General features: G+C 47.7%; 1 protein-coding gene and 1 non-coding gene across 2 annotated transcripts; one reads left to right on the top strand and one right to left on the bottom strand.

The window, feature by feature from the left end:
• The first annotated feature begins 47,215 nt into the window (after window positions 1-47,215).
• On the top strand, window positions 47,216-55,680 carry CXCL14 (C-X-C motif chemokine ligand 14). The gene is made up of 4 exons (XM_043912829.1): window positions 47,216-47,501; window positions 47,681-47,786; window positions 51,438-51,551; window positions 54,494-55,680. Exons 1-4 carry the CDS (start codon window positions 47,438-47,440, stop codon window positions 54,507-54,509), a joined length of 300 nt encoding a protein of 99 aa, XP_043768764.1. The 5' UTR covers window positions 47,216-47,437; the 3' UTR covers window positions 54,510-55,680.
• A 5,507-nt stretch (window positions 55,681-61,187) lies between these two features.
• Window positions 61,188-61,259, bottom strand: TRNAA-AGC. The gene has a single exon. It is a non-coding gene; the product is annotated as a tRNA-Ala (tRNA).
• Between the last annotated feature and the right edge of the window lie 10,830 nt (window positions 61,260-72,089).

Genomic DNA, 72,089 nt, shown 5'->3' with positions numbered 1-72,089 from the left:
ATTTTGGAGCCCAAAAAAATAAAGTCAGCCACTGTTTCCACTGCTTCGCCATCTATTTGCCACAAAGTGATGGGACCGGATGCCATGATCCTAGTTATCTGAACGTTGAGCTTTAAGCCAACTTTTTGACTCTCCTCTCTCACTTTCATCAAGAGGCTCTTTAGTTCTTCTTCACTTTCTGCCATAAGGGTGGTGTCATCTGCATATCCGAGGTTATTGACATTTCTCCCGGCAATCTTGATTCCAGCTTGTGCCTCCTCCAGTCCAGCGTTTCTCATGATGTACTCTGCATGAAAAGTTAAATAAGCAGGGTGACAATATACAGCCTTGACGTACTCCTTTCCCGATTTGGAACCAGTCTGTTGCTCCATGTCCAGTTCTAACTATTGCTTCCTGACCTGCATACAGGTTTCTCAAGAGGCAGGTCAGGTGGTCTGCTATTCCCATCTCTTGAAGAATTTTCCAGTTTATTGTGATCCACACAGTCAAAGGCTTTGGCATAGTCAATAAAGCAGAAATAGATGTCTTTCTGGAACTCTGTTGCTTTTTCAATGATTCAGTGAATGTTGGCAATTTGATCTCTGGTTCCTCTGCCTTTTCTAAAACCAGCTTGAACATCTGGAAGTTCACGATTCACATATTGCTGAAGCCTGGCTTGGAGAATTTTGAGTATTACTTTACTAGCGTGTGAGATGGGTGCAACTGTGCCGTAGTTTGAGCATTCTTTGGCATTGCCTTTCTTTGAGACTGGAATAAAAACTGACCTTTAGTAGTTTTTAATACATAATTAATAAGTGCTCAACACATATCTTATTCAGTTTATTCCCAGTATTTTATATATTTACACAATTAAAGTGAGCTTTTCGTATCAAGTACTTTTCCAACTGGCTAGTGTTAATACATAGGAAAGCTATAGCGTATAAAGTCTTTATGTAGCCTGGCCACCTTATTGAACACTCTTACTAAAGCTAATAATATTTCTATTCATGCTTTTAAGCTTTCTTGTAAGAGAATTATACAATCTAAAAGTAATAATAATTTTATTTTTATTTTTCAATAGCTGTACCTTTTGTTTTATGGTTTTATGCCTTGTTGCCTGGAATGGTACTAAATAGTAGAGGTGAGGAGGGAACATTCTTATCATATTGTCGATTTTAATGGGAATTTCTCTATTTTCTATGGTGTTGACTGTTGGTTTAGACAGATATTCTATATTATGCTGAAGAAACATTCTTGCACCACAGCACTTTAAAATTTTAACTATTTCTGATAAAAAAAAAACTTTCTAAAATTTATTGCTTCTGTCTTCTTTAAACAGAAGAATTAGAATATAACTCCCCTTGAGGATTCATAATTACTGACTCATATCTATTACTATAATATTTTAAGACACACGAAATTCTCTTGCCCCCATATTAATTATATCTACCAACACTATGTTTTTTGAAATCAGATAGCTGCTTTTTTATGTTTCTTTTCTGTGCTATTACTTTGTCACTTCTTGCTAGCATCAAAGTATCTGTCACTACTATTATGCTTTATCCTTCTAATTTGTCATAGACATAAAAATTAGAAAACTCTACTTTTTAAAGTTATGTATAAAGTGAAAATAAGCTGAGAAATCATTTCCTTTATGAGAAAGAGTGAAAGTGTTATTACTAAATCTTGAGTCATGTTAGCTGTTAATTGAATTTCTCTTGTATTCAGTGGCTGTCAGCTCTGCTCTGGAAAGAAGAGGGTTCCAGGTAGTTGAAGCATTATTATCTCATTGGCAAGAAAGTAAACATAAACATGCCTTAAGAATTTCAACAACAAAACAGGAGTAAAGCAGACAGTTATTAAAGACTTCATTCTACAATCATTCAATTCTGTTTCTATAAACTCATTGGAAGTTTTCATCCTAATTTATATGATAAAAGTTACTGTGATCAATGTGCTCACTACCTGGGCAACAGCATGGAAGGAGGATGACAACCTATTGGGGCAAGTGACTCATCTCTGTAATATATACTCCACACTTACTAACATATAGATGTGGCATGAGGCACTATGCTAGGAACTCTAGGGATATATGGTTCTGTAAGAGAACTGAACCTGCATAGAAACAACTATAATAAAAGTCAGCACATGAGGAAGGCTTGGGGCCATAATTTTCAGGCCCAAAGAAACATGATCAGTCATCTTAGGAAGGAATGTCAGAGAGGGAAGGGGCAACCCCATCACATGCAGTGAAAAGAAAGGCCATGAAAATATGTCTGGGCCTGTGTGACTGAATGCTTGGGGTCATCACACTCCCCTTTCCTGGGCTCTTGAGACTGGTGCTGGCCCCAGACCCATCCTCAGTTCCAAACCTGGCTTGTTTTCCTGGCACCTGAAAGATTCTACGTATTCCTCCTTATGCATCAGTCTTACTTTGGTTACCCAATGGCCTACAGACATTTACTTTAAATAACTACTCATATTTTTAAATAACTGAGCTTTTCATTGAAAAGTAATACATGCACATGGTAAAAAAAGAAAAAAAAATCGAACAATACAAATAGATATGTGGTTTAAAGTGAGTCTCTTGTTTACCCCAGTCCCCCAGCCTCACTTCTCAGGTACAACCACCAGCTTCTGGTATCTCCAGCTTCTGGTAGATGTCTGCACATATGTGGGCGTATGAATATATACACATCCCTTTATGCAGATAATGGTCAGTTAAACACCTTGCTCTATACCTTGCTGCTTCCACCTAAAAATCTCTCTTGAAGATAAGGTTAATCCTTGACCTGATGGGCCCAGACCACCTCCTGTAATCCTTGCAAACAGAAACAATATGTAAACCACATACCAGGTGTGGCAAGAGGACTCACTGTCTGTCCCTCTGCCTGGAACGTGACTCTGCAACTGGGCAACTGTCTCCTATGCGCACGTTTCAGTGAAAATGCCATCAAAAAGCTGAGTCTTCTCAGATTCCCTTATTTAAGAAATACCTGCTTCTCCTACCAAGGTGTATACTTCTCTCTCTCTAAAGCTGCACGTTTTCTTTACACTTTAGAGCACACCCTGCTACTTTATTTGTCTATTTATTGCTTCGCCATCAGCCTCGTTCTGTGAAACAGCAGCTTCGTGGAGGCCAAGGCTACCACTGTCTTGGTCACTGTTGTGTTCCTGTCATATGACAGGTGCTCAGTGCATACTCAGTAAGTAAATAATGTTATGACTTTTCAAAGCTCATTTACTTCCCATATGAGGTATAGGTGAGATGGTATGAGATCACTAGGCTAAGGATTAACACCAATTTACTGATGGAAAAACAGGTTTGGGAAAGAAGCACCACCTGTCCAAGACCTCATGGGGTCAGTGACAGAACCAGTACTACAACCCAGACACTGTGATGCAGGCCCCACTCACCACCAGGAAACACCAAGTTGTAGTGACTAAACCTAAGCTTTTAAAACACCAGGCCTTGTCTTCAAATAGGATCCCAACTCTACAAATATCCACAGATAAAGGGCCAAGACCAGCTCACACTCCTTCCTCTAGTTAGGATCTAAGGATGTGTCCCAGGGAGCAGCAAGTCCCTCAAGGGACATGAATTATTCTATGCACAGGTGATAGATATCAGGGGCCTTGACATCAGGGAGAATGCAGGAATTTCTGCTCATACCTGCTTGGCCAGCCTGGTGAGAAGAAGACACCTTCTATGTCTCACGAAGCCTGCCCATAGCCACCAATCAGTTTGTTGGCCACCATGGAGCAACCCCATCATGTTACTGCACTCTTGGCCCTTATGGACATGCTCCAATGCATGCCCTGCCCTCCAAGGCCAGGCTACACTGGGGAGAAGTGGGGTATGGCCCCAATGGAAATCTGCTTTTCCTCACAACTTTCTGGGAACCAGTTCATTAGCTAATACACTTGGAGATCTTTCATGGCAACTGCAGAGGCCTCCTTACAGTGAGAAAAGGTCACCATCCTTGATAGAGTTGCTCACCTCTGACTTGAACTATGCAGATGCAAGCATTGATCACGGCTGGTCCTGGGAAGACTCTGACCATCTCCATTAGATGAACCTAAGACATAATGGCAGAACTCACTGACACTTAGGCAGAGGTTAATGTTCCGTTTGGCTCACATCTTATACAGATAAGGGGGCTGTATGATCTACCTTCCAATACAAATAGTTTTGAGCATAAAATTGGACACTCTTAATGCTTATACCAGGATTTCAGGCATGAATCAGAACTGTCCCGGGCAAATCAGGAGCATGTCACCCTAACTAAGTCTGCTGGTCCTATGGCCCTGAAGACATCTCCAAGCTTGGACCATCTGCCAAATACTCACCCAACTTCATATCTTCCACTACCTTGCATTTGTAAAAAAGTTCCCAAGCATTTGCACATCCATACAATATTCTTGTGAACTATGAAAATAAGTATAATCTCCACTTCAAAAACAAAGGCAAGGAGGCAGAGTAAGGTAAGGAGATTGTCCATGGTCACACAGAGATGGGACTAGAACATGGTCTCCTGACCATGTACAGTGGATAAACCAATTCCACCTCCTTCGTGGACCAGTGCAAACTACCAAAGTAGAAGCAGATCCCTTTGGAAGTCACAAGATGAACTTCTACTAGGTACTAACCAATATTCAGTCAGAAATCCTGAGCTAAAGAATTGCTCACAGTGGGTAGAGCTATAGTTCATATAGAACAGGAAAACATACATATTTAGAGATGCATCCATACTACTCTTCCAAAGCTATCACCCACAGAATGTACACTCTACTCTTCTCTGATCATAGCATTTCTTTTTCTGTAGTGTGACTTTTGAGGGGTCTCTCCTCCTCGAGGTGAGAATCAGTGCTGTCTTCATCACAGTTATACTTCACCTCTTAACAGTGCCTAGCATCAGAAAAGTGCTCAAATCCCATGAAAGGGTAGATGATGGACAGAGGGGTGTGTGGCTGGTTGAATGCATTATTTGAAATGTACATACATGGATAGGAGCATGTATGAACACATGCAGGCATGCATGGAAATGAGTTAATCTCCTTTGACAGAGGATCAGCTATATTTACAAATCGAACATGATAAGCAGGTCATGATTAAGCTTTACCTTTGATATCTACTTTTTCCCCATTGATAATTCATGTGCTACAGTGCAAAAATAACAAATAAGAAAAAGAAAGGATCTGGAGAACATGCTAATCCAAGCCGAGGAACCTGGTGAATGCAAGAATCTGAGCTTTGGAGAAGCAGCCCCTCTGAAGGCAGCCAGGAGAAGGAGAAGGAGACAAGCCAACTTGGTAGACACATGGAAGTCCTGGGGTGCAGGTGAAGTCCAGGAATGGTCAAGTCAGGACACGTGATGCAGAGAGGGGGCCAAGGAACTCAGAGGGAACAGAAGAGAATTACAGGTTTCACCAGCAAGGAATTCTGTTCTCTTCTCTCACTAGCCATGGTGGTAATTTCATCCATTTTATTGTTCCTCTGAACTATAAAAGTATGCACAGTGCATGTTAAAAGCAGCTTCACCAGGCCTGGAAAACCTCTCCTTTATGGTTGGGGAGGTTTGTTCAGAGGCCACAAAAACAAAGGCACCAATTTCCAAGGAACTCCCTTGTTGACTTTTTGTTGAGCGCACACCCCCCAGCAAATTGCCCTTGCCCAGGGAGAGAACATGACCTCTGTACCATGGAAGGAGTGGAATTCAGGGTGATTGGGAGTCAAGAGAGCTGGGTTCTAGTTCAGGGCTTGCCACTCAAGGCTGGGGACCATCAGCCAAGCCACTGAACTTCTCTGAGCCTTGGATTCTTATCTCCTAAACAAATCTGACTATGCTGCTGGCTTACAAGTGGTGCTGAGGAGGAAAAGAGCCTGCATGGAGCCCAGGTGGCCACTGGGTGACCTTGAAGGGCTCGGCAGATGTACAGTCATGTCATGTGCTTATTACAAGATTAAAAATCAGATATGGTTTGTCTGCAGATAAATGTTTCCCAGATATTTTAAATGGAAAGTTGAAAACAAAGTCAGATACTACCAAATTATTACAATTTCTGGGAGCTCACATTAACTTTGAGCTTAGCCAAGATTAACATATTCCATTGCTTTGTCAAGTTTGTTGCTGTTGTTCAGTCACTAAGTTGTGTCCAACTCTTTATGACCCATGGACTGCAGCACACCAGGCTCCTCTGTCCTCCACTATCTCCCAGAGTTTGCTCAAATTCATATCCACTGAGTTGGCAATGCTATCTAACCATCTCTTCCTCTGCCACTCCCTTCTCCTTTTGCTTTCAATTTTTCCCAGCATCAAAGTCTTTTCCAATGAGCTAGTTCTTCACATCAGGTGGCCAAAGTATTGGAGCTTCAGGCTCAATCCTTCCAATCAATATTCAGGGTTGATTTCCTTTAGGATGGACTGGTTTTATCTCCTTGCAGTCAGTCCAAGGGACTCTCAAGAGTCTTCTCTAGCACCACAGTTCAAATCATCAGTTCTTCAGCGCTCAGCTTTCTTTATGGTCCAACTCACATCCATACATGACTACTAGAGAAACCATAGCTTTGACTATATGGACCTTTGTTGGCAAAGTGATGTCTCTGCTTTTTAATGTCTAGGTTTGTCATAGCTTTCCTTCTAAGGAGCAAACATCTTCTAATTCTGAGGCTGCAGTCACCATCTGCAGTGATTTGGGAGCCCAAGAAAAGAAAATCTGTCACGTTTCCAGTTTTTCCCCATCTCTTTGCCATGAAGTGATAGGACTGGATGCCACGATCTTTGTTGTTATTTAGTCACTCAGTCGTGTACAACTCTTTGCAACAGGAAGCTAGGCTTCCCTGTCCTTCACTATCTCCCAGAGTTTGCTCAAACTCATGTCCATTGAGTCAATGAAGCCATCCAACCATCTCATCCTCTGACACCCCTTTCTCCTCCTGCCCTCAATCTTTCTCAGTATCAGGGTCTTTTCCAGTGAGTCAGCTCTTCCCATCAGGTGGCCAAAGAATTGGAGCTTCAGCATCAGTCCTCCCAATGAATATTCAGGGTTGATTTCTTTTAGGATTGACAGGTTTGATCTCCTTCATGTCCAAGGGACACTCAAGAGTCTTCCCTAGAACCAGTTCGAAAGCATCAATTCTTCAGTGCTCAGCCTTCTTTATGGTCCAACTCTCCCATCCATACATGAACTGGAAAAACCATAGCTTTGGCTATATGGACCTTTGTCGCCAAAGTGATATCTTCACTTTTTAATATGCTCTCTAGGTTTGTCATAGTTTTCTTCCAAGGAGCAAGCGTCTTTTAATTTCATGGCTTCAGTCACCACCAGCAGTGATTTTGAGCCCAAAAAATAAAACATGTCACCGCTTCCACTTTTTCCCCTTCTATTTGCCATGAAGTGATGGGACTAGATGCCAAGATTTTACTTTGTTTTAACATTGAGTTTCAAGCCAGCTTTTTCACTCTCCTCTTTCACCCTCATCAAGAGACACTTTAGTTTCTCTTTGCTTTTTGCCATTAGAATGGTATCATCTGCATATCTGAGGTTGTTAATATTTCTCCCAGAAATCTTGATCCCAGCTTGTGATTTATCCAGCCCGGCATTTCCCATAATGTACTCTGCATATAAGTCAAACAAGCAGAGTGACAATATACAGCCTTGTCATACTGCTTTCCCAATTTTGAACCAGTCTCTTGTCCCATGTCTGGTTCTAACTGATACTTCTTGACCTGCATACAGGTTTCTCAGGAAGCAGGTAAAGTGATCTGGTACTGCCATCTCTTTAAGAATTTTCCACAATTTGTTGTAATGCACACAGTCAAAGGCTTTCATGTCAATGAAGCAGAAGTAGATTTCTTTCTGGAATTCCCTTGTTTTCTCCATGAGCCAATGAATGTTGGCAATTTGATCTCTGTTTCAATCTGATATCTGTTTGGCTTTGTCAAGACAGACCTACAAACCACAGCCCTTCAGTCCTGAAAATGTGGACATTTTCTGTGGAAGAAAAATGTAAGGCTGATAGAGTATGAATCACTGCAAACAAGCAAGTCTCTGCCCAGACACAGGCCCAGGCTTAACTAATTGCATGTCAATACAATTCCAGGGTAAAGATCTTTGAACTCAGTCCACCCTGGATAAGAAGTCTGACTTTTTTTTCTTTCCTCTGGCGCTGACAAAGAATGCTCAAACTACCGCACAGTTGCACTCATCACACACACTAGTAAAGTAATCCTCAAAATCCTTCAAGCCAGGCTTCAGAATGTGTGAACCATGAACTTCCAGATGCTCAAGCTGGTTTTAGAAAAGGAAAAGGAGCCAGAGAACAAATGGCCAATATCCGCTGGATCATCAAAAAGCAAGAGAGTTCCAGAAAAACATCTATCTCTGCTTTATTGACTATGCCAAAGCCTTTGACTAAGGATCACAATAAACTGTGGGAAATTCTTCAAGAGATGGGAATACCAGACCACCTGACCTGCCTCTTGAGAAACCTGTTGGCAGGTCAGGAAGCAACAGTTAGAACTGGATATGGAATAACAATTCAGTTCAGTTCAGTCGCTCAGTCATGTCCGACTCTTTGTGACCCCATGAACCACAGTACGCCAGGCCTCCCTGTCCATCACCAACTCGCAGAGTTCACCCAAACCCATGTCCATTGTGTCAGTGATGCCATCCAACCATCTCATTCTCTGTCGTCCCCTTCTCCTCCTGTCCTCAATCTTTCCCAGCATCAAGGTCTTTTCCAATGAGTCAGCTCTTCACACCAGGTGGCCAAAGTATTGGAGTTTCAGCTTCAGCATCAGTCCTTCCAATGAACACGCAGGACTGATCTCCTTTAGGATGGACTGGTTGGATCTCCTTACAGTCCAAGGGACTCTCAAGAGTCTTCTCCAACACCACAGTTCAAAAGCAAACCAGTCTGTTGTTCCATGTCCAGTTCTAACTGTTGCTTCCTGACCTGCATACAGGTTTCTCAAGAGGCAGGTCAGATGGTCTGGTATTCCCACCTCTTTCAGAATTTTCCAGTTTATTGTGATCCACACAGTCAAAGGCTTTGGCATAGTCAATAAAGCAGAAATAGATGTTTTTCTGGAGCTCTCTTGTTTTTTCGATGATCCAGCGGATTTTGGCAATTTGATCTCTGGTTTTTCTAAAACCAGCTTGAACATCTGGAAGTTCACAGTTCACATATTGCTGAAGCCTGGCTTGGCGAATTTTGAGCATTAATGGAACAGACTGGTTCCAAATAGGAAAAGGAGTACATCAAGGCTGTATATTGTCACCTTGCTTATTTAACTTACATGCAGAGTACATCATGAGAAATGCTGGGCTGGAAGAAGCACAAGCTGGAATCAAGACTGCCAGGAGAAATATCAATAACCTCAGATATGCAGATGACACCACCCTATGGCAGAAAGTGTAGAAGAACTAAAGAGCCTCTTGATGAAAGTGAGAGAGGAGAGTCAAAAAGTTGGCTTAAAGCTCAATATTCAGAAAACTAAGATCATGGCATCTGGTCCCATCACTTCATGGCAAATAGATGGGGAAACAGTGGAAACAGTGGCTGGCTTTATTTTTCTGGGCTCCAAAATCATTGCAGATGGTGACTGCAGCCATGAAATTAAAAGACGCTTGCTCCTTGGAAGGAAAGTTATGAGCAACCTAGACAGCATATTAAAAAGCACAGACATTACTTTGTCAACAGAGGTCCATCTAGTCAAGGCTATGGTTTTTCCAGTGGTCATGTACAGATGTGAGATTTGGACTGTGAAGAAAGCTGAGTGCCGAAGAATTGATGCTTTTGAACTGTGGTGTTGGAGAAGACTCTTGAGAGTCCCTTGGACTGTAAGGAGATCCAACCAGTCCATCCTAAAGGAGATCAGTCCTGGGTGTTCATTGGAAGGACTGATGCTGAAGCTGAAACTCCAATACTTTGGCCACCTGGTGTGAAGAGCTGACTCATTGGAAAAGACCCTGATGCTGGGAGGGATTGAGGGCAGGAGGAGAAGGGGCCGACAGAGGATGAGATGGTTGGATGGCATCACTGACACAATGAACATGGGTTTGGGTGGACTCTGGGAGTTGGTGATGGGCAGGGAGGCGTGGCATGCTGCGGTTCATGGGGTTGCAAAGAGTCAAACACAACTGAGCGACTGAACTGAACTGAACTGGGGCTGACATTGTTCTTACAGCCCTCTGCAGTGGATTCCTTAGGAGAAAGTCTGACCTCAGTCTTAAATCTGAAAATAATATGTATCTTATGAAACACTAGCTTCAACCAACAAACTTCTCTTTGACAAACACCCTCACAAGCCAGGTATGTATCTCCCCAAATTTGTATTTTCTCTGGCAACACAAATATCTCTCTGCTTATCTGGTGCTGGAGTAAAATCAGTATCCTTGCCAAGGAGTCATCAAGGGAATGTAGAAGAGTCTCACAAGACTTTCCATTGGCTTCAAACTCAGGACAGTTTCCAAGTTTAAGTTTCAAAGTTAAGTTTCACTACCAGTTTCAAAGATGTGTAATTCAGGATGATCAAACTGCAAGCAACAAAGTCAGGCAATGACAGTGAAGACATTAAATGCTCATGCTTCTGGAAATCAAGGACCAAGGTAAGCTCAACCAAGAGAATCCACTGTTACATGGACACCTGCAGCATTTCTTCAGGGGATAGGGGCCATCTAGGATGATGAGACCCTAGAAGAAATATGTGCTAGCCACAGACAAGGACATCAACCAGGCTGTTCCCAAACCTTCCCAGCCAGATCCTCACAGTCAGAAGAGAAAAAGTCTTTGGATGCTTCCAAACAAGAACTCCCAACCTTTCAGAGGTGCACACTACTCTTACCACTTAGAACTGATCTTATAATGCAAGTGCGGCTGGTGGGGGTAGGGGGAGGCGTAGAGCCTAGCATGGAGGAATAGCCTTTGTTTTGTAATTTTAATAGGATTTTTTGGTTTAATTTTGAAGTAATTGATGTTCATTGCACAAAATAGAGACGAGAGAATGCTAGTAAAAAAAAAAAGAAAAACCATCCTGATTTCCATGACAGAGATAATCATTATGAACATTTATATAAAAGCATAAATATATAAATAAAATTAGAAGCATAATATACATAATTTTGCATCCTGCAGTTCTCACCTAAAATTACTCAAAAGCCTTTTCCAATGGCATTGAATGTTTACAATTCATGAACACCCACATAGCACTTACTCTGTACCAGAAACTGTTCTAAGTGCTTCACAAGAATTAATTCATCACAGCAGGCTTTGAGGTGAAAATTATTATTATCTACATTTGCAGTTGGGGGCCCTGAGGGATCAGAGAGCAGGCAAGTGGCAAAGTTAGAGTTCACTCCAGCTCCAAAGGCCAAGCCCTCAACCATCATGCTGGGCTGCCTTTGCGGTCTCTGGAAACCTGAATTTTTGACTCCATAATATTCTGGTTTGGTCTCCCATGAGTGGGGCAGTGCCACCTCAAAGTCCCTTCCAGCCAAGTTTCCCAAAGCAGTCTAAGTTACTCTTCTACTGATTGCAGGAAAAGGCAAGGATCCTGAATATCAGGTGCCTCAACTGTTGACTTCCAGGTTGAGGGTGGGACCCACTGGGAAAGGCTATTTATAGCAAACAGGGGAAACAGTGCCAACAAAACACTCCTTGTAAGAACATTAGCTGTGACCCCTGGCCTCCCACACCTCAATGCCCCCAGGCGATCACTGTTCTCTACTGACTGGCTCAGGCAAGTCACCTGATTTGCTTGAGCCTCATTTTTCATTGCTAAAACAGGGGCACTTATACCTGCCTGACAAGGAAGTCTATGAGGCTTAAGGAGACAGATAAACCTAATGTACCTGGCCCTGGGCCAAATTCAAGGCTGTTTTGTTTTTGTTTTTAATTTACCTGTTGATTCTGGTCACTATTTACTCATGCCTTGTCCACTGGAATGGAAAGGACCCTATCGTCAGACAGGCTGGGATGGACTTCTGGCCCTGCTGCTTCTGATAGCCGTGGGACTTTGGTCAAGTTTCTTACCAACTTTGAACCTCTGCTTCCTCTTCTGTATGATGAGCATAATAATGGAACCCACCACAGAGGGTTACTATGAGAATTAAATGAGACAATGCACGTCAAAGAACTTAGCCTGTAGGAAGAACTCAATAAATCATGGCTATGTATCATTTCCCACTGTGTCTGCTTTCCTCCATACTCACTTCATTTGCCTCTCCACTGAAGTGCAACTGGGAAGGGGACAGAGGAATGGCCCACCAGGCCTCGGTCTATGACATAAGAACCCTCAAGGAACCAGAGTCCCGGGAGAGGTCAGGGACCTGGTCACCTTCCACTTCCTTCTCCCACTTCATGGCTCAGACAACCTGGCCACCATCACAGAGCACTGGTGGGGCTGCAGAAGCCTATTCCAGCACCCAGAGAACCGTTAGAATCTGATTTCCAAAGAAACCATCTTCTCCTTTCAGCAAACACTTATTCAGGTGCTCTGACCTGCCAGAGGCTGAAACATGTGTTTCTGAAGCCCCCTTCCTTGGGTCCTAAGTGAAGGATCCAGGAAACTGGCTATTACCACCCACCTACCAGTTCCAGGGGATAAGGCTCCCTGGGGCGATGAGCTGACCTGCCCCCTAAAGATACCGCACCAACAACTCCAACTCTAGGGAAGGGAAGTCTGCAGCAGTGTGCCAAGGTAGGGCTGGGCCTGCTGTGGGGTGAGACTGCCTCTTTTGTATTTCCACTCAGCCCTGAGGATGCAAAGGAGGAATGGGATACTCCTCAAAGCCAGCCTGGTAATTGCAGGAGGCATTAACCTTAATTAGGCTAATCATCTGCCTGAAGTCATTCACCTTCAACCTTCAAAAAGCATCTTTAGGGGGGAAAAAAAACACATAGCAGCTGTGGAGCTGGAGGGTGGGGTGGAAGGTTAGGGAGCTGGAGTCTGGAACTCTTCAGAGGAGTCTCAAAGTGCAGAGCTAACCAATGAAATCTATGCCCAATATAGACAAAAAGGGAGACTTCTCAGCTGTTAGTGCCCAGTCAGGATCCAGACCTGGACTACAGGGTTAGGGGCTTGTCTGGTCTCCTTCTGAGCCTATGTGACTTGGTCAGTAGAGATCTTGTGCCCCTGCTCTTTCCCACGGTTCCCACAGGTTGACTTCCGCCAGCTGTTTGGCCTCCATAGCAGTGGCCTCCTGTAAGCCAAGGCTGAATAGATAGACAGTGTTGTCTGATTTTATGTAACTGACCACCTGGCAATCAGAAAAACTTATCAGGCTGGGTGGAATAGATCTTTACCCAGAAAACTGCATGCAGGGGGTTGACGGCTACAAAGCTGAGCTGAGAACAAGCAAATCCTTTGCAACTGGAAAAACGAAAACACAAACAAAGCATCTCTTAGCAGCTAAATAGAATCCCCAACCCCATAGCTCAAAGCCTTTAGGGAATAGAGGTGCAAGAAGCCAAACCATTGTGTACACACCCTTTGCTGTGACTGGGATGTAAGGAATGAATCTGGAATCTGGCTTCACCCCCAGATCTTTGTAAGTCTACCCACCCTTGCTAAAAGTCTCACTGAATCAACTCTCATCCAGAATTCATGACAAATGGGATACTCAATGCCTGGATACTTCCTTTGAGATGGTTTCGGGAAGGCACACTGGTGAACACAATGGTGGGACAATGTTTAGCTTCAAGTCTTTCCAGGCCCCTCAGCAGCACACACTAGTATAGTATATGAGGAGCTAGACATCAACAATCCTCTTTTGTCCATCAGAGCTGACTCTAGCTGTTGGAGGTTCACGCTACTGGCCATGGGCCCTGGCTCTGGGTGCACTCTTTACAAAAGTCAGAGGCAGGAAGTTTATTGATCGACGCCAGCCAAGCGGTGGAAGCACTTAATCCTCTGTGCTTCTACTAAGTGGCAGACCCTGGGTTGGGTGACTGACACTGAAGTCACTCGTCACAATAAACCCATGGGGCAGATGTTGTTGACCCAGATTTATAAAAAGAAAAAAAGCAAGGCCCAGACACATGATGTAACCTCCCAGGGTCACTGAGCAAGCGAGCACATAGCTGGATTCAAACTCAAAGCCTGCACACATGATGTCTCTGGGACTTCAGTAGCACAGCTTCCTCTGGCCTGGCTGGGCCTTCTCTCTGGCAGCTGGGCGGGGGCTGACAGACTGGAGGTGCCCCTGATCAGTCCCCGTGATCCAGCAGGAAAGGGCAAGGGCCCAGTGGAGGTGAGAGCCTGCCAGTCAGAGTGACAAGGAAGCTGAAAGCTTGGGGAGGGAGGGCAGTCTCTTCAAAGACGTATAACCTATAGTCCCCGCCAAGAAGAGGAGAGCGAAGAACCACACTTTCTCCCAGGAGTTAGACAAGGTGAAGACAAAACCTTCCAGCATACACGGGCTGCGCATGGATAGAAGAACATTCCTCTGGAAGGTACCCAGGTCTGTCCAGGAAGGCAGAGAATCAGCAAAAGCCAGATCCCCCAGGCAGGGCAGCAGGAGGTGCCTCGGGAGACGGCAGCCCTGGGCGGTGACGACCTCTCCCGCATGCATGAAACACTGTGCATGGAGTTCCCACGTGGTCCCCAGCAGAGCCCTGCAAGGACAGTGGGCAGCCAGATTACCGATGAAGACCTTGTGCCCAAAGTTGTTAAATGACTCAGCGCCCCTATGGATGGGTGACCCCAGGCAGCAGTCAGCTCTTTGCTCTTAGTGCCTTCTTCTGCAATTGGTTTTCAACTTTCCATGTACGTGACCAGGGAAGGGATAATTTCTTCATTCATTCATTCAGTCAACAAACACTTGAGTGCCTCCTATGTACCAGACACTGCACTTGGTGCTGGGGTTACTACAGTGAAAAAATAGACAATCCCTGCAGGAGAAGGCACTCCAGGAAGGGTAACAGGAGTGCAGAAGTGGGGGCTACAAAGTGGTGGGAGCAAGTGGAAGGTCAGTGGGGGAGACGGCATGGAGGCAAGACTCTGTGCAGGCACCAGCCCATGAAAGGGTGTAGAGGAGGCTTTCCCCCTCAGCCCAGCCTCTCCTCGGGGAGTTCAGCTGGGTCCTGGGGCACCCCTCCCCAGGACACCCCAGCACCACTGTGCTTGAGCTAGGGAACCCTCAAATCAACAAACTGACATGCTCAGGGCTTGGGCACGGGGAGCAGAGAAGGCAAGGGTGGGGACCCTGCCCACATGGAGAAGGAGGACCACGGTACTCCTCTACTCCCCACATTGCTCCATGTGGAGTGTCCCAGCCATCACCACGTCAGCACCAGAGCGGAAAGGCCCTGGAAAGGCCTCTTCTACCTTATTACTTTAACCTACTTTCAATCAACCAAACACCACACCCAAAGACACAGTTCCCAGCATGAGATGCTGTAATGAGGCCAGCAGAAGTATCCTTGACAACTCCAGCACAGCACAAGTGCTGAGTGCTATATTGAGCCCCGAGGAGGTTGGCCAAGGGAGAAAGGAGAATGGAGAAATACAAATGGATTTTTTTTTCCTTAGATATGTTCTGGCAGAGACAGACAGGAATAGACTCCTCTTTCCAAGGTCATTGCCATGTACTGACTTCCCCAAAGTTTCTGAAGTTCCACAAGTTTCCCTGATAGGCAGCCCCATTCTGGACAAGCTTGTGAGTGCTAGAGGCCAGGACTGAGGCTGTGTCCTCTGACTCCCGGCACAAAGACAGGCCACTGGTGGTGCCAAGGAAGATTTGATGGATAAAATTAACAAAGGCATGGATGCTGGAAGGAAGGAGTGACAAGCAACATACGGGGCTGGTCTGAGGTCAGGAATTGGGGGAGACATGCAGTTAGAGATGTGAAAGCACCCTTAATACCAGCAGTGCTGGCTGTGTCCCTCCAGCCTCAGTTTCCCCAGCAGCCCATCCTGCCTCCAGCTACTGTGAACCCTGATGGGGGGCAAGGATAGCAGCAGAGCCCAGCCCAGAACCATAGCACCCTGCCTGTGCATGGTAAGGAAGAAGACAAAGGAGCAATAGGTGCTCTGAACACAGCAAACCCCAAAGGCTCCCCACCAGAACCTGGCCAGAAGGGCTCACCCCAGGAGCCATCAGGTCTAGGAATCCAATTCAGACAGCCTGGGAGGGATGTACACAGAGCCATACGATCAGACAGTGGTCCCCAAAGTGAGAGGCACACATGGCCGTCCAGGTGGGAGCCCTTCTGGCAGTCCCCACTCAAGAGGGACCCTTGCTGAGCACATGGTCCCTCTGGAACCATGGTTCTAGGGAAAAATCAACAAATGGTTATAGATGGCACTATGGATGTGAGAGTTGGACTGTGAAGAAAGCTGAGCACCGAAAAATTGATGCTTTTGAACTGTGGTGTTGGAGAAGACTCTTGAGAGTCCCTTGGACTGCAAGGAGATCCAACCAGTCCATCCTAAAGGAGATCAGTCCTGCGTGTTCATTGGAAGGACTGATGCTGAAGCTGAAACTCCAATACTTTGGCCACCTCATGCGAAGAGTTGACTCATTAAAAAAGACCCTGATGCTGGGAGGGATTGAGGGCAGGAGGAGAAGGGGACGACAGAGGATGAGATGGCTGGATGGCATCACTGACTCGATGGACATGAGTTTGAGTGAACTCCGGGAGTTGGTGATGGACAAGGGAGGCCTGGCGTGCTGCGATTCATGGGGTCGCAAAGGGTCGGACACAACTGAGCGACTGAACTGAACTGAACTGAACTGATAGATGGCACTGCAGATGGTGACTGCAGCCATGAAATTAAAAGACACTTGCTTCTTGGAAGAAAAGCTGTGAAAAACCTAGAGAGCATATTAAAAAGCAGAGACATTACTTTGCCAACAAAGGTCCATCTAGTCAAAGCTATGGTTTTTCCAGTAGCCATGCGTGGATGCGAGAGCTGGACCATAAAGAAAGCTGAGTGCCAAAGAACTGATTCTTTGAATCGTGGTGCTGAAGAAGACTCTTGAGAGTCCCTTGGACTACAAGGAGAGCAAACCAGTCAATCCTAAAGGAAATCAAACCTGAGTATTCATTGGAAGGACAGAAGCTAAAGACTCAATACTTTGGCCACCTGATGAGAAGAACTGACTCATTAGAAAAGACCCTGATGCTGGGAAAGATTGAAGGCAGGAGGAGAAGGGGACGACAGAGGGATGAGATGGTTGGATGGCATCACCGACTCAATAGACATGAATTTGAGCAAACTCTGGGAGCTGGTGATGGACAGGGAAGCCTGGTGTGCTGCAGTCCATGGGGTCACAAAGATCAGACATGACTGCATTACTGAACTGAACTGATAGTAACTCCAGGGCTTTCCAGGTGGTGCTAGTGGTAAAAAAAAAAACCGGCCTGCCAATGTAGGAGATATGAAAGATGAGGGCTTGATCCCTGGGTCAAAAAGATCCCCTGGAGGAGGGCAAGGCAATCCACTCCAGTAATCTCGCCTGGAGAATCCCATGGACAGAGGAGCCTGGTGGGCTACAGTCCATGAGGTTGCCAAGAGTCAGAGGTGACTGAAGCGACTCAGCACGCACGCACACACATAGTAACTCCACCACGTATTCTCCCTGCTCTGCCCCGGGCCTCACCTGGAGCCAGCTTTCCCCTCGGGCACCACTTCCGCATGGCCCTCTTGCATAGAGGCCACTCCTTTCTGCATTGGTAGGTGGCTCCCAGCTGTCTTCACCCCCAGGCCTGCTTCCAGATGAGACGTCTCTGTCAGTACCCAGCTCCCATCCATCTGAGGCTTCTGCAGTTTCATGCTCCTCTCCCAGCAGAGGTCATCTACCTACTTCCTTCACACCTCCTCTTTCACTGGAGACCTGGGTGGGGGCCATCCAGGGTGCCTCAGCCTCCATGGGTGCCATCAGCCCTTAAGCTCCTTGTTGCTGGTGGCCTTCACCCACACGCAGCCCCAGCCTCCCACATCCACAGCCACACCCTGTGCACTGTCAGACCCCAGACTCACTCTGTCTTCCAGGTCACCAACTCAGATACACCTCACCCTTTGCCCTGCAGCCTCAGTATCCTTCACCTATCTGGGGGAGCCCTGACTCTGGAACCATGCCTGACCCGAACCCTGACATAGAGCCCACTGGTAAACTCCAACAGTCTCCCAGTGAGCTGCCTGGGGTGCTCCTGTGGTCCCGTAGGTCAACACTCCCCCTCCTACCTGCTCTTCTCCCCCCTCTTCTCTCAAGCTTCCCCCATACCCTGCCCCCTTCCTGCCAGCTGCAGATCTACTCTGACCTCATAGAGAAAATATTCAATTTTTCATTCAACAATTATTGATTTAATATTCAGAACATGTGCAAGGCAATGTCCTCAGCACTGGGCAGTGAACACAACTGACAAAAACCCCTGTCCTGATGGAGCTCACAGCCAAGTGGGGGAAATCAAACAATAACAAGGTAAACAAATTAAGTCTTGGAAAGAACAGTATAGTACAAGGGCTAAGGGAAAGTACTAGGACTGAGGACAGAGACACAAAGACATACCTTCATCCCTGCCACCTGGGGAGACACCTGCACCGTGCCCATGGCCCCTTGCCCCTAAACTCTGCAGCTCTCCCTAGTCCGAGGCCAGTTCCACCCCTGGGCTCTGGGTCCCCACTCTCCCCACCTCTAGGGGGCTCCCTCCCATCAGCACTTCTGTCTTGCAACTCCTCCAACTCGCTATCCGTCCTCTGTCTCCTCTCCTTAAACATGCTCAGGCCCTGCTCACTCACTGAGAAACAAGAGGACACAGTTTTCCTCATAGCCCACTTCTCCACCCTCACCCAGCCTGGCACCCACTCTCCTCCCATCAAAACTAGGGGACTTCAAAGAGTTGCTTACATTCCCTCGTTGCCCTCCACCACTTTAACCACTACAAGCGGGCTCTGCCCCATCACTGACACTGACACTGACACTGACACTGCTCTTGCCAAGGTCGTGGACCGCTCCTTGTGGCCACTTCTGATCTCTCAGCAGCATTTGCCCAGGAACATCCAGCTCCGTAGCAGGAGCACTGTCATGAGAAAGGTGCACGTGGTGATACAGCCCACACTCTTGAGTCTGGCCATCCCAAGCTGGCGGTCCTGCCTCTGCCACTCACTAGCTGCTGCTGCTCTAACATCCTCCTGTGCACAATGGGGCTGGCACTTGTTCGGGCCTCACCAATAGGCTGAAAGTTTGTTTGAAGAACTCATTGCTTCCTGGTATATACTGATAAGGGCCATCACTATATACACAAGATCCCCAAATTCTGGGTCCCACCCCCCGGGGGCAAGCTGAGGCCTGCATGTCAAAGGAGCAACTCCTTTCATCAGTAACAGGGAAACTGGAACTTTGCTGACAAGACAGCCATTGCGAAACTGCCAAACTAGGAGGTAGGACCATTCTGGAGAAGGTGCAAAAGGAAGGGCTCAGAGTAGGCCACTGGCCAGAAGGAAAAGGACAGCGTGGGAGAGTCCCACACTGAGACAGACCAGCTCTGCAGAGACCCCCGGGTTACCTTCTCTGCATGCCTTCCTGCTTGCCCACCTACGAAGGGCCCCATGGCACTTTCCAGTCCTTGCTTGTAACACTGGATCTGCCCTCCTTTTCTCTCACTGTCACTTAGCCTTGCTTTCCTCTCTGGCTGTATATCCCCAGAGCACAGGCCTGGAGTTTACCTAAAGGTCCACCCTCTGCACCCCCGCCAGAGCCTGGTGCTCAGGGAGAGCAGGTGTACAAGGCCACTGCTGAACCAATAAGGGGAGAGTTGGAGAAGTCTAGATGGAGTAACAGTGAGGGAAGAGGTTTCTTAACCTCTGGCAGAGAGGTTGAGCTAGCAACAGACCAAGGGAGATGGGAATGGGGGGTGAAAATAAGAAAGTTCTGTTCTTACACTCAAGGAGCTGTCTTTCCTGGCGAGGTAGACATCATATATGATGTTAAGGGGGCAGAGGGCCCCCACAAAGGTGCAGGAGTAGGGAACATGCATAGGAGGTCATGGAGGACTGTAGCAGGAGGCAACCTCAAGGGAGTCCTGAGGGATGACCCAGAGATCCCAGGGGCAGAGGCAGGAAAGACATTCCAGGCAGGGGCAACGTGGTGAAGCCTGGGCATGTCAGAGTGCATGGCATGTTCAGGGAGCCACAGGGGCTGCAGGGCTGCGTGGAGTGTGGCAGGGCGGATGAGACCAGGAGACCGTGAGACCAGAGGGATCAGACAAAAGGGGCCCGGGGCCAGGCCCTGAACATGGTTCCACCTGGAGGCCAGGGAGCCACTCAGGAGCTCAAAGCAGAGGAATGAGGGACAAGATTTGTGTTTAAGAAAGTTGTTCAGGCTGTCAGGGGCACAAACAGCTTGGGGGCGGGGGGCAAGCTTGGAATCTGGGAGGCCTGGGAAAAGGCAGTCACACTCTCCAGCTCAGAGATTATGATGAAGACTTGACTAGGACTGTAGCAATAGGGTGAAGGGATGGGTAGGACATTCCAGGCACTGCACAGGGCTCCATGGTTGATGGAGTTAAGCATATTGGTAGTGAGGAAGAAGAGTAAGTCAGAAGGACCCAAGTTCCTGGCACAGGCAGCGTGGCAGGGTGAGACATGACAATGCCATTTCATGAGACTGTTCTTCAGTGAGAACCATTGGTAAGAGAGGTACTCAAAGAGAAAGGCAAACCTTAACCATGTCTCATAGAGGCTGATCAGTCTAGTGAGCCTTGAAGCCAAGCTGCCTGAGAGGGCCAGGATAATAATAATGTCAAATATTTTGAACAATCACAACAGTACCAATGAGTACTTTGTACTGGATTCTGTGGTCTGGTTCTGTCAACCTCTGTTCCACTCTCCTTCTAGCTGGGGAGGTCGGGAAGCTAAAATGCTTCCCTGATTCTTGCAACTAGGGTTGAGGATGTCAACTAGGCTCTGCCACCTGGATGCAATCACACCAGATTTGAGAAGCAGAAGGGAGGCATAGGCTAGCCTTCCATCACTTTGGGCTGTTTCTATCCTAGAAAACTGGGGTTTCTTGCAGCTGGTTCCAGCATTCATTTGGCAGCTTCCTGGTTGTCAAGAGGCTACTGTGGTGGCAGTGTGTGTGGGCATGCTAAATTGCTTCAGTCGTGTCCAACTCTTTGCAGCCCCCTGGAATGTAGCCTTCCAGGCTCCTCTGTCCATGGGATTCTCCAGGCAAGAATACTGGATTGGGTTGCCATGCCTTTTCCCAGGAGATCCTCTCGATCCAGGGATCGAACTCACATCCTTTACGTTCCCTGCGTTGGCTGGTGGGCTCTTTACCACTAGTGCCACCTGGGTGATGATGCAGCAACAGTAGTTTCCTGATTTCAGCTTCCTGGTACTTGGATCCCAGCGACGACAATGAATCCTGTGAATCCTGTGCTCTTAACCCCAGTGTCAGAATCGGGACAGAAGCAGGTGGCCCTACTCCAGAGCATCAGTTCTGAATTGTCCCAGGAATCCTCCCAGAGGCCCACGGGACCCGCTCCTCTGCCCTCTCTGACAATGTTGTAGGGCCTCCTTGCCTGTATTGAATCTACTGTTGCTCAAAGTCAGTAACTCGGTTTCCACTTCTAGTATTGAATGAAGACTGATATATATGTGCCTGACAGCCCTCTGTGGGTGTTAAACACATTAGCTCATTTAATCCTCAAAATAACCTTCCAAGGTTAAGCACAATCTTGAGCAAGTCACTTTATTCTCTGTGAACTTCAGTTTCCACCACTGCAAACTGGGGTTATAAACTGCCTTGCTCCGTTGTGATACAGCATCAGGCTTAGGGCTTTTATATGCATTGTGGGTGTGCTCAGTTGCTTAAGTCACATCTGACTGTTCGTGACCCTGTGGACTGTAGCCCACCAGGCTCCTCTGTCCATAGGATTTTCCTGGCAAGAATACTGGAGTGGAGTGTCGTGCCCTCCTCCAGGTGACCTTCCCAACCCAGGGATCAAACCTTCACCTCCTGCATCTCCTGCATTGCAGGTGGATTTTTTACCACTGAGCCACTGGGGAAGCCCTCCACATGCATTATCCCCTAACAACAGGTCAACCTTTTTGAAAAGAAAACTGAGCCATAGATATGCTAAATCTCACGGAACGTCACACAGCTGGTAAGTGGCAGAGCTGGATCTCAGTCCACTGCCAAGTACACCCCCAACCACCACACTACACAGCACTGATAGAAGTGCACCCCAACCACTACACTACACGGCACTGATGGAAGTACACCGCCAACCACCACACTACACGGCACTGAAGGAAGTACACCCCCAACCACTACACTACACCGCACTGAAGGAAGTACACCCCAACCACTACACTACACGGCACTGAAGGAAGTACACCCCAACCACCACACTACACCACACTGAAGGAAGTACACCCCAACCACCACACTACACCACACTGAAGGAAGTACACCCCAACCACCACACTACACGGCACTGAAGGAAGTACACCCCCAACCACCACACTACACGGCACTGAAGGAAGTACACCCCCAACCACTACACTACACCGCACTGAAGGAAGTACACCCCAACCACTACACTACACGGCACTGAAGGAAGTACACCCCCAACCACCACACTACACCACACTGAAGGAAGTACACCCCCAACCACCACACTACACGGCACTGAAGGAAGTACACCCCCAACCACCACACTACACGGCATTGAAGGAAGTACACCCCCAACCGCTACACTACACCGCACTGAAGGAAGTACACCCCAACCACTACACTACACGGCACTGAAGGAAGTACACCCCAACCACCACACTACACCACACTGAAGGAAGTACACCCCCAACCACCACACTACACCACACTGAAGGAAGTACACCCCAACCACCACACTACACGGCACTGAAGGAAGTACACCCCCAACCACCACACTACACGGCACTGAAGGAAGTACACCCCAACCACCACACTACACGGCACTGAAGGAAGCAGATTAACACTGTCTCCTGGAGACTCCCGTGTGGGCATGCCTTTTCAGAGCTTCCAGTGAACAACGGGAGAAGCCTGACAGGAAACAAGAGGAGACACTTGCTGGGATAGGCACTCTTTCAAACGGATGGTGCTGTAGATAACAGGGAGGATACTCAGGTAGGTCAGTCTATTTAAAAGTTAAAAATGTAGTCACCTTGCTTAGCGGATGATATAGATGAGAAAATTCCCCCTTTGTAAAGTAAAGTATGGGGAAGGTGGTACCTGGAGATTACAGGCAAAGGGGGTTGATGACCACTCACTCCTTGGCAAATCCATAGCTGAGCTTTTCAGGCCATTTCCTTCCCCACATCCATGAGCTCTGGCCTGGTGGATCAGGAAAAAGACACTTTGGATGATAAAGTGAGTGGAAGAGATTCAAGACGACTTTGAAGGCTACGGAGGTTAACCCCTTCGGCCAAACCTAAAGTGCCTCAAAGGCCCTGCCTCTGGTTGGGATGGGGGACACAGCTTTGCTGGAGAGCCCTTGCTAATCCTTTTCCTCCCCACAGAGATTTCTTCTTGGCTGCTTAGCCTATGAGTGAATTCATGTGTCTTATGCATAAGCTCAACAGCTGTAATTTGCAGGGAATTAATTACCTTCATACTTTGATCTGATAGTTTCATCTCTATGGTTACCAGCTGAATAGAAACAGTTATCACTAGTCTCTTACATAAAATATTCTTGGAAAGTACCCCTAGGCTCCAGTCATGGAAATCAAATATACGCAATACTCAGAGACTCTTATAAAATTTTTTACATGAAATGTCTTTCTACACGAAAAATCAATAAAATTGGAAAATCATTTGGCTATAAATAACAACGCACTGGTCATACCAAACACCCTCTTCCAACCACACAAGAGATGATTCTACACACAGACATCACCAGATGGTCAATACCAAAATCAGATCGATTATATTCTTTGAAGCCAAAGATGGATAAGCTCTAAACACTCAGCAAAAACAAGACCAGGAGCTGACTGCGGTTCAGATCATGAACTCCTTATTACGAAATTCAACTTAAATTGAAGAAAGTAGGGAAAATCACTAGACCATTCAGGTATGACCTAAATCAAATTCCTTATGATTGTACAGTGGAAGTGACAAAGAGCTTCAAGGAATTAGATACAATAAGAGTACCTGAAGAACTATGGACAGAGGTTTATAACGTTGTACAGGAGGCAGTGATAAAAATCATCCCCAAGAAAAAGAAATGCAAAAAAGCTAACTGATTGCTTGAGAAGGGCTTATAAATAACTGAGAAAAGAAGAGAAGCGAAAGGCAATGGTGAAAAGGAAAGAAATACCCTTCTAAATGCAGAGGTCCAAAAATAGCAAGGAGAGATAAGAAAGCCATCCATCCTAAGTGAACAATACAAAGAAACACAGGAAAACAATAAACTGGGCAAGACTAGAGATCTCTTCAAGAAAATTGGAGACACCAAGGGAACATTTCATGCAAAGATGGTCACAATAAAGAACAGAAATGATATGGACCTAACAGAAGCAGAAGATATTAAAAAGTGGCAAGAATACACAGAAGAACTATACAAAAAAGATCTTCAGTTCAGTCAGTCGCTCAGTCGTGTCTGACTCTTTGCGACCCCATGGACTGCAGCACACCAGGCTTCTCTGTCCATCACCAAGTCCTGGAGCTTGTTCATACTCACGTCCATCGAGTTGGTGATGCCATCCAACTCATCTCATCCTCTGTTGTCCCCTTCTCCTACTGCCCTCAATCTTTCCCAGAACAGGGTCTTTTCCAGTGAGGCAGTTCTTCACATCAGATGGCCAAAGTACTGGAGTTTCAGCTTCAGCATCACTCCTTCCAGTGAATATTCAGGGTTCATTTCTTTTAGGATCGACTGGTTTGACCTCCTTGCAGTCCAAGGGACTCTCAAGAGTCTTCTCCAGCACCACAGTTTGAAAACATCAGTTCTTTGGTGCTCAACCTTCTTCATGGTCCAACTCTCACATCCATACATGACTATTGGAAAAACCATAGCTTTGACTAGATGGACCTTTGTCGGTAGAGTAATGTCTCTGCTTTTTAATACACTGTCTAGGTTTGTCATAGCTTTTCTTCCAAGGAGCAAGGGTCTTTTAATATCATGGCTGCAGTCACTGTCCACAGTGATTTTGGAGCCCAAGAAAATAAAGCCTGTCACTGTTTCCATTGTTTCCCTGCCAATATGGCATGAAATGATGGGACTGGATGCCATGATTTTAGTTTTCTGAATGCTGAGTCTTGAGCCAACTTTTTCACTCCCCTTTTGAACTTTCATCAAGAGGCTCTTTAGTTCTTCGCTTTCTGCCATAAGGGTGGTGTCATCTGCATATCTGAGGTTATTGATATTTCTCCCGGCAATCTTGATTCCAGCTTGTGCTTCCTCCAGCCCAGTGTTTCTCATGATGTATTCTGCATATAAGTTAAATAAGTGGGGTGACAATATACAGCCTTGACACACTCCTTCCCTGATTTGGAACCAGTCTGTTGTTCCATGTCTGGTTCTAACTGTTGCTTCTTGACCTGCATACAGATTTCTCAGGAGATAGTTAAGGCAGTCCAGTATTCCCATCTCTTTAAGAATTTTCCAGTTTGTTGTGATCCACACAGTCAAAGGCTTTGACACAGTCAATAAAGCAGAAGTAGATGTTTTTCTGGAACTCTTTTGCTTTTTCAATGATCCAACAAATGTTGGCAATTTGCTCTCTGGTTCTTCTGCCTTTTCTAAATCCAGCTTGAACATCTGGAAGTTCACAGTTCACGTACTGTTGAAGCCTGGCTTGGAGAATTTTGAGCATTACTTTGCTAGCATGTGAGATAAGTACAACTGTACAATAGTTCAAACATTCTTTGGCATTACCTTTTTGGGGGATTGGAATGAAAACGGACCTTTTCCAGCCCTGTGGCCACTGCTGAGCTTTCCAAATTTGCTGGCATATTTGAGTGCAGCACTTTCATAGCATTATCTTTTAGAATTTGAAATAACTCAGCTGGAATTCCATCACCTCCACTAGCTTTATTCATAGTGATGCTTTCTAAGGCCCACTTGACTTCGCATTCCAGAATGTCTGGCTCTAGGTGAGTGATCACAACAACGTGATTATCTGGGTCGTGAAGATCTTTTTTGCTCAGTTCTTCTGTGTATTCTTGCCACCTTTTCTTAATATCTTCTGCTTCTGTTAGGTCCATACCATTTCTGTCCTTTATTGTGCCCATCTTTGCATGAAATGTTCCTTTGGTATATCTAATTTTCTTGAAGAGATCTCTAGTCTTTCCCATTCTATTGTTTTCCTCTATTTCTTCGCATTGATCACTGATGAAGGCTTTCTTATCTCTCCTTGCTTTTCTTTGGAACTCTGCATTCAAATGGGTATATCTTTCTTTTTCTCCTTTGCCTTTAGCTTCTCTTCTTTTCTCAGCTATTTGTAAGGTCTCCTCAGACAACCATTTTGCCTTTTTGCATTTCTTAATGACCCTGATAACCACAACCGTGTAATCATTCACATAGAGCCAGACATCCTGGAGTGTGAAGTCAAGTGGGCCTTAGGAAGTATCACTATGGACAAAGCTAGTGGAAGTGATGGTATTCCAGCTGAGCTATTTCAAATCCTAAAAGATGTTGCTGTTAAAATGTTGCACTCAATATGCCAACAAGTTTGGAAAACTCAACAGTGGTCACAGGACCAGAAAAGGTCCATTTTCATTTCAATCCCAAAGAAGGGCAATGCCAAAGAATGTTCAAACTATTGCACAATTACACTCATTTCACATGCTAGCAAGTTCATGCTCAAAATCCCTCAAGCTAGACTTCAACAGCTTGTGATCCAGGAACTTCCAGATGTACAAGCTAGATTTAGAAAAGGCAGAAGAACCAGAGATCAAATCATCAACATTTGTTGGATCATTGAAAAAGTTAAGAGAATTCCAGAAAAAAAAATCTACTTCTGCTTCATTGACTATACTAAGGCCTTTGACTGTGTGGATCACAACTAACTGTGGAAAACTCTTAAAGAGATGGGAATACCAGACCATCTTACCTGCCTCCTAAGAAATCTGTATGCAGGTCAAGAAGCAACAGTTAGAACCAGACATGGAACAACAGACTGGTTCCAAATCAGGGAAGGAGTGTGTCAAGGCTGTATATTGTCACCCCACTTATTTAACTTATATGCAGAATACATCATGAGAAACACTGGGCTGGAGGAAGCACAAGCTGGAATCAAGATTGCCGGGAGAAATATCAATAACCTCAGATATGCAGATGACACCACCCTTATGGCAGAAAGCGAAGAACTAAAGAGCCTCTTGATGAAAGTTCAAAAGGGGAGTGAAAAAGTTGGCTCAAGACTCAGCATTCAGAAAACTAAAATCATGGCATCCAGTCCCATCATTTCATGCCATATTGGCAGGGAAACAATGGAAACAGTGACAGGCTTTATTTTCTTGGGCTCCAAAATCACTGTGGACAGTGACTGCAGCCATGATATTAAAAGACCCTTGCTCCTTGGAAGAAAAGCTATGACAAACCTAGACAGTGTATTAAAAAGCAGAGACATTACTCTACCGACAAAGGTCCATCTAGTCAAAGCTATGGTTTTTCCAATAGTCATGTATGGATGTGAGAGTTGGACCATGAAGAAGGTTGAGCACCAAAGAACTGATGTTTTCAAACTGTGGTGCTGGAGAAGACTCTTGAGAGTCCCTTGGACTGCAAGGAGGTCAAACCAGTCGATCCTAAAAGAAATGAACCCTGAATATTCATTGGAAGGAGTGATGCTGAAGCTGAAACTCCAATACTTTGGCCATCTGATGTGAAGAACTGCCTCATTGGGAAAGACCCTGTGCTGGGAAAGATAGAAGGTGGAGGAAAAGGGGACAGCAGATGATGAGATGGTTGGATGGCATCACTGACTCAATGGACATGAGCTTGAGCAAGCTCTGGGAGATGGTGAAGTATAGGGAAGCCTGGTGTACTGCAGTGCATGGGGTCACAAAGAGTCAGACATGACTGAGTGACTGAACAACAACAACAACAAATAATGTAAGGATTGTTGAAGATTATTTTTTGAGCCCTAGCCTCCAATGAATGCATCAGATCTCCTTAAGCAAGGCAGGTGAGGATAAGGGCCTGGCTGAGACGGGTGGGGGGTGCCCAGAAAATGGTATCTAGCACATGATGATGTTCACTCTAGGGGTACCAGCGCAGGGAGACTGCTGTCCCCACAGACACACTGAGGGACCATTCAGGAAAGCCACCATTTAATCTTTGTGCTTACTGATGGCACCTGCTGATGCCTGTTAAGTAGATACAACCATGTTGAATGAATGAATGGATGATGATGAAAGTTCTTATGATATAGTGCCAATCACTATATCATGCACTTTACAAGTATTTCCTTATGTAGTCCTCGGAATATCATTATGTGGTAGACATAATTATTGTTACACCAAATTTCAGGATGAGGAAACAGAGGCACAGAGAGGTCACAAAGCTATTAATAAAAGAAGGACAGCCGGGATTTACACCCAAGCCTGTCTGAATCCAAAGCTCCTTCTCTCTCCACTCCCTCCTGTCCAGACCCTACACAACAGGCCCACAGTCATGTATGTCACGACCGCCCAGCAAAACTCTGAAGTTTCTCGCAGAAACCTTCCTGGATGGGTGACCCTGACGGGAAGATGGTCCTAACCACCAGAAACAGATTTCACCATTGGAATTTCTGGGCAGCAGTGTCTATCCACTGCATCTCTGTGTTTCTCTTGGGAGACTTTCCCTCCAGTGTGGGACCCTCAGCAGCTCCAATCACCAGGAGCCTATGAGGTTGGGCCTGGTCACCATGTGTTTTGCACATTTCCTTATCTATGAAATGAGTCTAATGATCACCAGGCCTCTTGTCTAACAGGGGAGCAAAGAGGCTCCTCTGAGATCACCACAAGAGGGATGTGGACATCTGCCAAGCAGTGGAGCCACTGAGAGACAAGCAGAGGTGCTGCCAGGTTTTGTATCCACTCGCTCACTTCCTCCAGCCACTCTGGTGGTAATGCCATCCTCACTGCCAGCTTGCTCAGCTTTTACCCTTCACCTCCAGGGCCAGCCTCTGAGCAGCTGGGCTTAACTTAACCACAACCTCCCTATCCACACAGTTCAGACCCCTCCTATGTGGACGGCACTGGGATAAGTGCTATCAACACTACCTCACACAGTCCTCCCAGCCATCCTAGGAGGGTTCTGAACACTCCCATTTCACAGATCAGGAAACTGAGACCAAAGGTGTTAAGTGACCTGGCCAAAGTCACACAGGTAGGCATTGAGAGAGCAGGATTCGAACCTGGTGCTGTCCAGTTCCAAAGCCCCAGACCTCCCCATTGCATCACGTGGCCTCTTGCTGCAGTCTATACTGCCACAGAGTTTGGGGGTTAGGGATGTGTCAGGTTTCACCAGGACTCTTGTTCTGGCCAAGTCTCCCCAGCTGAAGTCACTTTCTCCCGAGGGAAATTTAAATACATAGCAATTCTGCAACTAAACAGATATATATCCCAACAAAGACCAAAATGTAAAAAGAGCTGGCTTTTTAAAACTCAAGTCCTCAGAAACCAAACATGAAGTCATTGTGGCAATCCCTCTGACTCCTCGCCCGCTGAAGTCACAGTATTTGAGAGATTCTAGATGGAGCCCAGTCCTCACTAGGGCCATCCCACCAGGGCAGTGTGCATTCACTCAGTAATTATTCATGAAGCCCCTGCTGGGTATCAGACACCGTACCAGGGAAACCAGATGGATGCTGTCACTGCACTCACCAAGCTCACAGTCTGGGCCAGCACAAGCCTAGGGAGGGCTGGTACCCGAAGCTATAAAGCCGGGACTCTGGCATTTCTCCCGGGCCTCAATTCCAAAATGAACACCGGTTTCCACATTAACTATTCCTCACATTTTCAGAACATTTGTTCATCATTTAGCTTGTTAGTGATTATAACTGAAGCTATAATCAGACTTCAAAGATACATTGATCACATCTTCAAGATCCAAAATCAGGGAACAAGGTCTGACCTATGTTTAAAACAGAGATAGAATATTTGGAGGGAGGGCTACCCCTCAAAGCCCTGGATGTCAGGTTCCCACAGAAACAGGTCACTGCGATGGCTTTAGCTCATCACTCAGGCCCTCGAGATGCCGTCTCCATCTGCCTCTTGGGGGAAGCCCTTGGAACTCTGTCTGTGGTGCCGGAAATTGCAGATGCTGCTTAATCAACTGCAAATGCGGCTTAATCAAATGAAATTGCTTCCCCAGATCCATCAAAGCCCCCTTTTTCATTTTCCATTCTGGATGGGATCTGCCAGAGGTTGGAAATGATACACACTTGGTGAGTGCTGAACTGAGGTTAGGACACGTGGGCTGTGACTGAGGTTGACACAGGGTCAGAGCACAGCCAGCCATCTGACGGGAGCCTCTCCAGGAACAGGGCGGTCAGGCGCAAGGGTAGACCAGCATCTTGCTGGTGGCCTGCTGTGTGCTTTACCCTCTGGATGCAGAGACCAAGAAGCCCTGGCTTCTGGCCCAGGAACAGAGGATGCTGAGGACTGTATCAGCCACGACCAGGAAAGGAGGGAACTTGTGCATCAGAAAAGAAGAGGGAGAAGGGGCCAGCGGAGCTGGATGGAGTAGCTCTTCCTGCAGTTCAACCTTGAAGCCTAGCCAGAGCCCCGAGCCCTTGGACCTGAGCCCTGGGCACCTCACCAGGAGTTCTGCTGCGTTCTGGTGGGGAGTATCCCCCTGGGCTGTTGCTAGAGCTCTCAGACCTTCGGTGGTAGACCAGGGGATCATCAACATTCTTGAATAAAAGAATATCTACACCAGGCTTCTCACCCTCCCACTTCTGACCCCCACTGTTCTCTCTCTGACAGTTCTGCCTACAGCCACTGGTGCCTTCGGTATGTCAGAGTTTCCAAAAGCCCAAATGTCTTCTCCACCCTCCAGGATCTGCATGGGAACTAACGCCTCCCAGAGCTCCCAGTGCCCTCACCTACCTTCCCAGTTCCCAAGGTCCTGCTTCCCAGGGCCAGGTCTAGACTATTTCAGGCATGTGTGCATTCTCTCTCTCTCTATTATTTCCAGCTTGCCTTCCTCTTCCTCTTCCTGTCATACCCTGCAGCTTTTCTCTCCCTAAACACCTGCCCCTCCCCTGTCCAGGTCCCTATGGCACTGCCCACTAAGCCCTCCACACACCCTCTTCTAGGATGGCCCACATTCAGCAGTGGACTCCTGTGTCATACACATTCTGGACCTACAATGTCAGAACACTGATCTGATCATCACCTACTACAAACCACAGGTATAAACATCTAACCATGATAGATGTTAACAGATCTTTCCAGAATACAACAAAGTTGTTCAGGAGAGAAAGAGCAATCCTGGAGCTCTTTCCAGGATGAGCTGGACCAGAGACTGCATCTGTTTCTGGCAGCCTCGGCTTAGTGCTGAGACCACGGGGGTGAAGGGCTGGGCCTCAGTCTCCCTCTCTAACACAAGCAGGACTGGGTGGTTTTCAAGGCTCCTCATGCTGTCACTCTCAGACCCCAGGAGGTCTCCACTGGCTCTGAAGAGTTGAGGGTCGGGTCAGCCAAGAGGGTTTCTTAGCTTAGGTTCTGCCCTCACAGAGTCTGAGACCAGGACTTGAGTATGAGTGGTTCATCTAGAAGGAATCCCAGGAAGCAGGTATGAAGGAGCAGGGAGGGTGAGGCTAGAGGAGAAGAGGTCACCATGGGGTGTATTATCCAGGTCAAAGATAGAGTCAATGTGGACTGCATTTTGCTAGGGTCTCTGAAAACTTGGAGAACACCCCCAGAACCAGGCCCTTAAAAGGCAGAGCCAAGCATTTATCTACCGGCTCCCACTCTGCAATGACTGGGATTTGCTTCTAGAGGCATAAACTTCCAGGCTTCCAGGATGTACTGGTATAAGGCCAATGGTAGCTCCCATAGGCTTAGAGAAGGTTCTGGGGGAGAAATAAGCAGGACACAAGGAACACTTGAGGTCGAGTGAGGCAGGGTACGGCCCAGAGCACCTCAAACCAGAGCAGGGGGCCAGGGGAGGCAGCTATGACAGGCAAGTGTGGGCCTTGGTCACCCTCCATCCCACAGAAGGACCAGCCACGAGCATCTAATATACAGACCCTGTGCAAGCACCAGGCACAAGCCACAAGCTGCCCCACTCCTGTGCCCTGACTAAGCAAGCCCCTTCTCTGCCCTCCGTCTCCCAACGGGGGATGGGAATGCCTGTCCTGCAGGGTGCCGTCTGACTCGCTAATGCTCTGTACTGGCATCACCACCAGGGGAGGCCCTGCCTTCACCCAGAGCAGGGCAGTCTAATAGTGGAATCTCAGCCACCTTCCGGTAGGGGAGAGCTTTGGTGACAGGCAGCCTTGTCACCTGGACACCCCGGAAGCTCCTCCCGGAACACCGGATGGTACTGGGGTAGAAGCTGGGGACAGTATATGCTTGTGGCAGCACGTGGGCAGTCACGGAGATGTGAGTCACAGCCCAGTTCTACCCAGATGCTGAGTGGTTTTAGGAAGGTCATTGATTCTTTGCACCAGCAGGGAGCACACTGAACATGGAGCTGGGCTGAGAATTAGAAGACAGTGTGTGCGAGGCAGCACTACACAAGGCCTGGCACAGAGCAGGCCTACAGCAAACGCCCTCGCGGGCTGTCGAAGCTTAGAGCAATGGCGTATCTGAATCTGAGGCCTGACAAAGTCAGGCTGTTGTCTTTCTGACAGAGCCTCCCGCCCTCCTTCACAGGATGGAGAACAGTGCAGCCCCCAGCCCAGGTGCTGGGGTGGGGGTGGGGGTGGGCCAGCAGCAGACCTGGAAATGCTCAAGCTTTACAGTCCCCCAGCAGGGTCTGTGTTCTCCTCCACTAGCTTGGGCCCTCAGCTCTTTCAGAAGCCCTGAGCTTAAGGGAACCAGGTGCCTTCATTTAAAAAAAAAAAATCCACAAATAAAGGGCTCCTTTGCATTCTTGGGGGCCCCAAGCAGTTTTACAGCCCCAGACATGGAGCAAAGGCATTCAGAGACTAGGGAGCAGTTCCCAGGCCCCAGCAGGCTGGCCGGAGCCCAGGCCCAAGGACAGGGGTGAAGTAGAAAAGACCTCCCCTGCTCCTCATCCTCTCCACAGCAGAGCTCTGGCTGCCCACTGGTGGGTGTGGAGGAAGGAGGGGGAGAGGTCCCTCCTGATGAGAGTCAGGCTCATACAGCTCTTCTGAGTGAGAGGTCTCACATGCCCAGGACAACCTTTCCCCCACAGTGGTTTATCTTGCACCCAAAGTTGTGGGATGGGTATGTGTGAGCCCTGGGTGAGAACACCCCCAATTCCCACTGTCCAGATACTCCCTCTCTCTGCCTCTCACAAAGCAAATCAGTAGATTTACAATCAGGAGAACCAACCAGCTGGACTGAAAATTCATCTATAAAATGTTCCTTTTGGCAACACACAACACATCCCAAATTCAAACTACATAAAAATGTGTTCACCACCAAATACACTGAAAACGGGCAGCCTCAGGAAGACCCAAACACCCATAAGTGTCACTAGTAGTCACCTGAAACCTCACTTTTTAATATTTATTTACTTATTTGGCTCATTGGGTCTTAGTTGTGGCACACGGGATCTTCGTTGCGGTGCATAAACTCTCTGGTTGTGGTTCACAGGCTTAGGTGCTCCCAACATGTCGGATTGAACCCATGTCCCCCTGCATTGCAAGGTGAATTCTTAACCACTGGACCACCAGGGAAGTCCCCAGAAACCAAGCTCTGATAGACCAGTCTTTCAGTGCCTCAGCCCTTCAGCATCTTGGCTTTTGGAGAGCTGACCTGGGGCCCTGCAGGACTGTGCCCACTACCCGCTGTACGAAGGGGTCTTCCCAGAGCATCACCATCAGCCCTGGCCCTGCTCCAAGCATGTTTCAGCCCAACCTAGCCCCCTGCTCTGGACTTGGGCAAGTGTTGACACTAGGTCACTTTTCCTGGCACTGTGGGGTATGTGGTTGAGTGAAATGGGGAAGAAAGCCTCAAGGGCTCTCCAAACCACTGCAGATGAGAACTGGAGAAACGTTTTGAGAACTCCAGATTGAAACCACCAAGCTAGGAACTGTTCAGAGTTCAGAAAGTCTGTATTTTACTGCAGGGTCCTTTTAAGGCTCCCTGGGCCATTTAAAGTGGGGATTCAATAGGGCAGGAGTGGTTATGAGATAAGGTGTACCACAGAAAAACAAGCATACACAGATTGTACAGTATGATTACAATGATGTGGAAGTCTGCATGGGCTGAGACTGGACTAGCTCTTGGTAAAGTGGAAGGTTCCATTGTACCTTTTCTTCTCCTGTACTGATTTCAGAATAGCGCAGCTGCTTCACTTAGCGAGTTTTCTTCTTTTCAGAAATGGAAGTTGAAATGACCTCAAACAGATCGAGGCATCAAATTCAACTTTCCAATCAGCTTTAATTACAAGTTCCTGACACCAGCGTTCAAGGCTCTTCTCAACACCTCTACTGCCCATAATCTCACTTCTTATGCTGCATCATCTCATAGCCACTCCCTGACTCATCACACCTTTTCTGTCCTCCAAGCCTGTGCCACTGCTGTTCTGTCCCTGGGGCCCATCCTTCCCTCACTCCTTCTCTGCCCAAGTAAAACCTTCTGACCCTTCAAGGTCCATTTCAAGCCTATCTACTCTATGACAGCTCTCCTGCCCAAGTTCTGAATGAGATTGTTACACCACCCTGTCTGAACTCCCAGAACTCGTGTGAGGAGCCCTTTTCCAGAATTCCTCTGACTGCTGGCCTTTGGCCCCCTGCACTGCAGGCATCTTGGGAGGCCTTTGCAGCCCCGCTATAGTGCCTGGCACAGAGTGGGTGCCCAGTAAGTGTTTACCTTGATGCTTCCAAAGGACTTGACCCATAAGAATAAAATATACCCCCCCACCCCCATCTCAAGCCAAGGAAGACCGTTTGGGCACACGCCTTCTACCCCATCCAAAGGGATTTCCATGTATTAGTTACTCTTTCCCTCTACAGGATAAACAAAGTCTTTCTGTCTTATTTCAAATCCATTTTAAAGAACTGCTCCAAGCGCTGTGTCTTCAGCAGCACAGATTCAGGAAAAGCTTGTAAAATGCTTGTGTTGGTCCAGCTGAAGAAGCAGCAACAAGTCCTGTAACCTTCAGCCTCTGCCTTTTCCCTTGGACTCGGACCCCCTAGACACACAAGCCTGCCTGGCTCCCCCAGGCCTGCGCCCCTGCCAGCTCTGTGGGCGGCATCTCCCGGTGCACAAGGCCCTTTCCTCTGCATCTCCAGCCCCGAGAGCTCCCGCTGCTGCCTCCCTCCCTCCTGCCGCCTCTCTCCCCAGCATCCACATCTGGTTCCCCTTCAGCGCAAGTTTCACAACGGACAGATTTTGCACTTCGAGGATTTATGGTTCCTGCTGCCCCTCCTTGCTTTTGATATGATTCCATTATGTGCTTAAAATCTGGGCTGTGCTCTTGGCTCCGGGGAGCTGTTTATGACAATTCTTTTACAGCCTTAAATCGCTCACCGTTAAGAACCTGGATGTGTTCAGAAGCAATGGCCAGTTGCTAAGACAGAAAACTGCAACGTGTCTCAGATAATTGCTTGAAGAGCGTTCTTCATACAAGATGAATTAAGGCTAATGTTCACCTGGCAGGTACATCCTCTGAGCAGCGCCTTTGACCTTGTCCTCCTGCATCTGCCTGAGACGCTGATTTAGAAGCAAATTAGGAACCACCCCACCCTCACCCCAAACCCAGTCTCCTCCCTCCCTCTGCTGCGCTCCTTCCTCTGGGTGCTGGAGACCCACTGACAGAGGGTGGCTAGAAATGAAAAACACCAACATCAGAAACATCTCCCTCTGGATAACAAAGAGGACTGAAAACCATCTTTTATTTTCCCTCTCTGCACTACATTTTTTAGGGAAAAAGCAAAGAATTCCAGGGATAAGGATGCAAAGTGCTATCCCCTGTCCTTTGGGCAAGGACTTCCCTCGACCCAGGTTTCTCTTGCCTCCCACCTCGAGCTCTATCTCTCCTCCACCCGATAGATCTTCCTACGAGACAAAATCCAATCACACAGCCCTCCAGACTGACGTCCTCCAGTGGATCCTTATGACCTAGGTGATGAAGCCCAGACTCCTCCCGGCTCAAGGCCCTGCACAATTTGGCCGTGATCTACATATTCAGCCTCCCAACCCTCCCCTTCCCACCACAATGCCTGCTCTGAACTCGCAGTGCTCTGTTAATGTACTAGCATGCCTTTGGCCTTCCTCTTCCCAAGCAGTTGCTTAACCTGTTGCCTCCACCTGGAAAGTCCTCCTCTACGGTCTCCTTCCTGTAAAAAGTCTCCCTCCTTCTCCGCGAGAGCCTGAAGGCCCACTCTGCCCTCCAAGAGAGTTCACACGTGTGCCTTCCCTTCCTCTCCCCACCCCCACCACGGCAGACCCCAGGGCACTCCACATCTGTGTCTGCAACCGCCACTTGAAGGCGGGTGATCCCAAACCATGCTGCCACCCACTGTGCTGGATGTATGGTGGCCAGTTAAAATACAGGGATCTCAGTTAAATATTAATTTCAAAGAAACAATGAACACTTTTTTAGAATCAGTATGCTCCCAAATGGGGCTTCCCCAGTGGCTCAGTGGTAAAGAATCCATCTGCCAATGCAGGAGCCGCAGGAGATGTGGGGTTGATCCCTGGGACAGGAAGATCCCCTGGAGGAGCGCATGGCAATCCACTCCAGTATTCTTGCCTGGAGAATCCCATGGACAGAGGATCCTGGTGGTCTACAGTCCACAGGGTCACAAAGAGTCAGGCATGACTGAAGCGGCTGAGCACGCACACACACACACATGCTCCCAAATGTTGTCATGGACATCCTGTATTTTGTTTGTTAAACCTGGCAACCCCGGCGGGGTGGAAGCCTGGGACACCATCCAAGGAGGAGAGCTTGGTGCCAGATGCCAGCAGCACAGGAGAGGAAAGCAGCAGTAAGACCTGGGCAAAGGAAAAGGGAGTGTTTCTCATTCCCCCCTCCTAGTAGGCAGCATATAGCTGTTCTGAGCAGATCTCTAGAGCAAGACTATGTGAGGTCAAAGATCAGTTCTGCCACTTGCCAGTAATCTTAGGCAAGCTTCTTAAGCTCTCTGTGCTTTGGTTTTCCCACCTGTAAAGTGGGTATAACCTTTTATACACTTTATAACAGATGTGGTTGTTTTGAGGATTAAATAAATATTTGTATAACCTTTAGAATACTCCTTGACACAGAGTACATGCTATATAAGCATTTTATAAATATAAAGCAAAAGGAATTAGCCAATCAAACCCATAGACTGGGGTAGGGGTGAGTCTAGAAGATATTATACTAAAAATTATTTTAAAAACAGAACAGACAATTATGGAGCACTTTGTTGTCATTGTTCAGTCGCTCAGCCATATCTGACTCTTTGCAGCCCCAGGGACTGCAGCATGCCAGGCTTCCCTGTCCTTCACCATCTCCTGGAGCTTGCTCAAACTCATGTCCACTGAGTCGGTGGTGCCATTCAACCATCTCATCCTCAGTCATCCCCTTCTCCTCCTGTCTTCAATCTTTCCCAGCATCAGGTCTTTTCCAGTGAGTCAGCTCTTTGCATCAAAGTATCGGAGCTTCAGCTTCAGCATCAGTCCTTCCAATGAATACTCAGGATTGATTTCTTTTAGGACTGACTTGTTTGATCTCATTGCAGTCCAAGGGACTCTCAAGAGTCTTCTCTAGCAACACAGTTTGAAAACATCAATTCTTTGGCACTCAGCCTTCTTTATGGTCCAACTCTCACATCCCTACATGACTACTGGAAAAACCATAGCTTTGACAAGACAGACCTTTATCAGTCAAGTAATGTCTCTGCTCTTTAAAATGCTCTCTAGGTTTGTCACAGTTTTTTTTTTTCCTAAGGAGCAAGCATCTTTTATTTTCATGGCTACAGTTACCATCTGCAGTGATTTTGGAGCCCCAAGAAAATGAAGTCTGTCACTGTTTCCATTGTTCCCTCATCTATTTGCCATGAAGTGATGAGACCAGATACCATGATCTTAAGTTTTTTGAATGTTAAGTCTTAAGCCAGCTTCTTCACTCTCCTCTTTCACGAACTTCATCAAGAGGCTTTTTAGTTCCTCTTCACTTTCTGCCATAAGGGTGGTGTCATATGCATATCTGAGGTTATTGATATTTCTCCTGACAATCTTGATTCCACTTTCCATGCAACATAACACTATGCTCTGTGCTTGTCCTGTATTAGTTCATTTAATTCTCACCACAATCCCATTTGTAATATTATTATTACTATCCTCTTTACAGACAAGGAAGCAGAGGCACACAGAAACACTGGGTGGTAGTCTAGGATTCTAAACCAGAAAGTCTGACTCCAGAGCTCACTAGACTGCAGTAAACTGTGATACATATCAATTTATTCATCACTCATTCATTGAGAATCTGCTGAGTGCCAGGCCCTGAGCTTGTGCCAGGGCACTGGTATAAAAAGGAAAGAAACAGAACAACCACCCCACCCTTTGGAGCTCATGAACTAAAGAGGGAAAGACCTTGAAGAAGCCTTTGTAGGAGTGAGGAGTAGTACTACAGAGAAAATGGGGCTATGAACCATGCAGGGAGCCATGGGCTATCCCAGACTGAGACAGGGTAGGGGAGAGGAGGGGCAGAGGTGCCTAGTCAGGGAAGGTGTCCCTGTGAAAAGACTTCTTTGCAGATCCATTAGGTAAAACAGCAACCAGCCTGACCCAGGGGCAAAGGACCTTCAGGAAGAATAAGCAGCCAGCACAGGCCTGGAGCTAGGAAGCAGCTTAATGTTTTCCAGAAATTGAAGACTAGAGGGTGAGATATGGCTGGAGACTGGTAGAGAGTCAGGTGCAGTGGAGGCTTGGGAGCAGTCCCCAGGGCCGTGTCAGGAGACAAGGCTTGGCAGGACTCTTACAGAGGCCTGGAGAAGAAGCTAGGACCCAGGCTGCCAACACGAAGCAGTGGTAAGGCAAGGCAGGACAAGGCAAGGTGATGCTGCTGGGATAGGTGAGTGAGCTATGCCAAGAAAAGTAGGGACAGCACCAAAAATGGGGCCTGGTCCTCAGTGCAGGATTTACCTGCACCACCGAGGACTCTATGTGCCTCTTCTGCAGGGCCAGCCACTGGACAGCCATGCCCAACCCCTATCATGGAGGTTTGCCCCAAGCCTCACTCTTTCATTGAATGTTCCTGAGTCCCTTTTATACTAAGAACATTCGAATAAGTTGGAAAGTAAGGAGAGAAGCTTTAAAAGACGCCCGAAGTCCCACCACTCAAAAAGAATGATGTTTGTATCTCTGTCTTTGCCATGTTTTATACAGTGGTTGCTGCTTTACACACTTGCAGTCACAGTGTTTACATGACCTTATGTGGTCTCTACATACTACATAAGCATTTACTCCATGGAATTCCTCAGATTCTGTAATCATGAGTTCACACCCATATAATATTTCATTTAGAACTCTCATTGTTTAGGTAACAATTCCCTTGCGTTGGGCTTTCAGGTTAACTGTTTTTAACAAAGAATATCTTTGCATGTGGCATTTCTCCTTTATCAACTTTTAAAACAGATTTTCTGAAGTGGATTAGCAGGATGAAATAGTTATACGTGAAACACTCTGGATATATTCAATAAACATGATTTCCCCAAATCTCACCCTGCCAGTAATGGTTATGTGGCCTTTCCTCAGTTTGCAGCTTTGGACGTTACTATTTAAAATAAATATTTAACTATCGTATGCCACAATACTGAAGCATTGATGTGCTTTACCTCGATTGTTAATGAGGATGAACATTCTTTCATGGGTTGGTTAATCACTGCTTTTCTTCCTTTTTCCCAATTGTCCTTTGATGGCCTTTGCTCATTTGTACCTTAGGGCCTTCTTTGAAAATGCATTTGCCTTCCTTCTTAACATAGTAAAGATGCCTGTCTGCAATGAGGTAGTGTTGAATGAATAAAGGCTAACTGTCAGTCTGTCATATTTGCTGCCAGCATTTTCTCGCATGTTGGGAGAATCCACAGCACCCTCAGTCAACCCTCAGCTGCCATGGGGCTGACTGGAGCCTAATTCAACACTGCCTGGCTACATCCTGCACCACTTCCTCTGGACTTATGATGCTTAGGCTCCCTAAGCATGCCAAATGTAAAGAACTTGGGGTACCTCAGTCCTACACCCCCTCCACCTCAGAGCAAGGCCCTGGGAAGGAGGTCAGTACACAAGACTGCTAAAGAAGAACCAGCAAAGATGAGGCAGCTGGCTGCCCTGGGTTCCATGGGTTGGACACTCAGAGAAAGGCATGCAGACCTCAGAAGAGGGAGGGGCTCAGGAGAGGACGGGGCACCCACCAGGCTCACACACGAGTAGCAGCTACACCACCCAATGAAAGTAGGTATCTTGGGGTGCTTCCCATTGTAATGAGTGGTTGTCAGGGCCAGACAGGTCTTTGGAGCCCAGGATTTCACTGTGGTCTAAGCAGCTAGGGGCAGGACCAGGCTGCCGTTCATGCTCTGGAGTGCTTGTGTGATGCCCACCCCATTTCTGGGTCTCAACATCCTCATCTGCAGAATGAGGGCTAGGTGGGGCATCAGCCCCTTCCAGTTCTGGAATCTAGGATGGCTCTGTATCATCAGGGAAGTACAAAGTCACTCTCCCTCTGAGCAGGTCAGTGCTGGGAAGGCCCAGGGGCGGAGGTAGAGAGGAATCCATATGTCTCCCAGCTCCCAGGGTGGGAAACCAGCTTTGACCAGTCAAGGTGCACCTTCTCAGCAGACCTAGGAGTGACAGATGAAAGCTTACACTTTGTCTTGGGATCCCAGATGAGCCCCCAAGATGACAGCTTACTGTGAACAGTGCTGCCAGATTCATAGCCTCTGAAAAAGATTTAACTCTGGGACCAAGGACAGTCTCAGTCACTCAGAGTTTTGTGTAGATTTTACTAAAACAGAGATAGAGAAAGCCCCCAGCAAGAGGCACTGGAAGGGGGCAGGAGAGTGCTCCCCCTTACCAGTTTTTGCAAGGCATCTTATACTCATTAGTAAACTGTTGGTCATAGATAAAAGAAACACCTCAAGGCTGAGAGAGTTGCACCAGGCGCAGCTCTCTCACACAACATACATATCTGCACGAGGGGAGTCTTCTCTGAACTAGATGTCTCTGGGCAAGATATACTGTATAAGTCTTAGAGGAAAACAGACTTCTAAACAAGATACATAGTTTCATTAACATGGTTCAGTTGCTCAACAGGGTCTGACTCTCTGTGACCCCATGGACTGCAGCACACCAAGCTCCCCTGTCCATCACCAACTCCCGGAGTTTGCTTAAACTCATGTTCACGGAGTCGGTGAGCCAACTCATTAAGTTCATTAACATAGCTTAAGAAAAGCATTTCCATGAATAAGATGTACTATTTTGTTGGGCAGTTAGCAGATCAAGGTTGGAAAAAAGTTACTTTCAGGCAGAGCTGACTGTTGATTGTCGTTATAGCAACACAGAATTAAAGGAGCCTCCTACATGGTTAAAGCTTAATAAAGGGATGCTGAAAAAAAAAAGTCCCTTTGTCTCCTCCTGAGGCTTGGGGACCTCTGGCCTCCCTAGCGAGACCTGCCTAGCTTTTAACCCTTTTGGAAGGTGGTGTCCAGATACCTGTGGGGTTTCCTAGAAAACCACACTACTGCTCACTCACCTCCTTCTCCTCCCAAAGGTCTTTTTTCTAAAGCCAGTGCCCCGGGGAAGAACTGGTTTTCCTGGAAATATGGCCTTACCAATGGCCACCCTTAACCACCCCCTACACACACACTCACACATGCATGTGTGCACACACTCACCCATGACCTTATAGTCTACACAGCCTGAATTCAGCAGTGCTCTCTCACATCTCTGGGCTTTTGCCTAAAACATGCTTTTTAAATTTAATCAAAAGATACGGAATGAGCCACTACTATATGCCACACACTGCTGCAGGCACAAAGGATGAGTAAGACAGATGCAGTATCTACCTTCACAGAACCAGGAAATCAGAGGATGACCACTATATACTCCAGAACAAACATGAAAACAGTGCAATGTGAGTGCTTCCCTGGTGGTCTAACGGTTAAGAATCCGCCTGCCAATACAGGGAAACAGGTTTGATCCCTGGTCCAGGAAGATTCCCACATGCCTCAGAGCAACTAAGCCCATGTGCCACAGTTACTGGAGCCCAGCCCATGCCTAGAACCCATGCTCCAAAACAAGAAAAACCCCACACACCACAATGAAGAGTAGCCCCCACTCACCACAACTAGAGAAAGCCCAAAACGAAAACCCAGAACTGCCATAAATAAATAAATCTTAAAAAAAAAAAAAGTGTAATGTGAATTGATGTCCATACAATGTAAAAAGTAACATAGGTCAACGGCACAGAGAGTGACTGCTGGGAGGGAGAGGGCTGGGGATGCCAGTGCAATGGGGTCTGAAGACTGACTATTCGAGCTGAGGCTTCAGTAAGGAGAAGAGGGTCAGCTGCCCACATCTGGCTGGGGAAGAGCAGTTTGGGCAGAGGGGCCAGCAGGTGCAAAGCTGCTGAGACGGGGACAGGGTGGACACTTGTGAGGGGTAAGACAAGGCAGTGTGGTAGATGCTGGTCATGAGACCCCATAGAGACCTGCTGGGGATTTGAGTGGGGCTCTGGGTGAGCTCAGGAGCAGAAGGGCTATAAGTAAGGGGTCCTCCTGAAGATCACTGTGCGAGGAGCAGGGACTGGAAAGGGGCAGGAGAGGCCTCCCTCCCACTGCCACCTGGTGACCTCCTTCCCATCCTTCCAGTGTCAACCCAACAGGCACATCCCCGGTCAGATCATAATAGCAGCTTCCCTTTATCGCATCTAGCTCTGAGGTAATCTCATGTGTGCCTCTGGTCATTTGATTAATGTCTTTCTTCTCCGCTAGACTCTTTGCTCCTTGGGGTCAGGTGCACATCTGCCTCATTCGTCCTCACATATTTGTCATTTGGTGGCACCGGGTCTTGGTTGTAGCATTCAGGATCTCTAGTTGCAGCATGCGAGCTCTTAGTTGTGACATGTGGGATCTAGCTCCCTGACCAGGGTTTGAACTCAGGTCCCCTACATTGGGAGCAGAGTCTTAGCCACTGGACCACCAGGGAAGTCCTTGCCTCTGCTCATCTTAAATTCCCAGCACCATGCAGGGAGCCTGGCGTGCAGTGTGTGCTCAATGGATATGAACACAAGAAGACCCTGGGGCAGATCCCCAGGGCCTCAGCCCATTTTCAACTTCCTCAAGAGATGGCTCCCCACTTCTGCTTCCTCCCTCCCCTATGCTCCGACACTCTTCATCTGCCTCTTCTGTAGAACCCAGCACAACTGCAAATATCTGTGGTGCTGTCACACACACACACACACACATGTGCACACACGCATACCCACTAGACTGAACTCCAGAGGGCAGGGCATGTGTGTAGTCCTTCACTGTATGCCTAGGATCTCCTCAAATCATGTGATGCCATTGTACATGCAAAGAAGTACCTCACCCATTTGAACCTCCACCTACTCAAAGACTTCCCACTTGAGCTTGATAAAAACTCTGTGCCCTGAAATTAGGGTCAAACCCCTCTTCCCTCTCCCAGTTGAGCAGCCTCACCCAAAGACCCACCAGAAGCAGGGGCCCCTGTCCTCCCCTGGACCCACAGTCCCAGAATTGCTCACACAAACAGGGATGAGGCCTATTTGCAAAGATACAATGGCTGTATTTTGCAAACCAAAAATGCAAAATGTATTTTGCATACACAGACTAAGGCTTAAACCTGGGGAGAAAACACTGGAATGTCTGACCTCTGGTCTGGTCCAGAAAGTTGGAAAAATGTGGCCCCTATTTTTAGGGTCAACCACTTCCTCCTATTACAAGACAGTGCCCATGGTCCCTAGTGCTATTAGATCCCACTTAATTAATCAGCATACTCTTGAAATAAATATGATAAAAATAATTTTGTTAAATATATACATATATATTCCAGATGCTCTGCAAAAGTCATATATTAAAGAAATTCCCTTTGGAGAATAAAAAAGTACTATATTTTTGGAGGGCAATTTGCATTAAAAGCCTTAAAATGGACCATGCACCAAGGCCTAGTGATTATATTTCTGAGATATGATTCAAGTTTTAAAGGGCTATGGCAAAATTGAGCTACAAGAATATTTGTCATACAGCTCTGCTTGTAAAAGTATATCATTCATGGAAACATGGAAAGCCAGAACTCATGTCATCAACATACTAGATTTCCATAAAGTTGAACTGTCACAAGTGTGTATACGTTGGTCATGTGTATATTATATTTTCAGCAGTACAGGTCCATTAGTTATGAGGTGCCTTTCTGAGTCAGAGTTATCTGTAAATAGGGTCACTTTCTTATATAATTTTCAGTAGGATTCAATTAATAAAAACTGATTTGATAGAAAAAAAAAAAAAGTATATCATTCAAAAATAACTCAAATGTCCAACAGGGAGCAAGTAATTAAAATAGTTATGGTGCACCCATACAATGAAACATACTGCATCCAAAATACTAATAATCATAGCACTTATTGAGCATTTACTCTGTGCAAAAGATCACCTTAAAAGCTTTACATGCACCATCTCATTTAATTCTCATCAAGCTATAGGTACCCTTGTCATTCCCATCTCACAGATGAGAGAATCAGTACCTAAAAGGGTTAGGTTACAAATCAAGGTCACACAGCTAGAAGCTAGGACTCACGCCCAGGCAGTCTGACTCCAGACACCAAGCTCTTAGCCATTATACTATATGGCCTCAAACAATACCATTAAAAGAGATATTGTAGAAGCAAGACCAGTCACACGGGACAATGCTGATGATGTAATGATAGGTAAAACAAGACAGTTATTATATAGGACATGCAAGCTGATCCCACTGATGCACATGCATGGTAAGCAAAACAGAAGGGTTTGCAAAGATAACGCTGTAGCATCTTGGTGTTGATTGCTGAGTGGATGGAATTATGTGTGTATTTTTTATGTTTTCTTAGGCTTGTGTTTTCTGATTTTTCCATAACATGCTAATTTTGTATTTTTAAAATTTAAAAAAATTAACATAAATGACAAAAATCACTCCCTTGCACTTCTGCTCTGCATAAACCCAAGTGCCCATCTGTTGGCCTTGCTTTAAGTATAGAGATCACTGCTTGCATAGGATTCAGGACATGGCCTGAAGCCCATTCACAGGCTCTGCTGGCTCTTCATGGCTCAGCTTCCCCACCAGGCAGCCAAGGCTCTTTCGGGAGGAAGAGATGGCAGAGACTCTTCCCATCCTACCCCTCAGCAGCCTGCTCCTCCCATCCCCCCAGGATCCTCTCTGGCACTTTCGCCCCCAGGGAGCCACTGAACGGACAGCCCAGAGCTGCAAGAGCTGCCAGAGCCTGGCCGCTTCTGCCCTGGCTCCAGCTCTGGTCTGGAAGCCAAGTCCAAGGACCCTCGGAGTCTGAGACACTCTGTCTTCTGTTGCCGGGTCTTTCAAGGAAATGCTTCACCAAGTGAAGAGCACGCAGGCCTGAACGAAGCCAAATGGCCCAGGGACAGGAGCCTCAGGTCTGCAGCCACACTACCAGGGCCCCTCCTGGCCTCACCTGCTTCCTGGCTATGTGATCTCGGGATGGTCATTTTTCTCTCTGTGTGGGTACTCAATTGCTTCAGTCATGTCCAACTCTTTGTGACCCCATGGACCATAGCCCACCAGGCTCCTCTGTCCATGGGATTCTCCAGGCAAGAATACTGGAGTGGGCTGTCATGCCCTCCTCCAGGGAATCTTTTGGACTCAGGGACTGAAACTTCATATCTTATATCTTCTGAATTGGCAGGTGGGTTCTTTACCACTAGCGCCACCTGGGAGGTCTTTCTCTCTGAGCCTGTTCCAATGATACCCATCAAGTAAAGAAATTAAAATACCAACTTGGAAAGAAACTTGTAAAAAAAATGGAATTTTATGTGTATATATATGTATATATATATATATACACACACACACAGACACACATCAACACGACTGAAGTGACTTACAGCACAGCACATACACACGCATATACACATATATATACACACACATATATACTATATATAAGTATACATAATATATCATAGATATACATAAAATAATGATGCCAATAGGTAACATTTCCTGGGCACTAACTACTGGTCAGGTACTCAAACACTTTCCAGCTCTGATCTTACAGAATTCTCACAGCTGCACTGTGACTCCTCCCACCCTATAGCCGATTAGAGTGGCTTAGAGTGGTTACGTCACCACCGGTAAGTCATGGAGCTGGAATTGCTGTCATCATGCCTGGGTCCACACCACACCATACATCCTGGCACAATGTCCACAGCATGGACTTCATCCAGATGGCTATCACTGTCATGTCTCCCAGGCCAGCCACCACCTAAGTTTTGAGAATGATGTGGCAGTGGAACCTGTGATGGCCTGTGGAACCACATACTTTTAGAAGCCTTCCTTTCAGAGTAACCAAGCATCTCACACATGTTCTTTGAGCCAGCTCCAGGATCACAGGACATGGCTGCACTGCTGTACATCCTTCCCGCGACCACTCTCCAAACCTGGCCTGTGCTCTGGCCACGAGGGCTGCTGGCCCAATAGAGACAGCTCATGCCCTAGAGTCAGGCCTGCTGGCACTCACACCTGGCACGTGCCCCAAATCCCTTTCAGGTCTCCTCGGAAAATCTGGGCCTCGGGCCTGGGTCTCCCCGCTCGGCTCACGACAGCAGGCCAAAGGGAACCATGCGAATCAGAAAAGCCCGTGCCTTTAAGCAGCCTCTCTCCACCGTCAAGTGGCGCCAGGCACTGGCTCTGTGTGCCTGCCAGACCCTGGGTGTGCAAGTGTGTGAAGGAGAGAGTGTGTGACAGCGAGAAGGTAGCGGACGTGAGCTTTGGAGGAGCGAGTGCGCGCGTGGCTCCGAGTGTGCGCTGCTGCGATCGCGGTCCGGGGCGGGCGGCGGGCGGGGAAGGTCTCCTCCCCCCGCCGCGTTGAGAAATCTCAGTGAGTCACCGAGTGGTTCTGCATATTAATGAGCTCGCTCGCAGCGAGGGCAGGAGCGGATTTAAAAGAGGCCTGGGCGGGCGGAGGGAGGCTGTGGAGAGAGCCCAGAGCCGAGCGCACAGCGCAGCGCTCTGCCACAGCCCCGAAGCTCCCACCGACGGGCGCAGCGGGAGTGAGCGGAGCCGGGAGGCGCGCTCCGGGCAGAAAGAGCCAAGCAAGGCGTACGGACGCGCGGGCGCCCTCCCCGAAAACCTGCTCGCGCCGCGCCTCTCGGCCAGCATGAGGCTCCTGACCGCCGCGCTGCTCCTGCTGCTCCTGGCGCTGTGCGCCGCGCGCGTGGACGGTGAGTGCCTGGGAGGTCCCTGGGCGCCGGCCCGGCCCGTCCTGGGGAACCCTCAGCGCCAACCGCTAAGCGTCCCGGGATCCCCGGAGGCTCTGGGCGGGCATCTAGGGTGGTCAGTGAGTTGCGACGGAGACCCCGCGCGCAAGTGAGCGATTCTCCGCGCGCTCTCTCTCTTTCAGGGTCCAAATGCAAGTGCTCCCGAAAGGGACCCAAGATCCGCTACAGCGACGTGAAGAAGCTGGAAATGAAGCCAAAGTACCCGCACTGCGAGGAGAAGATGGTTATGTGAGTTCTCGCTCTTCGCCGTGAGCCTGTGCGCGCTGCTCTTAAACCCGGTGCTGGGGCACAACTTGGGGCTGGGTCAGCCTAACAAACCTTTCTCTCAGCCTTTGTCAAGGCCTTGGCGAGCCTTTGCAATTGCCCAGCGAGTCCTTAGGACGCTGGCATGGCAGTCTGGAAGAGTTTGAAAAAAAGGGTCACAGTACTGTGCTCCGGAAACAGCCTCTTCCCCGAGTTCACCCTTGCTAGGTTTCCGACGGATAACCTAGGTGTGGCACAGCCTACCTTTCTAGGGCAATCCCAGGTTAAATGGTTTCCCTGTGCCAACTTAGAACAACCAGATTGAAGTCACTCAAAATACACCCAGAACTATTAAACTTGAGCCCAAACTGTGAGGCGTGCTGCCTTCCTGTTACTGGGGAGAAGATTAAAACAAACATTGTCTGAAGTCCTAGGAACCTCCTTTCAGGGCTTTTTTCTGGATGGGGGACTATGGCCATCTGGTTTTTGGCTTCCAGCGATTCCTCAGTCTTCCGACACCAGCTGGACTTCTGCGGGTTCCTGTGGAAAGGGCTCTGCTGGGGTTAACATGCCATGAGGCTGGAGCGCTGCTTGGTGGGGATGCAGAGAATATTTTAAAAAGTGGGGCAGAGCAAGAGAACACTGAGTTTCCTTGCTTCTCTGCCTTCCCAATTAACCACTTGAGGCCAGCACCACTGTTTCCCCATCAATACGCTCTTGGCCAGGAAGGGAACCCTTGGCAAACCTGCTACCAAATATCTGCCACGGACCATTGGCCCCTCTTCCCCTCCCCCAGAAACAGGACACACTTTATTCTCAATCTGGGCAAGTGCCTTCCATTCACTGGCCCTGCTGGCCCAAAGGCCTCCGAGCAGTGTCTGCAGGGCAGCTCCCACCCCACTACCCCCTCCCACTGCCACCTGGGGGCTACACAGTGGGGCTGAAGTTAGGGGAGTTCAGAAAATACTGGGCCTGAGCTGAATACCTCTGCCTTCTTTCCTGGGTACCTAAAGTGACTCCTGTCCTCGCCCCTTACCTTGCAGACCAAGGTCCAGAAAAACTGCCAGAAAAGGGTGGGGGGCCGGAGGTCACACAGTTGAGGGAAGAGCTACAAGCCCCTTGGGGTTTTCAGCTCTCTCAGGCTGAAAATGACAGGGACATGGCAAGTTAACTCTGCATTCCTCACAGTGCTGAAGGATGCCACACACACCAAGCTGAGCTACTGAGTCCTCACAGGAGAAATGGAATAGGATACAAGGTGTAGTGATATCTCCAAAGGACAGAACCTGCCATCAACAGGCTTGCTCTTTTTCATGGCTACACTTTTCAGAATAGAAAGGAAACTGACAGTCAGGCAAGTGTGTGAGAAGACTTTATGTAGCCTTGTGAAAAGTTGCAGGGGTCTCAGGAGACCCTTGCACACAGTGACCCTCTTCTAAACCTCCACCTCACACCCAGGACCCAAGCCCGGTCCCTGAAGAGCTGGAGGTCTTCTCTCCTCTTAAGCTCCTAGGGCTCCTCAGACTGCACAAGGGACCAGCGTTTTTGGCCAAAACAGGTTTTTAGCCCCAAAGCTGAACTAAAGGAAGTTTTCCAGCTCACCCTGTGTCATCTAGACATCTCTGATGAGGCTCAGGGTGCAGCCTGCTTTGCAAGAGTGGGAGTCCTTGCACTTAGAAGGATCCAGGAGAGTCAAGATTCTAGAAAGGGCAATCTGTTTCACGTACCTCCTGAGCTCTTGCTGAAACCCTCAATATCCCAGAACGGCTAAGCACAGGGACACAGGACCCAGAATTTCTGCATAATTGCTGGGGGCAGAAATCCTCATGTCTTCACCCCACAATTAAGTTTCCCAAGTCAGTGTTATGACTGAGCATTTGAGCTCCGTGGGGTCCTCCCCTGCTGCCCCGATCTTCAGGATTTGGAATCCTCAGCCTGCACACTGACCTAACTGAGGAGGAGGAGTTTATCTGGCTTGGCCACAGCCTTTTATTCCAAGTGCAAAAGCAGCATTGTAGGCAGAGAGCAACACACAGGCTAAATTCCTGTGGAGTGACCAGGTACTATGGGGGAGGGAACTGGACTCCACTCCACAGCAGTGCCCCATGCTTGAGATCTGGCACTAGGGACCCAGGCAGTCCCAGGTCTCATAGAGAGGGCTGGCGACAGCAGAACCCAGTCACCTGGCATTAGCACAAGGCCTGTCCCTGCCCTGGGAGGCTGAGGCCATGGTGAGGGCCCTGGAAACTTCAGAGCACAGGGAAGGGAAGAGAACAGGCTGCCCAGAAATACTCTGTCCCCACTGAAGTATCATGATTTGATTACCTCTCCCGGTCAACTGGCAGACCCAGAGTTCATGGCAACCCTGCTCCTTTCTAGAACCTGGCCCAGGCACCCTGACACTTCAGTAAGGAACCCATGGAGTGCTAGCAGACCTCACTCCCTCCCTTCCCACCCCTCCCACCCCAACCTCCAACCATCTCTCTCTGCCCCCTCAGCCTGCACCCCAGCACCCAGTCCACCACCATACCTCCCTCCTGCGTGCAACCTCCCGGGGAGTGACATCCTCACCTCTTACCTTCCCCTCTTCCATGTTCACTAGCTGGTCCCTCATTCTTGAACACCATCCTTCCTCCCCTACCCGAACTCCTGCCACCTTGGCCCAGTCCTGGCTGAGAAGGACACGGCAGTTCTGGGCAGCAGCCTCTCCTGCCCTCCCCCGCTCCCAGGCTGGACCTCACACCTTAAGGCTTTTCCTTGGCCATCCTGTCTTCCATGACAATTGCTAATAACAGTTACTGTTCATTGTGCTAGGCAATTTACATAGATTATATCTTTACTCATCTCAATAACCCTAAGAGGTAGGTCCTATCATTATACCCATCTTATGGATGAGCAAACTGGGTTCAAAGAGGCTCCCACAGACAGATCTGGGATGCAAACCCAGGCTCTACACTCTGTACAAAGCCACCTGCTTCTCTACCACGTGGCTAGATCTCCACTGGTGTTGGGACACTGGTGGATAGAGGCCTGAAGGGCGGTCTTATATTCCTGCCCAAGGGTGAGATAACTGGGACTTCACACTCAGGAATCAGAATGGGCTTCAAGGCCAACAAGACTCAGCTTCAAGGTCAACAAATGCCCAGCCCCAGAACAATCTAGAGAGGATACAGGGAACTAGGGTTTAGAAGATCAGACAGAGACCACCGCACACTCAAGCCCAGCCATGGAGTGCCCCAAATCCAAGGAATGAGGTCTTGGCATGTGTACCATGCTGGCGTTAGCTCTTTCACCTCTCCATCCCAGGTTCGGAGGAGCTGAAAGGGTCCCCTGACATTTGTTCCCTAAGGGAGGCATGAGTGCTGTGGTGGGTGGGGAGGGACTCTCCCAGACTCTGGGGGCTCCAGGAGAAAAAGTGAGAGCCCATCACTCTGTACATGGTTAGACCTGAATGTGGAGTCAGAGATTAAGGGGACAACCAGAAACTTTTATGAAAGAACCAGGGAGTTTGCATGTGGGTAGGGTTCTTTGAAAGGAGGGAGGAGGCCACAGTCTCTCAGTGCCCTGATTGGGAGCCACACGGAGGGGCTGTCATTCAGGCTTCTCCATCCTCTACCCCACCTTCCTCCATTTCAGCATCACCACCAAGAGCATGTCCAGGTACCGGGGTCAGGAGCACTGCCTGCACCCCAAGCTGCAGAGCACCAAGCGGTTCATCAAATGGTACAACGCCTGGAATGAGAAGCGCAGGTATGGCCCACCGCCCCTCACCTTCCTTCTCACCATCCTACCAAATCCAGATCCTCAACTCCCTCTAGGTTATCTAGCCCTTCTAAGGCATGAACACCCACCACAGTTGTCACAGTAGGCAGATACCCAGATGCTGCTTACATACTCCCAGGGACAAGGAACTCACCACTTAGTGCTACATTTACTGCTCTCTTGGACAGCTGTAAGCATCGAAAATTGATCCTTTAGTGAACTAAAGTTTGTCTCATTCTATTGTGATATGTGATAGTCTTAATTCCTCTCTTTATTTAAGTAACTTAAGTTTTCTGACCCCTAGTTTCCCCCTGTCAGATGGCTGGATGAGCACCTGGCATGGATCTCTCAGTGATTTGTGTGGTTTGGTGAAACACAATTGCTTACGGTTCATTAACTCTAAAACTGGCTACAACCACAAGATGATGAGGATAACTCCTTGCCAACCACACCGTCTTCCCTCAAGGTGCCCCACATGCTCCCCTGCTGCCCAGAAACCTGATAAAACTCTTCTGCTGCAGGTGCAGGGAGGGACCTTGGGCTTGACCCTTTAAAATCAGAGCCACTCTTACCCTAGGGGGCAGCAACAGCCAGATGACCAGAGCCCTGAAACAGATGTCTGTCCTCTCCGGGCTGTTTCCCCATTTTCAGAAAAGAGCTTTCATAGTCAGATCTTCCAGGCTCTGATCTCCTAGGGTCCCTTTGAGGCCAGACAACTTCCTGGCTCCCCTGTGCTTCCTAAAGGTGAGCCTGTCCTGGAGCTGACCTGCCTCTCACACACTCAGAGCCTGTTTACACTGTGTTCGCAGAGCATGATTAGGGAAGCGTGCACACACATGTACACATGTGCATGCACACACACAAACACGTGCACACACACACACAGAGGTGAGCTCCTCAGGAGCTGGTGCCTGCACCTCATCCCACAGCGGGGCTCAGTGGGGGTGGGGAGTGACTCGCCTGGGAACACAAGTTAGGAAGCTAGGTCTCCTGGTGTCACCTTCCCCTCCTACAGCGGTGCCAGCCCCGCCCTCCTGCCCCACTTCCACCTACCAGCAGGCCCTTCCAGCCTAAGCTCTGCCCATGACCTCTCCCATATCTGACGCTTCGGCCCATCCCCAGTACCTGGGCCTTTTGTGCTGCTCCAAAATTGCCTCATCTGCAATTGCTTGAAATAGAAAGTGATGAGAGAGAGAGGTTATTTTCTATAAAGTCTGATGAGAATGAAGCCCTCTTTCTGGTCAGGGCAGGCAGCTCACATGACACACACAGGACATGTCCTGTCCAGTCACCCTCCGGGCCCTGCGTCATCGAAAGTGGAACGAGGCTACTGCAGGGCCAGTTCACAGAAGCGCTGGCAAGTCTTCGTCACGTTGCTGGGAGATTCAGGCTTTTGTGCACTTTGTCCCCTACCCCTCCACCTAGGGCCACAGCTTTGAGGGAAAGGGGGCAGGTCTGGCCCATGCAGCCCTGCTCTTTTTGTTCCTGCAGATTCCATGGGTGAGAGCATAAGGGCACCTCTGCTCCCAGGCCTCCCATCACTTCCTTACAAAATGAGTTCATCCCTCCTTCCTAGCTCCCCAGGGGGCACTAATGGTAAAGAACCTGCCCACCAATGCAGGAGACACAAGAGACGTGGGTACAATCCCTGGGTCAGGAAGATCCCCTGGAAGAGGGCATGGAAACCCACTCCAGTAGTCTTGCCTGGAGAATCCCATGGACAAAGGCGTCTGGTGGGCTACAATCCATGGGGTCACAAAGAGTCAGACATGACTGAAGCAACTTAGCACCACGTGCCCTCGTTATTAGAATGTCGAGGTGTCCTGGAAAGGGATGTGGGCATTTCGTTGTCCTCCTCGTCTCCCCTTCCTCTATCTATAAAGGTTGAAAATGTCTCCGTGGAGACAAAGGAACTATCTCTTTTTTTCTTGGCCACACTGCACTGCATGTGGAATCTTAGTCCCCCCGTCAGGAATCATACCTGCATCCCTTGCATTGGAAGTACAGAATCTTAACCACTGGACTGCCAGGGAAGTCCCAATAAAGGAACTATCTTGAAGTCATCTTTGCAGAGAGAGAGAGAATGCTGAACCTCGAAGAGAGGCAGGGGAAGGAAGCAGCCAAGCCAGGCTATGGGCAAGACTAGAGAGCTCCCAGAAGCTCAGAGCCCAGAGCCTTCACTGCCACCAGAAGCAGAAGCATCAGGCTTTTGATTTCAGTGCATAATTACTCAGAAATCAGAACCAAGGGAGAGGGAGCATGGACTCTCTGAATGTGCCATGTGGCCCCAAGGCAGGCAGCCATGAGGCAGGAGGGAAGGAATTTAAGGACCTAAACAGAGCCGGCTGGGGAGGTGAGGGGGAAAGGCAGCTTGGGAGTGCTTGCAGGCCTGATAACTGCTAGAGGAAGTGACCTGGTGCCCCGGGCCTCGGTGACAGCTGCAGCCCCACCAACCATCCTTGGGCCTGGGGATTTTCTTTTCTTTTTTTTTTTTTTCTGGAGGACACGTATTATTGGACAAAGCACAAAGATACAAGCCTAAATGGAGGGAGGGGGTGCCTCTATCCCCTCCCCTCTGCATCCACACTGGAGACAGATGTCATTCCCACCACTGATATGCAGTGTGCGTCGGGCTGACTTTTAAGTCTCCTGCACCTGGTCTCCTCATACACCAGGATGGTTTGCTTCCTAGAGCTTTGAGGATAAAAAGAAACTGCAGAGGTGGAGGCTGTTTAGAAAGGTCAAAGCTGGGTTTGGGGGAGCTTTCACGGCCGTGTGAGGGCCTCCTCTGTGATGCCCCTGCTTCTCCCCGGCTCCTGCGGTCCTGGGAGAGGCACTCCGCAGGCCAGGTGCAGAGCAGCTCAGACACCAGCCTGTGTGTTACCTGCCTCATGTCCTGAGCCACTGACATGGGTGTTTTCTCTTCCCAGGGTCTACGAAGAATAGGGTGAAAAATCCCTGATGGGAAAACTTCACACCAGTTGGGAACAAGCAAAGGACTTTGCAGATTCAAAAAACAAACCCTTTCTTTCTCACAGGCATAAGACACAAATTAAATATTGTTACAAAGCACTTTTTACCGAGGGTCAGTTTTTACATTTTATAGCTGTGTGCAAAAGGCTTCCAGATGTGAGATCCTTCTTTCGTGCTCCAGATTTCATCACAAGCCGCCTTTTACTGAAAAGTGGGGAAACTCATGCCTTTCCTTTGTATTAAAAAAAAAAAATCCTTTTTTTTTTTGTATTTGTCCAGACATCACTGTACATCTGAGCTTTATAAGCGCCTGGGAGGAACAGGGAACTTGGTTGAGACATTTCATAACAGCATCGCTCCCTTCCTAGTGCAGGAAGCTTCCGCTCAGAAGTCCTGGCGCCTCGGCACAGCGGCCACGAGCTCTCCTGGGCTCACGGCTGGTCACAGCCTTGGGGGGACTCGGCAGCGGCCCCAGTCACAGGGCAAGCCAGAGCGGATTTCTCTGCATCTGCTCTTTGACAAACTCGAGTTTGGCTGTCAGAGAAATATGCTTCATCCCTGTGGTTAATTTTTACACATCCTTGGAAACATTTCCAAGATCCTCGGATGGTGAAGCAGATAGATGGTCCTTAAGGAAGGGGTTGGGTCTTCTCTCCAACATGAGCATTTGTGAAAAATTCACCACTTCAATCTTTAATGTTTTGAAAGCCCCTGAAAATCTTAGGGGAAAATCAGTGAAAATCTTAGAAGAAAACTTAAATTTATACAAATACACACACAATATACAACTACAGACACACATGCTGTTGACGAGTCAGAGCCTTCAAAGCCTGTTTCTTTCCCTCTCGACAATGGAACATGCAATACTAAAGCAATCTCTCTGTGATTCCCCATGTAACCCTTCAGTGTTAAACAGTGCAGTCTTCTTCGGGTGCAGTCCTCTTTGAGATGACCACAGGCCCTTCCCTTTGTAAATATACTCTTAGGAAGGCCAGCCCTACATGGGCCCCTTCAGTATACGCCGCATTGCTCTATGGTGTCATATGCTATATAAATGTCAGGAACCATTAGCATTGCATGCAGGTTTGATATTCTTTCTAAGACAAAAAGAAAAGTAATAAAATATATTTGAAATGTACCAAAATTCTAGAGTACTGACTTTTTTTTCTATTTAATTAAGGCAGGATGACAATCAAATGTTTACTACATCCTGAATAAACAGGGACAAAGGTACTGGGAAGGAAACTGGTATTTCCCAGATACCAGTCAGCACTGTCACCACTGTGGAATGTCCTGAAGACAGAAAGCCAGGTCTCAAGGCTGTTGATTCTTCCCTGCCTGACTCCCACACCTGGGCCAGGTTCATCAGAACAGAACCGTAGGGTCAATTTAATGTTCCCACTTAGGGGAGGGAACAGAAAGGGGACCAGTTAGGAGCCCAGGGCCCCAGGATTCTAGTGGGACTCAGGCAAAGGCAAGAAGTGCCCACCTGGAGGCCCCAGGGCTCCAGGACCAGGCTGTGTGGGCGCCACAGCCAGCGCGATGTTGGGGGTCCCTTTCTGCTCCGGCAGGATGGAGACGATGTGTGCACACACCTCATGGCGCTTCTGGAAACTGAAGGCGGCAATCCACGGGAAGCGCTCAGGATGCCAGGGCATGGTGAACACTCACTCAGTAAATGTGAGCTCCTTTAACATCCACAAAACCAAGCCACTTTGTGTTCTGCACAAACTGTCCATGGCCCCGCACCTCATGTATCCCGGTCAGCCAGGCCCTGAAACAGGCCCCTCTGTGCCCACCTGGACCCCCACTCTCCACAGGACTGCCCAAGGGAACATGCCTGGCTCTGCAGTTTCTGTCCGCCTCACCAGGAGCCAGGCACCTATGTCTCTCCGCCTCTGAGGATGGCTTCCCGGCTCTGCCAGCACTTAACAAGGACGCACAGCAAGGACCCTGCCTGAGCACCTCCTCAGCAGGGTGCTACTGCCTCCTTTCTGTCATCTCCTGGCACTACCAAGTCCCACCAAGTGTGAGCCGGACAAAACTAAGGCCCAGAGAAGTTACAGAAGCTGCCCAGGGTCAGCCCTCACACCACTCCAATGGCTGGCAGTCTCTTTGCTGAGAGGAGCAGGACAGGGTGGGCCAAGACCACGCTGGGCAGGGTGACCGTGAATGCCTGGTGTGGTCCTGCTCTCCCTTCCTTATGGGGAAAGAAGGGCGACTAGACAGGGAAGCCACGGCACCAACAGGCAGAACAGAGGAGCTGCAGTGTGAGGGCAGGGGAGAGCAGAGGCTGGGTCCCTCTCCCCCAGGAGCTCTGAGACCTGCTTGACCCTCAGATCAGCACACCATGCTGGGGTGGGGCCTCACCAGGACAGGGCCCCCATAAGAAACTAGACTGCAGGATCCTCCCTGGCCTCCCCCAAATCCCACTCTTCTCAAGCCCAGCCCTGCCAATGCAAACGCCTCTCCACCTGACGGCAGACGACCGGGAGTGTAAGATTCTTGGTGCCAATCCCTGAGTTGCAAATTTTGCCCTCCACTCACTCTAGACACACAACTCCCCACCTGAGTTCAGGGTTCTAGTTTATCCCAGCATCTCTTCCTCCAGCCCTCCTGGTCCATGAGTCCTGTCCCTTCTCCAACCTCGCAAGTCACCGACTGGCTTCTTAATAACAGTAACAAAGTCCCTGGACAGGAGGTCAAGCAGTAGCCCCAGGCATTTGCCCTGCTGCTCATTCTCCACCCTCCCAGCAGTGCTGTGTTGAAGGTGTCCAGACAAGGGACACAATTTGCATGAGAAACACAGATAGTAAGAGTGAGAAGAGCTGGACTTCAAGCTCCAGGGTGTTAGCAGAAGGAGCGGAGGTCTTATGGGCAAACATCTCATCCCCTGCAGGGACTGTGTGCCCCTGGAGAACGGAGGTTGGGGGTGCTTCGTGGATGACCTGGACCCTGTCCTCCAACAGACAGGTACCAGCTGGGCCACTACGAATGGGCTCTCAGTCCCAAACTTTGCCAAACATCAAGAGGGCCCCGCAGTGCCAGGAACTGTGCTTGGCTCCAGGGAAATCGCCCTTTTTCCCACTTACAGAACTGCTTCTCATTGTTTCTCTTCTCTGAGCTTCCCAGTAGCTTTATGAGCATCCACTCACTGCATTCCAGAAAGGAGGGTAACTCTAGTGCAGCAAAGCAAAGCCAGGCTGCCTTCTAAGGGGCTCTCCTGGGCCTCCCTGGGGAGGCATGAACACGCTCCTCTGCCCACAGGCAGACCAGGCCCCACACTGCTTCCTCACACATGGGCACACGTCGGGATCCAAACTCCAGGTCCTGGACCCCCCGCTCTTCCCACAGGCAGGTCCTGAGCGGGTACACATGCTGCCCCAGACCTGACACCAGGACGACTGCATCCTTGGGGAGCTCCAGCCCAGTTCTGTGCTCCTCTACCCAGCCACACCTCCCTCACAGAACTTTTCCTGATCCCCTCGGACCTGCAGCCAGAACCACCTACATAACTGGGGTCGGGACCAGCTACACAACTGCAAGCCTGGTACAAAATAAGATGCAAGGCCCTCTGCTCAAATTTTAAGAATTTCAAGATGGCAACAGCAGAGCATGAAGCCCCAGCACAGAGCTCTGTGTAGCTCTCACACCGCAAGCCCATGGCACCTGTCTTACCACTTAGGTATCAACTTTAGCAGCCATCTGATGGCCCATTTGGGTCCTGAGTTATTACATGACTTTTCCTACAATTTAATGCCTTTATTTGAACTTGAACAGCTAACAAGACAGTCTTAGACGCCAGGGACTATATCTTACACCTCTTTGTAAAAATCTCCCAGAACCTATGATAGCTCTTAGGACGTACTCAAGCACCAGGAATTAATCTTAGTTTCAGAGAGTCCCCTAAGAACATGCTTTCTGCACTCACTCATGGAGCCACCACTGCATGCAAAGCCCTGTGCTAAGGGGAGCCAAGTCTTGGTGAGGTGCCATCCCTCACCCTCAAGGGCAGAGTGCAACATTCATGAGCCAGCCACTGCTCCATCATGAGGTATTTGCTATGTGTCACCAACTGCTGGATGCTGGGGACGACCCCTCTAGAAACAACAGGTCCACAATGGAGACAAAGAAGCTGCTGAAATTTCCTGTCAGTCTAACATTAAGCCAGAGGGCTGCAGAGCAGGCTCTAGGGACACCCCAAAGAGGTGTCCCCCCCAGTCTCAGAGAGGGGGCCTCCTCTGACCAAGGCCTATCAATCTGGAGCAGGCTCCTGGCAAATAGTAAGTTGTTCTCAGGCAATGGCAGGAAGTCCTGACTCCATCCTGTCCCTGACGTGGCCCATGACTCCTGGGTCCGTGTGCGATGAGACAGGCCAGCAGAGACAGAGCTCTGGAGCCAGGAGATGTGAGGGAATTCACAGGGGCCTCGGGAACACCAGCCACGCCCCAGGTGAGCATCCAGGGAGACCAGGCACGGCTCCAACCTCTGCTCCCAGCTCATGTCTCCCTTCCTCTCCCTCTTCTTTACCTCCTGTCTGGCCTGCCAGGGAACCATGGCTGGGACCTCCCCAACCTCACTGGCAAGGAAGCCCACCACAGCTTTTCTGCTCACTCTCCCACGTGAAGAAGACACCATACTGCTTGTAGAGCCCTCCCCTGTGCTCCTGTTTTTGAAAAGTTGAATAGATAACCTTGGAGGTCATTAAGGAAGCAATAAAACCTAAAGCATTTTTTTTACTCTTAAGGGACTTCCCTGCTGGTCCCAGTGGTTAAGACTACACACGATGGAGGGGGGCTGGGTTCCATCCCTGGTCAGGGAACTAGATCCCACCTGCTGCAACTAAGACCTGGTGCAGCCCAATAAATAAATAAAAACAAATATTGATAATAGTGTGTTAAGGTAACATCTCCCAGCTTCCTCCACACCAGGCCATGACAATTCATGCCACCAGAAGGCAGTATGGAGCCAGTGAGCCTCAGCCAAGGGCTCTCCAAGTTCCCTGGGGGCTGTGTGAGAACAGTGACAATAGGAACTGGATTAGGCCTTACTTACTCTGAGCCAGACCCTGTGTTGAGACCCTTGCAGCCTTATCCCCACGGACTCCTGGTAACCACCACAGCAGGGGGTGTGGGGGGTCTATACTTTAGCTGCACTTTACAGATGAGGAAACTGAGGCTTAGCAAGGTGAATACAGATTGCCCATATTCACAAAGCTAGTAGACAGTAGACAGAGAATGTAAACCCTTGTGTTGGGCTCCAGAATAGGCTTCTGCCCCAAGAGGACATGCTGTCTTAGAGCTCCTGCCGACCTCAGCCGATGAGACTATACTGTGCCCTCACCCAGGCCTCACCTACTGTTTACTAAGTAGAGATTAATTGTCCACCGAACTTGGGCCACATGGCCAAGCAGCACAGCCCCATGTGCTTTGGGTGTGCCTCATTTTGTCTTTCAGAAACAGAATACTACAGCCACATGCTCCCCTCGGGCTTCTCCCACTCAGCCAACAAAGCAAAGTGAGCCCCACATCGGTGGAATCGCTGCTCTGCCCCACCACTGATAGACACAAATTCAGCCTAAGTAGAAGCAGCCACAGATTTGTCCCAACACCACCAGGCGGCACAGCGGTAAAGAATCCACCTGCCAATGCTGGAGACGAATATCCCCTGAAGAAGGAAATGGCAATCCACTCCCGTATTCTTGCCTGGGAAATTCCATGGACAGAGGAGTCGCAAAGAGTCCATGGGGTTGCAAAGAGTCAAAACACAACAGAGCACGCATGTACCAAATAAGTGGAAAAAGTAAAATGACCATGGTATCAAATTCAACGCAATGTTTTGGTTAGAAACAAGTTGAAACCATCAAGATGTTGACTTAAAAAATTAATTCAGAGCTGGATTTAAAATAATCAGCCTGTTTCACAATGAAGAGAGCTGATATTCTGGGAACAGTAGTAGGATGTCTAATTAGATGCAGATGAGACACTCATCTAATATTCAAGGATATTCCCCCAGGAGCAAAAGGGAAGGTGAAGCAACAGGCTCTTTCAACCCACTGTGTCTTTGAAAGCAGCCCTTACACAGGAATCATTTCTACATACAAAGGCTTTTGTCTCCTGGAAATAATGGCCTGAAAAGACAGACAGGAGTTAAGTATTTGTATTAGTAAAGTCAAAAAGTATCATAAACCAAGAAAATTATGACAGAAAGAACATCCCTCAATTTCTTTACAGCTGCTAAGACATCAACCTGGCTGATTCCCATACTCTGCAGGGCAATAAAGTTTAATAAAAATAATAATAATAACAACCACCACCACCAATATTTGAGTGCTTTCTCAACAGACTCTTTGTTAGTTAGTCCATTCTACAGATGAAGAGTTCCAGGCAAAAAAGAAACTGAGTAACTTGGCCAAAGTCACCGAGTGGCCAAGTAGTCTTATGCTTAGATGCTCAGTTATGTTTGACTCTTTGCGACCCCATGGACTGCAGCCCACCAGGCTCCTCTGTCCATGGGATTCTCCAGGCAAGAATACTGAAGTGGGTTGCCATGCCCTCTTCCAGGGGCTCTTCCTGACCCAGGTATCAGACCCAGGTCTTCTGCATTGCAAGCGGATTCTTTACCATATTAGCCACCAGGGAAGCCTGAAGATGGAGGTACTGGGGATTGAACCCAGGGCTTCATGCATGCTAAGCATGTGCTCTACCACTGAGCTATGCCCCCAGGTCTAGGCAAGTGGTCTTAAGCACGGTTAAATCTTGGTTTGGACACTCCTAGGTAGGATGACCCTATGTCCTGGTTTCCTGAGATAATCCAGGTCTAGGACAGTCATTCCAGTATAATTATGAAGAGGGTTCCCTTCCATGCTCTTAAAAGAGTTCTAGTGTGGTTGATAAATTATATGATCAGCCCACTTTCAGGGCCTAGTGGGAGAGTACATAGGGTGTGGGATTGTGCAGTGTCTAAGAAATAATTTCTCCCCTTGGACAATCTGAGCGAGTATGGGCCTTTGGGAAGTAATGGTGACCCTTAAATCCCACAGAGCACTTTAGAGAATCTTCCTGGGCCATCTTCTGGCTTCCCTGTTCCACCCTGGCCTCCCTCGTTTGCCAGACAAAGCTTGGAGTGGATGCCCATAGATTGTTTACTGGGGGGAGCCCCATCTGTTGAATAAAGACCCAAATCAAAATCCTTGTCCCTCTGTGTGTGTGTCTGTCCACATGGTATTCCCCAGACGAGAGTATCAGACTCTGGTTTCAGAAGAACAAAAGTCAGTTAAGCAGCTGTATTTCCCAGAGGACGGAGGAATATCTTTCCTTGACAATTAGGTTGGCATGTCCTGTAAGGGAGGGATTAGCTACTTCAGAGAAGTAGTAACAGGATATGGGCCTTTGACATCTTATTCCCTCAGTGAGCCTGGGGAGGGCTGACGCATATCAGGAAGCTTGGGGAAAGCTATGGAGTCCCAAAAGTGCAAATCCTTCCCCTCACAGCAGTCCCAAACAATACATGACCCCTTTGAATGTTAGCTGTGGGCAAGTCTGAAGTATTTTCCCACCATAAGGCTACTGACTCACTCCCTTCCCTGAACCTGGGAGGAGCTGGGATGGAAGAGAGGACAGAATCCCAAGACACAGGCCGTGCTGGAGCCTCAGGCTCACCGAGCCGCCTGGAACCCGGGCAGCTCTGGGGTGGGTGGTGAAGAGAAAGGGTCACCCGAGCACTTTAGGTTACTGACTGTTGTCCTCTCCATGTTCAGTCCTTGGGCTGGCTTCCTGTTCTGAGGTTTCAGGATATGACCTCTTGCCACTCTATCTGAGCTGACTCGCCTCAGATGCTAAGGGATTTTCTGCACTTCCCTCCAAATGTATTAAAAGAGTCCCTCATCGGATAAACACACAGAGGACACCGAGGTCCCAGCCCAGTGTCTATCCCCCACGTCTGCTGAGCTGACAATGCAGGCTTCTCTCCTGCAACCATGAGCAAGTTACTTCATTTCTCCCAACCCCCTAATTTCTCCCAGTCTCAACTTTACAGGGTTACCATGAGCACTGAATGAGATGAATGTCTCAACACAGAAAGTAAGCAGTCGCTACATAGTAGTTACTTTTTTTTTTTTTTTTTTAATTTTTTTTAATTTTTTTATTAGTTGGAGGCCAATCACTTCACAACATTTCAGTGGGTTTTGTCATACATTGACACGAATCAGCCATAGACCTACACTTATTCCCCATCCCGATCCCCCCTCCCACCCCCCCCCCCCACCCGACTCCCCCGGGTCCTCCCAGCGCACCAGGCCCGAGCACCCGTCTCATGCATCCCACCTGGGCCGGTGATCTGCCCCACCATAGATAGTACACATGCTGTTCTTTTGAAACATCCCACCCTCACATTCCCCCACAGAGTCCAAAAGTCTGCTCCGTATCTCTGTGTCTCCTTTTCCGTCCTGCACATAGGGCCATCATTACCATCCCTCTAAACTCCATACACATGTGCCAGCATGCTGTAATGTTCTTTATCTTTCTGGCTTACTTCACTCTGTATAATGGGCTCCAGCTTCATCCATCTCATCAGGACAGATTCAAATGAATTCTTTTTGACAGCTGAGTAATATTCCATGGTGTACATGCACCACAGCTTCCCTATCCATTCATCTGCTGATGGGCATCCAGGCTGCCTCCATGTCCCGGCTACTACAAACAGTGCTGCAATGAACACTGGGGTGCACGCGTCTCCCTCAGATCTGGTTTCCTCAGTGTGCATGCCCAAAAGTGGGATTGCTGGGTCATATGGCAGCTCTATTTCCAGTTCTCCAAGGAATCTCCACACTGCTCTCCATATTGGCTGTACTAGTTTGCATTCCCACCAACAGTGCAAGAGGGCCCCCCTTTCTCCACACCCTCTCCAGCATTCATTGCTTGCAGTCTTTTGGATAGCAGCCATCCTGACTGGCGTGTAATGGTACCTCATTGTGGTTTTGATTTGCATTTCTCTAATAATGAGTGATGTTGAGCACCTTTTCATGTGTTTAGTAGTTACTTATTATTATCATCCTGCCTTTAAAATGCCCAAGGGAAAACTGTAGTTTTCTACCCTATGTGGACCTACTTGTATTAACATCACATTTATTAGACATAAAAAGGCCAAACTTGGGGCCATATATATCCAGGGAACCTGAACATTCTGAGAATTTGATCAAATTTCCATACCTCAGTTTCATCACTTGTAAAATAGAAATAATAGTAGTGCTTAATCTCAAAGTTATTTTTAATACTAGATGAGATTATTCAAATAGAATATGTAAAATTTCATGTGACACATACCAAACAAATAAATGACAGCTAATAATAACAAAAATTTCATGTTACAAGAACATATTTTATAATCCAAAGACTCTTAAATTCCAGAAGGAAAACACCTTAGAATCTATTCCTACCTTGTATCCAGATTTTTTTGAACTTGTGAATTTTTTAACTGCTTTTGGACATGGGGGCTTCCCTGGTAGCTCAGTGGTAAACAATCTGTTTGCAGTGCAGGAGACCCAGGTTCGATCACTGGGTTGGGAAGATCTCCTGGAGAAGGGAATGCCAACTCACTCCAGTGTTCTTGCCTGGAGAATTCCATGGACAGAGGAGCCTGGCAGGCTATAGTCCATGGGTCACAAAGAGTCAGACATGACTGAGCAACTTATCATTTGGACGTTGGGTGCCCTTGAAAAGTTGATGAATACTCTATTTCTTTTTCCCTCAAAGAAATGCACAACCTTGCAAACAACTTCAGAAGTTTCTTGTATTCTTCTGAAGTTATCCTTATGGTGTCTTGGACCCTGTAAAATCCTGCCTTAGGTCATCCCAGATAGGGCCTCCAGAGGCTGCTTGAATGTTTTTAGTAACAGGAGCCTCACAACTTATAAAGCAGCTCACTCTATGTTGGAAAAGTCCAAATCAGCTAAAAAGTTTTAAAATTCATCCTTAAATCAGAAACCTAAATGAGGCTTCCTAAGGTCCCCCTGTGGAGCAACACAGAGGAAACACTATACCTTTTTCAGGTGCCAACGCTTGATGTTTTTGGAAGGTAGTGACATGTGTGACCCTCTCCAGGCTAAAGCTGCCTGTCCTCTCAGTCATTCCAAGTGATGGCTTCTGGGCCCTTAGCCATCCAGGACACCCCCACTCCCCAAACCACCTCCTACACGGAGGAGGCTCATTTCCTTTGTCAGGACATCAGATTTCTATTAAGCCCTGTTAACTGTGCTAGTGACCCCATCACATCCATTAAGCAGGCATTTAAATGGTCCCCAAGGCCTCTTCAAGCAAGAGCAGAGTGTCAGGCCACACAGACCTGCATTCCATCCTTGGGTTTGGGCAACTGGTCTTTTGAACCCAAGCCCACCACTCTACATATGTCCCAATTAATTATTAAGTCTCACCAATTTCTTCCCTAGCACTCCAAACCTTCAAGCAGAGTCTGGCTCACATTCTATCACCCAGTATGTTCATTCTGCCTCTGGGCTTTGACATATACAAGATAAGAAAATCAATGAGACCTGCATATCTTTCTGCCTGAAGCTCGGGACAAGGTGCCTTACACACGTTCTCACTCACTCTTCACACCAACTCTATGAAATAGGCATTGACATCTATACTATCATCCCTACTTAACAAACAAGAAAAGTCTGGTAGAGGCTACATCACCTCCCTAACATCATCCACTTAGCAACTAGCCAACCCAGGATTTCAACCCAAGCCTGTCTGAACACACTATTGCACTACACCCTCGGCATTTCCACACTGAATGGTGTTTTTCTACATATGTCCATCTCCCCAACTGGCCTGTGCGATCTCTGACAATAGTGAATAGGTTTTGTCTCTGAATTCCCAGCCCCCAGCAAGTGCCTGGCACAGAGCAGGTATTTTATGACTAGTGGGGGAGGGAAAACAAGGGAAGGGGTCACTGTGGTCACTGGGGGCTTGTGTGTAAGAAAACGCTTCTTAGAGTGGAGCCCTGAAGTTCAGGTCCTTCTTTTAGAGCCTCTATTCTACCCTGTGGGCCGCCAGGATATAAAGTCTGTCCATACGACCAGAAAGTTCTGGGTCCCTAGCCCACAGGACCATGCTGGCCCTAAGATTATAACATTCACTCACCCAAGTTATGGGAAAGCAGATGGGAAGGAGTGGCCCTGTGTGCCCCCACACCCTTGTCCACCCCTGTGCCCAGCAGTGGGCACTTGCAGTGTGCCCCTCACCCTCTATCACACAGCTGGCTTCCTCAAGGCAGCAGGCTGCATACTGGGAGGGAGAAGGTTCAGGAAGCCTCTGGTTTGAGATCTCTCACTACTCTTGAGCGGATAGCCAAATTCCTGATCAACTCAGACATTTTCATAAAACACATTCTTAAGCGAACTCACAGAATTTTATACTGAGGAGTCTGGCTAAAGAGAAGAAGCTTAACAGAAAATAACCAAACACCACCACTGGAGCCAAACTACCATCTAGGTATTGAGCCAGTTCCATCCACAGGTCCGTCCACACTGTACCACTCTTCCATACTCCCTCATGGTATATAACCCCCACTAGGCTTGTTCCTTTTCTTACAAACTGCAAGGCCTCAATTTTTCTGAAACCCATCAATATGTTCCACTGAACATATATCTCTGCGGGTTCAGTTCAGTCATTCAGTCATATCCGACTCTTTGTGACCCCCTGGACTGCAGCACAGTCAGGCTTCCCTGTCCATCACAAGCTCCCAGAGCTTGCACCAAATCTCTGCGGGTTAAGAGATCTAAAGAAAGACCCAGGGAAGGTGGTCTGGGCCCAGCTGTCGCGTGAAGGTGAAAGATCTAGAAAGTGAAAGATCAAAAGTGCCATCTGGTGGTTACTTCACAACTTGCATGCTGTTTACCTTAGCACTTCCTCAGTAACAGTATCCCACTCTTGAAGCCCCTTCCCTAGCCTATAAAGCCTGAGGGGTTACATATTATGATACCCACCCTCACCTAAACTGGTAAATTGATAAGAAGTCAATGAAAAAATATTTTCTTTTAAACGTACATCCACTTTGAGCTTCCCAGATGACTCAATGGTAAAAAATCCGCCTGCCAATGCAGGAGACGCAGGTTTGATGTCTGGGTCAGGAAGATCCCCTGGAGGAGGAAACAGCAACCCACTCCAGTATGCTTTCTGGGATAATCCCACGGACAGAGGAACCTGGCAGTCTACAGTCCATCTGGTCTCAAAGAGTCTACAAGACGGAGCACTAATGCATAGGCATAACTTCACCTTACCCCAGGAGTCCACGAGCACACTGATTGGCTGAGACATGAACACATGACCTAGGAAAGCCAATCAGGGACTTCACAAGATTTGCTGGGTGGAAGATGGAGAAAGGCTTCTCTTCTCTTTGATCACAAGTCAAAAGGGTATGGTCTCTCAGTACTAGAGGTCATCTTTGGGATCCTTTGAAGAAAATCTGTCCGAGAGTACAGCCAACACACAGAAGGATTTAAAGCAGAGAAATGGAAGGACAAAACTATGGCCACATGGGTTAGCCCCTGGGTCCAACTTTGCCTGAAGTTGTACCAGCCCTCCTTTTCTAATTACAAGAGCCAGCTTATTCTGGTTTTGCTTAATCTAGTTAGAGTCAAATCTCTGTCACATGTATCAAGGGACATAACACACTAATAAAGGCAAAAAGTGGGGGGGGGGAACCCCAAGGTCTAGTTGCATAAAATAGATAATGGTTACATTAATTTTTGTAAGTAATAGGTCTTTTAAAAACAAATAACTATGCATAATAGTTCTGCTGAATAAAAACTGAAATAATTACATATCATAAAAATTTTAAAACCATGGATTTTCAACCTAGCTAAAATGAAAAGCTAAAATGGAAGCAAGACATCCATCAAAAAGATCAAAAAGAATTGCTTGGGATAATATACATTTTCTGAGTATTTTGTATTGTTAAATATCTCTTTGCAGCCTATGTGGCCAAATGGAAACATCTTCTGGAAATGCTGACTAAGCCCTGTAAACCAATAATCTCATTCCTAGGATTCTGTCTTAAGAGAAGAATTCCATTCAAGGAAATCAATACTTGCATGGAGACATTCACCACAACTTTATTTACTATTGGTGAAAATAAAGAACTAAAAATGAAAGCGAACCCAAAAGGTTAGGATACAATTGAGAACGCTATGGTACACTGATTTCACTAAATACACGTAGATAGGCAAGCTATTCATATGCTGACTACAGAAACATTTATTCAAACATTTGTTGAAGACCAACAATAATTTATTCAATTCTTATTATGGGCTATGCATTAGACATGTTTGTTTGTCATTGTTGTTTAGTTGCTAAGTCGTGTCTCACTCTTTGCAAACCCATGGACTGTAGTCTGCCAGGCTCCTCTGTCCATGGGATTTCCCAGGCAAGAATACTGGAGTGGGTTGCCATTTCCTTCTCTCGGGGATCTTCCTGATCCAGGGATCAAACTCAAGTCTCCCACTTGGCAGGCAGATTCTTTACCACTGCACCACCTGGGGAGCCCTATACATACTTCATATAATTTAATCCTAAAACAATTTAAATCTTAGGAACTGTTTTGCAAACTCTTTTAAAGGTGAGCAAACTAAGGCTTGGCTTCCCCTGAGACTGTGGTAAAGAATCTGCCTGCCAATGCAGACTTGAGTTCAGTCCCTGGGTCGGAAGATCCTCTGGAGAAGGAAATGGCAACCCACTCCAGTATTCTTGCCTGGAAAATCCCATGGACAGAGAAACCTGACAGGCTACAAACTGGGGGACTGCAAAGAGTCAAATGTGACTGAACGTACACACATTCCAATCAGGGACATGGTCCCTTATCCCTGTGGGTAACAGGAAGATGAACAGGAGACATCATGGACACCTATTCAGTCAAAGCAGAGGATATAGAGCTGGGAATGGTCTGGGGGGCTTTGAAAGCCAGACAGAGGGTATCTGTGTCATAAAGCCTAGAATGGGGAGAATAACAGTACTCTATAAATGGCTACCATTATTACATCCTTCAGTTCAATTCAGTTAGTCGCTCAGTCATGTCCAACTCTTTGTGACCCCATGGACTGCAGCACGCCAGGCTTCCCTGTCCATCACCAACTCCTGGAGTTTACTCAAACTCATGTTCATCCAGTTGGTGATGCCATCCAACCATCTCATCCTCTGTCATCCCCTTCTCCTCCTGCCTTCAATCTTTCCCAGCATCAGGGTCTTTTCAAATGAGTCAGTTCTTCGCATTAGGTGGCCCAAGTATTGGAGTTTCAGTTTCAGCATCAGTCCTTCCAATGAATACTTAGGACTGATCTCCTTTAGGATGGACTGGTTGGATCTCCTTGCAGTCCAAGGGACTCTCAAGAGTCTTCCCCAACACCACAGTTCAAAAGCATCAATTCTTCGGCACTCAGCTTTCTTTATAGTCCAGCTCTCACATTCATACATGACCACTGGAAAAACCATAGCTGTGACTAGACGGACCTTTGTTGGCAAAGTAATGTCTCTGCTTCTCAATATGCTGTCTAGGTTGGTCATAACTTTTCTTCCAAGGAGGAAGCGTCTTTTAATTTCATGGCTGCAGTCACCATCTGCATTGATTTTGGAGTCCAAGAAAATGAAGTCTCTCACTGTTTCCACTGTTTCTCCATCTATTTGCCATGAAGTGATGGGACCAGATGCCATGATCTTAGTTTTCTGAATGTTGAGCTTTAAGCCAACTTTTTCACTCTCCTCTCTCACTTTCATCAAGAGGCTCTTTAGTTCTTCACTTTCTGCCATAAGGGTCATGTCACCTGCATATCTGAAGTTATTGATATTTCTCCCAGCAATCTTGATTCCAGCTTGTGCTTCATCCAGCCCAGCGTTTCTCATGATGTAATCTGCATATAAATTAAATAAGCAGGGTGACAATATACAGCCTTGACATACTCTTTTCCCAATTTGGAACCAGTCTGTTGTTCCATGTCCAGTTCTAACTGCTGCTTCCTGATCTGCATACAGATTTCTCAAGAGGCAGGTCAGCTGGTCTGGTATTTCCATCTCTTGAAGAATTTTCCAGAGTTTGTTGTGGTCCACACAATCAAAGGCTTTGGCATAGTCAATAAAGCAGAAGTAGATATTTTTCTGGAACTCTCTTGCTTTTTCAATGATCCAGCGGATGTTGACAATTTAATCTCTGGATCCTCTGCCTTTCCTAAATCCAGCTTGAACGTCTGGAAGTTCACAGTTCACATACTGTTGAAGCCTGGCTTGGAGAATTTTGAGCATTACTTTACTAGTGTGTGAGATGAGTGCAGTTGTGCAGTAGTTTGAACATTCTTCGGGACTGCCTTTCTTTGGAATTGGAATGAAAACTTACCTTTTCCAGTCCTGTGGCCACTGCTGAGTTTTCCAAATTTGCTGGCATATTGAGTGCAGCACTTTCACAGCATCATCTTTTAGGATTTGAAATAGCTTAACTGGAATTCCATCACCACCACTAGCTTTGTTCATAGTGATGCTATTTTTGGAACTCTGCGTTCAAATGGGTATATCTTTCCTTTTCTCCTTTGCCTTTCATTTCTCTTCTTTTCACAGCTATTCGTAAGGCCTCCTCAGACAAGCATTTTGCCTTTTTGCATTTCTTTTTCTTGGGGATGGTCTTGATCCCTGCCTCCTGTACAACATTATGAAACTCTGTCCATAGTTCCTCAGGCACTCTGTCTTTCAGATCTAATCCCTTAAATCTATTTGTCTCTTCCACTGTATAATCATAAGGGGGTTGATTTAGGTCATAACTGAATGGTCTAGTGGTTTTCCCTACTTTCTTCAATTTAAGTCTGAATTTGGCAATAAGGAGCTCATGATCTCAGCCACAGTCAGCTCCCAGTCTTGTTTTTGCTGACTGTATAGAGCTTCTCCATCTTTGGCTACAAAGAATATAATCAATCTGATTTCATGACTCCATGAACTATACAGTCCATGAAATTCTCCAGGCTAGAATACTGGAGAGGGTAGCCTTTCCCTTCTCCAGGGGATGTTCCCAACCCAGGGATTGAACCCAGATCTCCCACATCGCAGGCGGATTCTTTACCACCTGAGCCACAAGGGAAGCCCATTACATCCTTACCCTGAGGCAACACTATCTACAGTTATCTCAGCTTACCCTAATAGCAAGGAGATCCAACCAGTCCATCCTAAAGGAGATCAGTCCTGGGTGTTCATTGGAAGGACTGATGCTGAAACTGAAACTCCAATACTTTGGCGACCTCATGTGAAGAGTTGACTCGTTGGAAAAGACCCTGCTGCTGGGAGGGGTTTGGGGCAGGAGGAGATGGGGACGACAGAGGATGAGATGGCTGGATGGTATCAGCAACTCGACGGGCATGAGTTTAAGTAAACTCCGGGAGTTGGTGATGGACAGGGAAGCCTGGCATGCTGCGATTTATGCAGTCGAAAAGAGTCGGCCACAACTGAGCGACTGAACTGAACTGAACTGAACTGAACCTTAATAGCAGGCCTTCAATCCAGAAATTTTCATCCCATTTTACAGATTAGGACCTCCAGCTAGTAAAGGTGACACAACTACTTTTTTTGTAAAAGTGGTTACAAAACTAAATAGCAACCCACTCTCTCTAATCCACAATTAATGGCCTCTCTGGAGCCCACCACACTCCACACCAGGGCAGCCAAGTCTATGGCACATTTCCAAACCCTGGAGATGGAGAAAGACTGGGGTGGTGTACCCCACATGGCTTTGGAGTGTGGGGTCCAAGGTTCCTAATGGCAGCGGCATAGCTGGTAGGAGACAGTAGCCCAGCTCCCCACTAATTGTCCCCCTTTGTGGTGTTCAGTTAAGGACTCAGAAGAAACCAATCTTTGTGTCTTTTCATGGTTAAAATTCTACATGGAACAGAAACCTCAAAGCAGCCACCAAGCCAGTCTTTGTTGGGTTTCTAGGCAGTAAGGATGCTGCCTCTCAACACTTAGCGCTCAGAGAGAAAGCGCCTCGGTTATTCAAAGGGAAACTCAACAAGAGTCTTTTTCTCCAAGTTCTTGCAATTTTGGACTCACTTTTAATCCCCGGAAGAAACGTTGGATCCCTTTTCTCCTCCACATCGCTACATTGTTCCTTCGAGTTCAGAAATGGTCAGTGGAAGATTTTCATGAGTTGGGCGGTCCCCATTTTCTACCCCATTCTGGTAGAATCGGCATGGTTTTCAGAATCTTGAAACCGTCATTTTTTTAAAAGCTCAATACATTCAGGAAAAAAATAGAAATAGATACAGATTGTTAAATACATGTTTCTAAATACAAAGAAATACATGCATTGTATCAGGTTGGCCAAAAATTTCGCTCAAGTATTTCTCCACAACATCTTAATGGAAAAACCCAAATGAACTTTTTAGCCAATTCAATAGTTTCACAAACAAGCCTTAACTGCATTCCTCCAAAATAAGGTGTCAGGCAGGTTTCTGAAGAAGATACTCAATGGAAGCTTTGATTTAATGTACTTGTCCTAAAATAGCATATTTATCCTGAAAGAAAG

Source organism: Cervus elaphus, chromosome 9 (assembly GCF_910594005.1).
Source record: "Cervus elaphus chromosome 9, mCerEla1.1, whole genome shotgun sequence".
Taxonomy (NCBI): Eukaryota; Metazoa; Chordata; class Mammalia; order Artiodactyla; family Cervidae; genus Cervus; species Cervus elaphus.
The sequence above is the reverse complement of the archived record's forward strand: the minus strand, read 5'-3'. Positions and strand labels throughout refer to the sequence as shown.

Excerpts from the sequence above, each read along its gene's own strand:
- CXCL14 (XM_043912829.1), top strand. The coding sequence starts at position 47,438 with ATGAGGCTCCTGACCGCCGCGCTGCTCCTGCTGCTCCTGGCGCTGTGC. Across the intron at positions 47,502-47,680 it reads GTGCGCCGCGCGCGTGGACG|GGTCCAAATGCAAGTGCTCC; the intron begins GTGAGTGCCTGG and ends TCTCTCTTTCAG. Across the intron at positions 47,787-51,437 it reads TGCGAGGAGAAGATGGTTAT|CATCACCACCAAGAGCATGT; the intron begins GTGAGTTCTCGC and ends CCTCCATTTCAG.